Consider the following 72,089-nt stretch of genomic DNA (forward strand, 5'->3'; position numbering starts at 1 on the left):
CCAACCTTATTAGAAGTATCCATAGATCCAAGCCTAGAACCATCCTCTTCCAGCTCACACCTCATGTTCAGAAAACACCATATTGGATCCTCAAGCATGTTTGTAACAGAAATATGAATAAATATAAAATAGATATATGGTGAATAATTAAAAAGAAAATCCCACACAAAAATTATAACTTCACAGGTCTTCTAAACTACACTAACCACGTTTTGCAACATTTATAATAATAGCAAAGTGGCAGGAGGACTCCTGATTCATGGTTCATAAAAATTTTGTCTTTAGAATGAAATTTTTTCTCTTATTTTCTATTATACCAGTAGGACTTGTTTACTCCTGTAATTTAATGATGGGGCTTAAGAGAAGATGTAGAAGGTAATTTAGTACTGGGTGCCTGCCACCATCAGCCTACTGTTTCCTCTTTCTCAGTTCAGAAATCACGAATTTTCAATGCTCCCCAAATCCCAATCCTGCCCCAGTCTGATGTCAAAACCTGAGAATATACTCAAAACACTCAACCAAATGAATATGGTGTCCTACTGGTGCACTGTTACATGGGTCTGAAAGACTGCTAATGGAATTGCTGAAGGTGCTGTCTACCACTCTGAACTCTATCATTGTATGAGGAAACCACACAAAGTTCAAAATCATTTGTTTTCAACCTAAAGGCACCTTATGAAATCCTAGGATTCTGTGAAATACTGGTTGAAAACCCCTGACTTCTCTATCTCAACCACAGCAAGCTTAATTGTTGAAAAAAATGAAGCCATAGGGTTGCATTACTGATGCAATTGTCTTCTAAAATGCAAACAAATTGCCTAGGGGGAAATAAACATTCTTTTGAGTACTGATTTTGCAAAATCTAGGAATGGCAAACATCATGCAAATTTTGTATATATATAAAAATGGCAAATATATTAGGAGGAAAACTGAATAATTTTAGCATATATTTTACATACAGTGATGACTTATAAACAGAACACCAAACCCTTGGTAATACTTGCTTTTTAGTGCAATATACCTGAGGAAAATTACAAAGTCTGTTTAGTTAGAAGCTCACAGTGGCAGTAATTTTCTTGGTGACAGTGAAAGATGCTCCCTAAAGGGGATCTGTGAATCTGTGAGATCCCTAGAGTGCATGAGCTGTTTGAAAAAGCCAAGTAAATCTGTTGTTTTCTCTACTTTTTTTTCTCTCTCTACTATTTTATACCGATTTGAGAATCACTGTCTTGGTCCTACATATTTCATCTTTTTTACATGCTCTACTTACAAAATATGCACTGCTGTATGTGCTATACTATCTCAATATCAGCCAACAGACTCAATTTTAGAAACTCCTTGTTAGTGATCATACTTATAATATTAATATGGCTTTCTCAAAGAAGTTAAAAATGTAATTTGAAAAATTATGAATAAATTGAAAGGATTCTATTTTTAGCTTTTTAAATATAATGACAGTTATTTTTATTAGTATGACAGGTTTTAATTTTCAGAGTCATGATGAAAATATTAGTGAAATCTTAGTATACTGTCACTATTTCTACAGTTCTTAATTTAGGAGGGAAAACATAAGTATGTACACAGTATCCTCTACCCTTCTGCAGCATTTTCTACCCTCAATTACCACTTGATAAGGCTACAGAGTGACCATAAATGGCACTAATACAGACAGGGAAAAATGGCATTTATTGGACTTTTCCATTTACTTTTCTCTCCCTGCAAATGACAACTTTCTCTGGAGATAAAATTAGATTTAGTAATTAGTTTCCTGTGACTGCTATACCAAACACCACAAACTGTGTGGCTTAACCCAGCAGAAACGTATTCTCTCATGGATCTGGAGGTGAGCAGTCTATATCAAAGCGTGGGCAGGCTGTGCTGCTCTGGAATGGCCTGGGATGGCAGTCTATCCCTTGCTTTCTCCAGCTACTGGTGGCCTCAGGTGTTCCTTGGAGGGTAGCCACATCCCTGTAACCTCTGCATCGTGTTCATATTGCCTCTTCCTCTTTGTTCTGCCTGTCTTCCTCTGTGTTTGTTAGTATAATATCCCTCTATGTTATAAGGACACATGTGATTGCAGTTAGGGTCCAACTGTATAATCCAGGACCCCACATGCAATATACCTCTGTTCAAACAAGGTAATAATCATAGGCTCCAGAGATTAGGATGTGGACATATCTTATGGGGAGCACACCATCTAGTCTACTACAATCTGCCCTGTCACCCAAAATTCATGTCTTTCCCACATGTAAGGTATATTCACACCAACCCAATTGCCCCCAAATATTCAACCCATTATTCTTATTTTTGCCATAATTTTTGCTTTTTTTTTTTTTTTTTTTTCAATCTGAATAGGCTGAGGAATTACCAAATCATCAAGGATTAGTTCCTTTTTTTTTTTTATTAGTTTCAGGTGTACAAAACAATGTAATAGTTAGACATTTATACCCCTGACAAAGTGATTACCCACCTCCCCCAATTTATTGCCCCTCTGATATCATATATATCTGTTACAGTTCCATTGACTCTATGACTCTATTCCCTATGCTGTCCTCCACATCCTGTGACCATATATATATATATATATATATATATATATATATATATATATATATATATATATATATAACATTATAGTTGACATTCATTGTTATTCAGCTTCAGCCTCTGTGTACAGCGCTAGTTCCTTTTTGATAAATCATTCCAGAGGTTTTTTTTGTTGTTTGTTTTTCCTGTCACACCAATCAGTTCTCTGATTATACCACCCCAACCGAGTGACCTACCATGCAATTCAATTCTGACATGAACTACCTGGAGTAAGGGTCAGACCCGACATGCTTAAGGGCTCAGTCCCACAAGACTTCCCTCTCTTCAGATGTCAGTCACAAGTATTAGGCCCCCGGTCACCCACACTTCTGTCCAACTTTTCTACCAAGTCAAAGCTACTGCTCAGTTTTGATAATTTGCTAGAATGACTCATAGAACTCAAGAAAATGCTATGCTTACTACTAGAGTTTATTATAATAAATGCAAATGATACCCTAAAGAAGAGGTACATAAGGCCTGGTCCAGATGGGTCCCTGTGGAGTTGAGGGATACCACCTTGCCAGCACATAAATGTGTTCACCAACTTAGAAAATCCCTGAACCGACTGGTAACATTTTTTTTATAGAGGTTTCATTAAATAGATATGATTGTGTCACTGATGATTAACTCATTCTCTAGTCCCTATGCCCTCCCTGGAGGATGAGGAGTGAGGCTGAATATTCCACACTTTTAATCAAGGTTTGGTCTTTCTGACAACCAGCCCCCATCCTGAAGCTATCTAGGGCCTGTCAAGAGTCCCCTTATTATTAGAACAAAAGACACTGCTATCACCCTTTTCACACAAGGAATTCCAAGGGTTTTAGGAGCTCTGTGCCAGGAACTGGAACAAATATCAAATGTCTTTCTTGTTATACTACAAATCATTTCCTTAATTTATCCCGTTTCCTGTGCATGTTACTGTAAACGGCAAGAAGAAACCAGATCATTTGTGAAACCCTGTGCTTGGAAAACTCCTCAGTTCAATACCCTCAAGTTCAATGACTACAAGTTCTGCATTCCACATAATTCTAGAACACAAGTTAGTCAAGTTTTCTGCCAGTATGTAAAAACAATCACATTTTTCCAGTTTCAATAACACGTTCTTCATTACTTTTTGAGTCCTTTAATGTTCATATGCCTACCGATATTCTGGTTATAACAACATATGCATTATCTAAGACAATAGAAACTTCCTCTACTGTGCTCCTCACTTTCTTCTGAGAGGTTTGCAGAAGCACTAATAATGTCCATCCTTCTGCTAACACCTTGTTCAAAGCTATCTAGGATTTTCTATCACGTGCCTCAAATTTCTTCCATTCTCTTCCATTATCCTATTCCAAAGCCTTGTCCACATATTCAGGAAGGACAGGCTGCGAATTTTCAAGACAAGCTGATACTGCAGCCCACAGGTGAGACTTTCCCTCAAGGGATACTCAGTTCTGCTCTTAAGGCTTTTCTACTGATCAAAGCAGTCACATGCAAACTGTCAAAAATAATCTCCTTTACTTGAAGTTAAGTGATTGGAGATGTTAACCACATCTACAAAATAGCTTCATGGCAACACTTATATCAGTGTTTGTTTGAATAACTAGGTCCTATAGCCTAGACAAATTGACACATAAAACTGACCACTACCATTAATTAATTAAAATTAATTTCAGCACCAAAATAGCACGATTAGCCCCAGGTGTAGTACAATACTTTGTTTTTTGTTATATCTAAAAGGAAATTTTGAAAAACAGAGAAGATCTTACTCATACAGTCACCTATTCCCGTGCTGCATAAACCTCCACGAGCACGTTCAGTGTATGATGCACTGGGATAGGTTATACTCGGTGACTTTGGGCACCTATTTGGTAGGAAAATTAGGAATTTGGTGTAGGTGAGGTAGAAGGGTAAAGTGAACAGTAATGTACCAGATGAAATTTGTCAGGAGTACCTTTGTCTTACTCTGACAATTTTTCTTAAAATTCCTTATTAAATAGAGACTTTAATCATATCTGCCATTAAAATGCAAAAAAAAAAAAAAAGGAATGGAAATCTCTGAAATTATATAAATATATTTTTTGAAAAATATGTTTTTTTGAAAAATGGAAACTGAGTTCAGAGAAAGTTTATTACATAGAAAGGAAGTAGAACAAATTGACCAGAAAGTGTAAAAGGGTAATAATTCTATGGAAAGTGGTAAATGTATAAATGTATAAGATGAAAGTTTTTATCCTAAAGTATTTACCTAGATCTTGGCTATGACCTTGTGCTATGTTCTTACTTTTCAAAATTAGCTGATCTATAGGCTGAAGATATGTAAATTCTTCTGGGATTAGTACAATTTTGTATGTCTATACTTTGGTAACATTTTAAATGTCATTAACGATAATGTATGTACGTACAAAGAAGCTTTGCTTAATAGGAGATTAGCAAGAACTACATTTATATTGATCTCTAGCTTTACATTTATTCACATAAATAATATATACATATACCTATATTATATATAATATATATAGATAATATTAACATCAAGTAATAATGTAGCCATTGTATTTGTATTACCTGATACATATACAGAGATATCATAGTATGTGTAAGTGTAAAAAATGTAATTTTCTGGTCTAAAATTCTGATTCAATGTTAATATTATCATATAATTCCACACTGTGCATTAACAATGGGAGTTATTTCTAATTTAATACAGGAAACTGGATTCATAAACCATTAAAGATAAAATGTATGGTTTCAGAAACTAAAGATAATAAAATAGGTCTTTGCAATTGATATTTATAGATACGAGCATCTCTATACAAAAACGTGATATGGACTTTGTATTTTTATTTAAGTCACAAGTATTAATTTTATGACTTTGTAAATATACTTTCTTCTTATAAAATTCAACATGCAAATAAATTCTTTATTGATTATTGCTTTCAATCCTAATTCATTTCTTATAGAAAACCAGTGTTATCAATTGTATTTCAGAAATTACTCCATATACTCAAATACTACACAGAGGCCAATCCATTATTTTTGTAATTGTTTTTTTTTTTTATATATATAAATCACAATCCACTGTTCTATTCTTCAACACCTACACACATTATATGTCTTAGACGCTTTTCCATGACAGTTAATATGTCATACTTATTTTTAACTACTGAATAATATTCCATAAGCAGATTTAGCCATCATTTATTTAGCTAGTATCTTCAAAATATACATTTTGGTTTTTTACAACTTCTTGCTATTAGATACAATGTATTATTCCTTATGTACATGTACATGTAAGTTTCTAGCACATTTTCAATTTAATATATCATGCCAAATTGCTCCCCAAAGTCTTTGTGTTGATTTATATTCATGAATTTTGTCTGAAAGAACGTGCTCCCCACATTTTGGCCAAAACAGGATATTGGGAAAAGTAGATTATCCTGTCTGCACTCTAAAGTAAATCTTTCTGATATTTATGTGTTCTCCAGGTACAAGTGTTTTAATTTTGCCAGTGAACAAGGAAGAGAAAACTAAATGGATTATTTTCTTTTGAGGTCCTCTGGAAAACATTAGAAAGATTACCATCTTTATGTTAACACATCAAAAACAATACACATTAAAATTCATTAGTTCATAATTTATAGTACATATTTCATATTTAAACCATTTTATGAGATTCAAAATCTTATAACAACATAATTTTTCTATGAAGACTAGCTATTACTGCATTTTGTTAATATAAATTATAGTTTATTAAATAAATGTAAGGCAATGGAGTGGTTTCATAAATACAACATCTGCCTTGACTGCATTTGTTTACAATCTGTCACGTGCTGTTTTAGCTTCCTAAGCCATCCGAATCCACTGAGCCAGTTGTTTTCAAACTTCGGCATGCATTAGATTCATCTGGAGGGCTTGTTAAAAAACTATGTCTATCCCTAGAGTTTCTGATTTAATATGTGTGGGGTAAATCCCGAGAACGTGTACTTCTAACAAGTACCCAGGTAGTTCTGACAGTGAAGGCGCTGATTCACGGTCCGCACAATGAGAACCTCTCACTAAGCAACCACTGAGTGCTAATCCAACTGTGGGTCATGAACCACCACTAGCAGCAGTACACAGAGCTGGTCAGAAATGCAAATATTTGGGCCCCACCCCAGTCCTACCAAGTAAGAATCTCTGCTTTAACAAGTTCTTCATCTGGTTCTTATGTATTCTCCAGTCTGAGGAACACAGATGTAGTTTAAGATGTATGTCTGCACTGGGGCATATCAGCCCCCATATGAACCCTGCTAGTTAGTATGTTATAAATTTCATACAGCGATTGGACACTAGAACAATATTTTCATCTGTTCTAACATATTTAATTCAAATTGGTATTATTTTTTAAATAGGCCTATTTAAGTAGACTATTACCTCAACGTTGTAGGAAATAGCTCATGTGTTTAATACGTTTTAAATTCTACATCTACACTGGCAAACAGGGTAGACACTAGGTGTCTATTCACATTTAAATTTAATCAAAATTAAATTAAATTTAATTTAAGACTCAGTTCCTCAATCACAGGAGCCATGTTTCAAATCCTCAATACCAACATGTGGCTAGTGGCTATCATAATTGCATTATCACAGAAGGTTCTACCGGACAGTGCTGTTCCATAAATAGACCATGATTACATATTTTTCTTATTTTTCAAAAAGAGACTCAGTTCACTGCATTCAAAACATATTGACTCTGATACTATGGCAACTGTGAGGTATTTCTTGCAATTTTCCTTAAATATCTACTAAATATTTCTAAAGAATAGAAGTATATACATAACACTGCAATTATATTTTCTTTTAGAAAACACACACACACACACACACTATATATGTTTAAACACATACACCGGCAGTGCCCCCAAAAAATGTATACACGTGACTTGTATTCATTTTTTGTTATCAGTATATATTGAGTATTACAATTTTAATGCATTTTTTTTCTTTCTTAAAATGTGCATACAGTTTTTTGCACCATGTGCGTGTGTGTGTGTGTATGTGTGTGTGTATGGTACATTCATAGTTTTGTGCTTGGAGGTTATTAAAATACAACTTGTAATTTATCCACTGCTTCCTCCAAAAGGGTTCAGTCCTTAGAGAGATAATTTTAAACTAATTCCAGCTTTCTGGCTTTTATCTATCCCTTTCTACTCTCAGTAGTGTTGTAATCAATAGAAACATGTCTAACTTACTTGAACTTTCCAGGTTTCTTTTCACTCTGTACTATAATAATGAACATTTTTCCTTTGTGTTAGAGTCACTAGAGATGTTAGGGCAAATCAAATGTTTCTTGTGTTAAAAATAACTTTACTTTGATAGAAAAAAATCAAAATCCTAGGACTAAGACATAGTGTTTATAAAATTATATGGAGGACACTGTATAAAGAGAATTCCCTTGAGTTTTGGCACAGCCCATTAAGTGCAACTATTTATAGAATTCTAAGAAGCATCCGGAATCACCCCAGTGTCAAAGTTCTTCCCTGGAGGCAAATTCATTATTCAGGGACAATGGAGACTTGTAGAATGTTGGAATACCACCATGATCTATTATTCACAGTATCAGAAATTTTAAATTCCTAGAAATTCAAAGTATTTTGGTGAGATTGTGGCAAACTCATTTCATGGTCAAACAAACTGTAAACTGATGGGAAGGGCTGTTATTTTTAGTCTATGCTAATCCCATATATAATCCAGTCTAATTATCAATTTGCTGAAGGAATGCAACTATGTTTGATATGGGATATTATCTCAGACCTTGCTGAGAGTGTTCATGTGCCAACTTTTTCCGTAGAATATTGCTTTATTTGAGTCACAAATAAAGATATCATTTTTAGAAGGCAAAGACAGTAGTACTCAAATAATCCAAAACAGGTTAGTATATTATGGTTGAGAAAGAGTATTAAGAAGAATTAGTCTGATATTTTTGACAAAGTTCTATGCACAGAGTTTTAAAACTCTGTTTAATCTTTGCTCTGATACTTACCAGCTTAATGACTATAACAAATTCCCCAAAGCCTAGATTTATTGGGAAATCTGATGTTATTTTTTACTTTGGTTAATTTTTGCAATCATCTCTTTCAACAATTGTATCACCAAATCATTTATGCTCAATCAGAGTGAAAGGCAAGATCTATTATCATACTATTACTTGAAATGTGATGTAAATTATAATACACACACACACACATACACACACACACACATTACTTAGAAGAATAAATCAAACCTTGAATTTTACTTATAATGTCTACTTTTTTTGGGTCTATTTTCATTGGAAGAAACAAATCTTATTAGCTAACACAATATATAATAGCATGGCTATTATACAGTGTTTTCAGGAAAGAATAAATGGAAACAAAAGACCCTCTTTTAAGACTGATGATTCATCATACTATGTCCAAAGATTATGCTGTCATAGAATATTTTCATATCCTAATTTATAAACATTCAAATATGAATTTACAATAGTCTAGAGACATCTAACAACTACAGTGGGTCAAGAGTCCTAGGTATAGAAGGTGGGAAGCACACAGCTTTCAGAGAAGTGAATGTTTCAGTAGTGGCGGTCATTCTTTAAGTTATTCTCCCTTGGAATGAGAGAAATTACACAGGTGGATGGAAGGGAGGTTTGATAGTAGGAAACTGTTCCTACTGCAAGGGAAAATAATTCTGAGTTGTACCTGGATAGAAAGCCCATTAAATTGACTATTGTTGATAAGCATTTTATCCTGACTTGATTAATATTCAATTTTATATAAATATCAATATAAATTTATATATCAGGGACAATATTGGACTTAGTTCCTTTTCAAAATTCACTTTATTCCCTGTCAAAATTCCAATGGCGTTTTTCAAACTAGAACAAATAATCCTAAAATTTGTATGAAATCACACACACACAAAATCCCCTAAATCCAAAGCAATCTTGAGAAAGAAGATGAGCGTTGGAAGAATAATCCTCTCTACTTTCAAATACATTATGAAGTCACTGTAATAAAACTGTATGATATTGGCATAAAATAGATCAACAGAATAAAGAGCCTAGAAATATATATATATATATATATATATATATATATATATATATATATATACGTATACGTATATGTATATGTATAGATACATACATATACATATATATATACGTATATGTGTGTGTGTGTGTGTATATATATATATATATATATATATATATATATATTTTTTTTTTTTTTCAATTAATTTGTGACAAAGGATCCAAGAATATACAATGGAGAAAGGACTGTCTCTTCAATAAATGCTGTTGGGAAAACTGGAGAGCTGCAAGCAAAAGAGTGACTCTCAACCACTATCTTATACCATACACAAAAATTAACTCAAAATGGATTAAAGACTTGAGTGTAAGACCTGAAACCATGAAACTCCTAGAAGAAAACATAGGCAGCAAGCCCCTTGCCATAGGTCTTGGTGATGATTTTTCAAATCTGACACCAAAAGCAACAACAGCAAAAGTAAATAGTCTAGACTTCATACTACATCATACTAAAAGGCTTCTGTGCAGCAAAGGAAACCATCAACAAAATGAAAAAGCAACCAACTAATGGAAGAAAATACTGGAAAAATCATATATCTGATAAGAGACTAATATCCAAAAAAAATATAAAGAACCCATACAACTCAAAAACAAAAATAAAACAAAACAAAAAATGTGATTTAAAGATGGGCTGAAGATCTGAATAGACAAAGAAGACATACAGATAGCCAACAGGTACATGAAGATTTCAACATCCTTAATCATTAGGGAAATGCAAATCAAAATCACGAGTTATCACCTCACATCTGTCAGAACATCTATTATCAAAAAGACAAGAAATAATAAGTATTGGCGAGGATGTGGAGAAAAGGAAACTCTTGTACATTGTTAGTGGAAAGTAAATTGGTGTAGCCATTATAGAAAACAGCAAGGAGGTCCCTCAAAAAATTAAAGTACAACTACCATAAGATCCAGAAATTGCACTTTTGAGTATTTATTTCAAAAAACTAAAGCACTAACTACAAAAGATATATGCACCCCCATGTTCAATGCAGCATTATTTATAATAGCCAAAATATGGAAACAACTTAAGTGTCTATTGCTAGAAGAATGGATAAAAAAAGAATGCAATAGATAAATGATAGATATACATACATAATAGAATATTATTCAGCCAAATAAAATAATGAAATCTTGCCATTTGAGACAACATGGATGGATCTAAAAGGCATTATGCTAAGTGAAATGTCAGACAGAGAAGGACAAATACCCTATGACCACCCTTATATGTTGAATCTAAAAACAAACAAACAAACAAAGAACAAAACAAACAAACAAACAAAAACAGCCAAACAAATAAACAAAAAAACAAAGAAAAACAACCTCACAGATTTGTGTTTGCCGGAGGCAGGGTAGGAGGTGGGAAAAATGGGTAAAAGGGGTATAAATTTATTTAAAAATACTACTACTACTAATAATAATAATAAATGTAAGGTCAGCAATGGAACTGTTCTTAGTAACTCTTTTGAGACATAAAGGATATTTATTAAAATAAAGTTGAACAAAACAGAAAATTAGTATAATTAAATAATATGTAGATATATATAGTTATTATCTTGAAAATTCATTTTTCCCTGAAACAAAGTAATTCTGTGGTTTAAATTCATCCAATTTTATAATATTTTGTAGATAAAGAAACACTTCAGTGTTATGAAAATAAAGTACCAATAGTGACACTAATGACATATAGTGCTAGTAGTACTTATAAGTAATAATTTTCTTCTAAGACACTCAAACATACATATTACTGTTATGTTAATAACCTTCTCTGTGGGCCTTCAAATTCTATAAATTAAAACATGTCTCCTCAAGAAGATTTCAGAAGTCTTCTAAGATATAGGAAATGTCTTGCTGACATCAAGTAGTAAATATCACACTTAATTATTTAGGATAAATCTCTAAAATGTATAATATTTAGTATAGATTTAAAACAACTTATATTAACTGAATTCAAATAGCATTCACTAAATGTTAGCTGCTAATATTTTATAAATAGCCAAGCTCCTTTCCTCCCACACTACATATATGGCACTAAATTCCACTTTATTTTTAGAAAGGATTCATGCCGGTTTTTTTTACAATCCAATGTTCTGGTGGCTTTACAATATATACTCGTACATCTCTACACATATCTATTGCAAAGTTATAATATAGCATTGATGTCTGGAATAAGCACTCTGAACTCAAAATATTACACTGTCTTTATACTAATTAGTATTCTCTTTGTTACCATTATTGTAATTTCCACTTTTATATGCTTTAAGTGGGTATAAATCAGAGAAACACAAATTTTTGGCTCAATAAATGAAACAATTAGAGGTGACTCTAAATTTCATTGGTTGCCTCCTGAGGTAGTAAACTGCTCTCCATTGAAAGCTTTGAACTGGAGTTGGTATTGTGAAATACTGAATGAGAAACGTAAATTGGAGCTGTAATAGTTTTCAGAGAAGCAATTTAAAAATAAAAATTCAGTCAGTGTAAGGTTTAACTACTGTAAAATGCAGTTTCCAGTATTTATTCTCCTGCTATTCTAATTCTGAATGTTTTAAAAGGAGCTTGACTTTTTAAATTACTGAGTAACTCAGATTATGCTGATGCAGGTGGTCAAAGAACCAGTTTGTGATCCCCTGCCTCAAAGACTATTTAGTTCAAATATCACTGTGTGGATGAGGAACTGAAGCACAGTGGGTCAGTGAATTTGATGTAAGTCAAGTAGTTTATCAGTCGTTCACCTGGGTCTCAAAGTATACATTTAAAACAATTTATATTAACTGAATATATGATTCTTAGTCCAGTGTTCCTGTTTTTAAATCAGCCCCCAAATAAATTGTATTGAGCATCTTTCTAATATTTCACTATAGATTGTAGCAATTGTTTTAAATGATGAAAATTTCATCAGATTCTCCAATAAGACAATTTTTTTCTTATTATTTTTTAAACAGCATATGTAAAATCAAAAACCGAGTTTAAATTCTGTTTGTGTTTTCTGTCCACCTCAGAAACTAAACCAATATACAAACAGAATTTTATATTTGCTTAACGAAAACTTACACGAAAACTTAACATAAATCAGTCACTGTTCAGGAAGCTCAGTAATGTTTTTAAATATTAATAAACAAAATTATTAAACCAACTTTCACATTTGCCTCATTAATTTTATGTTGCAATGGTATCATCACTTGGCTGAAATTAAATTCATGCTCACAACATGGAGACAGTGGTAACTGTTCTGATGCTCACCCTTTTGAATGCCTGTTCTACAACTAGTAACAACAACCTGTGACCTTTCTTACAAGCTTACCTAAATGTTCCAGACACTACGGTGGCACATTACACTTCAAACTTATTTAGTATTCATAGCAATTCTATAAAGAATGTATTATTATATTCCCCAATTTATCACCGAGGAAACTGAGGCAGGGAGAAGTAAAATCACTTGCCAAACTAGCAAGTAGAGAAGCCTGGCTGAAGATTCTATTTTCTTAACCATTACTGACCCAACACCTCTCACTATGTTTGTCTTGTTCTAATTCAAACATTCCACTGAAATTTGCTAGTTCAGCTACTGTAAAACTGTCACTTGTACAGTGTGTCTTGACCACATTTTATAGTCACTTGGTGGAAATTTACATGTTAATTGGCCTCAGTATTTCTTGATGGCACTAAACACAAAGCAGAGCATTTCACTGCCTTTCCTTGTTGGGATGTAAAGTAAAAGCCTGTATTTATTAAATAATTTCATAAATCAAACTATTTTTTATGAAAATAGATTTTGTATTGTGCATATAGTTTTTTGACCTTCATAACTGATAACATAATTTGTGTGTAACAGTGGATGTAGGAAAATTTCTGTCTTTTGTCAATTTGGCTTTATTAAGACCAAACAGAAATGGTAACACAAATATTAAAAGTTAAATATTGGTTCTTAGATAATGATTTATGATTCACATACTAATGTGAATACAGGTATCAAAATCATAAAGAAAATTTAAGACATCTATGGATTTGTCATGGATAGTAAATCCCTATACTTTCAAAAAAAAAAAAAAAAAAACGAAAAAGTTGAGGTTTTACTGATCTCCAAGAACACAATCAAATACTAGTGACACATACCCCTGGTGAGAGAACTGAGTAAAAAGATTGTATGAACTTCTCAAATTCAGAGTGGACATGCAACTGCTATATGACTGTACACTTAAAGAGTCCTTTTTGGAGCAATTAGGCTTAGACACTCTTACATTTAGGAAAAATGAAAAAACACAAAAAACTCATACTGGTTTTTTTTTCTTATTATTGTTAAGAATGCGACACACAAATTTTGATGCAAAATACAGCTCCCCAGATATTTCCATTAGCAGATTTCATTGCTGTTATGCTGCAATCCAACTCCAACACTGCTTAGGGAAAGTTGTGATCTCACCATTTTGCCTTTTAAAGCTTTCTCAAATGTCACAGTAGGGTTCTATCCCATCTGCTCTGAGGGTCTTCATCCCCTAGTTCTTTCATATACTCCATGGGTTTTCTGAACTTTCACATTGCCGTTGGCATACTGCCTGAGGAGCCCGACACTGGAGCATTGATTCTAGCTTGTACCTCCAAATTCCAGGGTTTGGGCTTACATTGTATTGTTGATGACTGATAATAGCTAAATAAATCTGAATAAACTACAAAGGAAAATTGAATCTTCAATGCCAGCGTACCACTACTGTTTAAGTTTTAGCTCTAATAATGAAATTCCTTACTGTAGAATTTCAAACACACATGTGATAGGCGATGGATGTTTAGCACATGCATATTCTAGAATATACTACATACCCCATCTCTGATTCTCTTATCTAATACCAGGTAGGTAAATACCCATTTTATCTGCATCTGGGACTAACTTTGTTCTTACCTGAACAGTAATCATTTTTAAGTATCAATTCAGTGGGATAATTGATTGAGTTATGAATTCGAAAAGAAAAAAAAACAAGTGTTATATTTACTCATCACATTAGTTCAAAGGAATACATTGCCTATACTTATGTTGAGCCAAAATAGAACTATGGTGTACAAGTCTATTCGAATAAGGATATTTGTATATCACATTCTACTCTAGAAATAATAATAGTGAATGCTGCCAGTAAGCTGGGGGCCAGCCTTCAAGCAGAATCACAAAATTTTATTAGCTGAACAATGCTAAGGAGGCACGCATGATGCAATATTCACAAGTAAAAATGATCTGTCACTTATAATTCAATAAAGGATATATCTATGATTTTTAGAAACTAATAAAAAGCAAATATATCAAATACTATATACCTAACTTTAAGTATTTTAAATATCTTGAATTTTTAACAAAAAATTTTATTTTTAAAATAGAGGTTTTTATGTAACAGTGAATCATTTAATTGGGAGTAAAATATGGACACACACAAAATAACAAAAATAGAGATTAAAAATTAAAACTGAACAACCAATTTAAACAGTTATATGGGCTTTTCTTTGATGCAATAGTTATTTGCATATTTTCCAGTTTAAATTTTACCTTATTTTATACTTGATGTCAGAGTCTCTATTTTATTTTTATTGATTTGCTTTTAAGAAAAATAGCTTTGAAGTAAATGCCGTTACCATATGTCTATCTCTTAAAACTAACCTTGCTATATTTGATACCAGTATACATTCTTAATTAAAAACAAAGTTTTTAAAAAAACATTTTCATTCCATGCCCTTTAAGACTTTTTTCCATCTTCAAGTTTGATAAGCAAGGCATCTGTGACTATATTAAACATCCAGACATTAAAATTAATGTCTGTAATGTACTGAATATCAGTATTTTCAAACCACATTGCTTACTTCCCTCCAGTCCTGGTTCTCTACTGAAGTTAACACCACTATCTGCTAGACAAACCATAAATTTAGGAGTCATCACAGATGCCTTTCCTGCACATGCACCACTCATCAAAGTCACCACTTACTCATCCTAAATACCTCCTGAAGCAGGCTGCTATCCTCCATCTTTACTGGCAGCACATCAGTCCAGTATTCTTGCCTAGACTGATACTACAGTTTTCTAACTGGAATGACCTACATTCACAGCACTTTTCAACCAATTATCTAACTTACAGCCAGAGTAATCTTGTGAAGTGTCAATCTCGTCACAGAATCTACTTAAAATACTTTCTCTTGGACATAAATTAAATCCAACAATTCTACCCATAACCTTTCTAGTATGATCTCATCCAATCTTCATTCTTGCTCCCTGTGACCAGGTTATGTTGGAATTCTCATGTCTATGAAACTCACCATACTCCCTTCCTCTTCCTGGAGTCATCTTTCCTTCTCCACCCTCCCCCATCTATGCTAAGTTAATTTCTATTTTTCTTTAAAATCTTAGATTCATCATAACTTGTTTTGTAATGTCTTTTCTTGACTTCCCAAAGTAGGTTAGTGAGCAATACCTCCTGACACTGTGCATCTCTTCTTTGTAGCAACATTCCAGTGACAATTTCATATTTATATAATATGGCTCACTGTTTAATTTTTCATTTTTCCACTAGATGGTAAAGTCTCTGAACTATCCTGTATTACCCCACTATTATATCCTGAGGACTTTCAGTACTAGATGTAGTAACATTTGCTGTATGGAGACAGCTGGAAATACAGTATTAAATTCTGAATGCTGGGACACAGCATAAGAAGGGACCTTCTACAGAAATCCTACTCAACATCTTCTAACTTTCCAGTATTACCTATAATTGGGAAAAGCTTCTCTGCCTTGGGACTCCTAAGGAGCTCTGTGTCTGAGCAATGTATTCAGGGCTTTTCATACAGTTCCTTACCTGGATGTTATTTGTGCACATACTTAAGGATCTCACTAGATAGTAAATTCCTAGAAAGAAGACATTGTTTGTTATAAATCTTCATTTCTGATTACCTCTCAGCCCAGTATTTAACTGACAGTATTTTGAACATAATACACACACAAAAACACACAAACACACTAGCTCACTGTGTAAATTATGTTAAAAAAGCAAAAAAAAAAAACCCCACAGGATTGTTTTATATCTCTCCCATCAATTTCAAATTTCTCTGGAGAATTTTTTGCATCACAGATGAATCAAATGTGTGGCCCTCCCCCTTTTACCTCATTCCTCTCAACCCCATCGGTTGCTCATATTAATGCAAGCCCAATCTATTTGTGCATTCATGAAGATAAGTCATTGTGCTTCAGTGACATGAGTGATCAGTGGACATTTGTTATTCATTTCCACAGGTGAGTTCATTTATCTGTTTTTCAAAGGAAATTATTTATTGGGTGTTTGATAAGCATTTTAATTATAAAATTAACCTCAATGATGTTATTTCTGATAACAAATTATTTGTATGTGATATAGGGAATGTAGTGACAACAATGAGAATAAAAAATGCAAAATTAAGAAATATAGGTTCAAAATGAGAAATTTTTATAGTAGGAATTTAGAAGTTAACATTAAATTGTCTTTCAAAATTCTGCTATTGAGGGTTTCTATATGTCATTCATTTTTATAACTTCCAGTTCGAGTTGGATTCTTACATTAAAGCAAAACTCAAATCATTTTTATATCCTGTGCCTCTAGAAAAAGTCTTACAATAAAAAAGAAAATGTGCTACAAGGCCTTTGTTTTTATGTCTGAATGTATGTGAGTATTTTCATGCTGAACATTTATAAATCAAGATAAGTCTCCCAGATGATCTTTAGTGACATTCTTTTAGCTGGTCCCCTCTTGTTATTTTGCTTTTTCCTTCTCAAAACTGAAGCCAACATAATTCCTTGTCTCTGTGTTAAAGAATGCTAAGAGCAAAATGCTAAACAAAAATATCCCAACCACTTGTACTAAGAAAATACCTGTTCTTAGAAGATAAGATTGTGAACCAATTAATAGCTCACTTATCATGAATAACAGCTTGCTCATCAATACTTGCTTCAAGATACTCCCTCAGTGTAATCATCAACCCAAAGATGTTAGGTTACAAACTCTGCCCAATCCCAACCGGTTCCCTACTTGTCAAGATCCACCTTAAAATTATCCAGCCTCAGCGCTAACGCCCTTTAAATATCATCCCCTAAGGTACTACTAAGACTCTTCAAAGTAGAGTTCTCCCTTACTGCACAAGTCTAATAATAAACTTAGCTTTATCTGATCAACAATTATTTTTGGTGGACTTTTGGGAGGTCAACAGTTAACAGTTCTTTGCATTATGTTCCTACATTTCCTTTTAAAATATTCCTCTAGTTTCAAATGCTCTAAGGACATAACAATGCCTCTTACTTATCAACTGAATGAGCTTGACTAAATTACATCACACCTCTAAGCCTATGTCTTGATGAACGAAATGGGACCCTCATAGAGTTCTTCTGAGAATAAATAAGGGAATGTATAAATAACATAAAGTAACACATCTCCCAGTGTATTGACACATTTAATTCTTACAATAATTCCATGAGTCATTACCTACATTTTATACCTAAAGGAATTGAAACATGGAGAGGTCAAATGTAACTTTCCCAAGGTCACAGATCTTGTAACCAGGAGCACCAACCCCAGGCATCAACTCCATACCCCACAGCTGAAGCCCTGAGAAGTCATGCTGCCTCGCCTTATGGTTTGGTTCATTTCTGCCTTGCTTATGTGCAGAGGTTTCTCCATGTGCTCCCACTCTTATTCGAGTGATCCTAGATATGGCCACAATCATTTCTATTGTGTAGAAAATGTCAAATCTTTTTTGTGGGTAGGGTTAGCCCCCAGTGACTAGAGACCAGTGGGACTGTATGGTCTCACTCCTTTTCCCTAGTCCTGGTCCTTCCTAGTTTGGGGGAGAGGAAGATAAGCCAGCAGGAGTTTCTGGAGAATTATCATTGTATGCCAGTTACGTCTGTCCTGAAATTGTTTTCCTTCTACAAAGGTATAGGCTCAGGGAGGGAAAATAATGCTTCTTTCAAGTGAAAAAAAAAAAAAAAAAAAAGGAAAAAGGAAATACACAGAGAAAAACTAATTTCATACTTGAAAGTTGACTTGAACATGCTAGGAGTGATAATAGCAGCAGGGGCAGTAGGGGGAGCAAGTAGGGTTGCAATAGCAATAGTAGTAGCAATAGTAACATTCAGTGGTTCTATTATTCACTCATTCCATTAACAAATGTATGGGGGAGGTGCTAAAAAACGTATACACATGACTTGCATTCATCTTTTGTTATCAGTATACATTGAGTATTACAATTTTAACACAGTTTTTTTCCTTTCTTAAAATGTGTATACATTTTATTTTTGGCACCCTCTGTGTGTGTGTGTGTGTGTGTGTGTGTGTGTGTGTGTATCAAAGGTGAGCAAAATGTTAGTCCTTATAATCAAGAAATATTTATTCAGTGTGTTTAGAAATGTTAAACTGACTGAAAGAAATAACGAACTTCTAGTATTATTTGAGAGAGTTGGAAGCACAGAGCCCAATTTCTTCATTTTCATATACTAAAACTGTTGTTAAGACAAACCTACTCTCGTATTCTCTCAATTGTTTCATATGCAAAAATATTTGTTTATGAGAATTTCATGATAAGTAAGTGATTAATAATGACAAGGTATATTATACTTAAAGAAAGGAATGTTAATGAAGGGTTAGAATAGTCTGTGTGTTTTTACACATATTAATTACCTCAGTTCACTATTACAGGAATGCCATGATATAAGTGTTATTCCTTAATTAAACCACTTTTTTTCAGAAGAAAATTTTTTAAATGTTAAATAAAAGTGAGGATCTGGACATTTGAATTCAAGAGTTTTTGACTAGAAATCCCAAACTCTTTCCAATTTTCTTTTCTTTGCCTTCTTCTTAATACAGTTCTCTGTCCTGACATGAAGGTTGCCCATGCAATCCGTTTTTTCTCCAGCTATTGCAAGCAGATAACAAGTTCACAAACATATGCTCTATTTCTTTTTGCTCTACTTTGAATCTAGATAGATATCAGACCAGATACATATGTTGACCCTGGAGGTCCTATTGTTTTGTTTTAAAGAAGAATAACAATATTGCCGAGTGTCCCTTGGAAGACTTGCCACATAGCTCCTAAGAGCCATACATTTTCACTTAACCATGGACACTTTTTGTGCATATGTTTTCGTATAACTTACGCTTTTTGAAAACAGTTCAAAGTGGATCATATTTTTCCTATGCCACCCGAAGAGTTTATGACTCATTTATTAAAGAAAAAGTTATATATATATATATATATATATATATATATATATATATATATATATGACATTTATTAAAGAACAGTAAGACTTTACTTAAGACCATCATAATAAGTGTAGGGACCACTGCAGTGAGGTTTTGTGCTCAGCTAAAGAGATTGGACTCAACTTTGAATACAACAAGGAAAAGTGAGAATTTATAGTCTAGGAGCAGGGTGGGAGACAGAGAATGGAAAATTACAAACAGGAAACCTCACGGGTAGGGGAGACTGGCTAACCTGACCTACCAGGATTCTTGCTGAAGGCTGGCCTGGGTGATCAGACATCACCTGGGGGTGGGGGTTGTTGGGTGGGGCTGCTTGTGGAATAGAAACCTGGTCAGATAGCAAGGGTGACCAGCAATTCTGGCTAAACCAATTTAGAAGGCTGTTTCCTGAATTTGGACAATGAAGAGACAAACAGGAAAACTCAAAATTAGAACCTACTTGAGCCAGAGTAGTTTGGTCAAGGAGAGAATCTTTGTCACATTTTAATAGTAACATTCTATTTTTTACTAAGGAAAAAAGACACCTCTTCCCAAGGTGAGCCTTTCCATTTCCAAGACATGAATCTGTCCCAACTAACATCTGACATAGGCTGAGTCAATCAGATTCTCCCTCCAAGAATTTGGAATACGGATTTCAGAGGCAAAGACAGTAGCTCCTTGGAAGCGAGCATGCTCTTAGCAACTTTCTACAGCAAACGATACTCAAAATATTGTCTCAGCAGATGTCTGTCAATTGTTATCAGTCCTCAATGAGGTAAGCACAGAAATTGAATAAGAATTTAGAAATTTCCGTGGCAATTCAACAAAGTAGCTTTATGTCGGTTAAACCCAATAATTAAAAATAGGGTTTGTATTTTCAAAATAAGACATTTAGGCTTTCTCTGATTGTGCTTGTCAAAATCAAAGCTATATTTCAAAATTGAATAATCCTCACTTCTGAACAGAATCAATAAGACAAATAAAAAGTTGAGAACCACGGTGATTTATCGTAGTCATTCTTCCTATAAAATGTCTCTCTCTGAAGTGTATAAGCACCCCTCAAGCTCTGCTACTTAGTCAAGGTTTCCAAAAGCAGTGAGAAAAGCCAGTTCATGTTGACTTTGAACCTGAACAAAGAGAAGTGATCTGACTGGGACACCTTAGAATGTGTTTAAATTTAGAAGATCATCAGTTAGAGAGTGCTAATTTTCACCATTTTTCTAACTGTAGCAAATTGAAGAAAAAGATGGTATGTGGACTTATGACAAATTCAAAGAGACGAGCATATCAGAGAAATTTGATAGCATTAGTGCTTTAAAAATACTCTAGGAAAGAACTGGTCTGTCTTTATATCTGTAAATTATTGAAACAATTTAGAATGGTGTAAGTGGAACTAGTATAGTATAGGAAACACAGAATTAACCATAAGATCTTTAGATTAGGCACCCTCACTCTTGCCCTATGAAATCTCTTGAATAAACCTTTTCCTGACCTCTGGTCAATCTGCTCAATGAGGCATACAAGGTAATTACTAAGTTTGCCCTTTCTATAAGGAGGCAGAAATACCATCTCTGGGCTTTTGTATTTTACAGTCATTGCTATTAGCATTACTAGCTGTACCTAACAGGCTCACGAATGGGGTATTGCTTCTGAGAGTGACTAAATAGCATTTAATTTTTGTTTTGAAGTTTAAGAAATCAGGAAATGGCAGAGCAATGTTTGAGAAGTATTTGTTGGTGAACACAAGGCTATATATAATGAGAAGAATTAATTAAGAAGACTTAGGAGTTTTTTATGGTAATGGTTTTAAGTATATTTACTTGTGTGGAGCAGCAGCTTTACATGCTCAAGCAGAAAAGCATTATTTTGACTCATAGACTCTGGACATATGCGCGTGCCTGTTTAATAATCATTTAGGATGTTTCAGAACTTAATAAACCAAATTCATTTAGTAGTGTTTAGTGGAAGATTACTGATTTAGAATTCCAATTCCTACCTTCAAATCCTAGTTCTTTGTATGACCTTGAGAAAATAAGCCAATTTTTCTAAACTTTAAATCCTGTCTTTTTCAAACTACATCTTGGATGTAGTTTGTAATTGGATCCTTCTAGATTAATTAAATTTATCTGCAGAATGGAGATGGTGGTGAAGATTCAGTGAAATCCAGCATTTAGAAGCAGAGCATAAAAGAGTGTTTGTACAAAAGAAGTTGGAAACAAGGTCTCTGGAATCTGATGCTCTCACACCAAATCCTGCCTCTGATGAACTTGGGTTTGTTGGTTAGCCATTCTGTGTCTCAGTTTACACATTTGGAAAATGAGGATAATAACAGTACATATCTCATCGGATAATGGAGATAATGCCTGTAAAGCATTTAGCATGATGACTGCTAAAAGAGTCAGTACTGGAAAATTCTATTGCTATTATCCAGTACAGGGTATAAGGTATAGTTTGTGCTCAAGAAACACTTTTCAAAGGGAAATATGTTAAACATGTCCTTTTGTACTGTTTATAGCCATTTTTAAGAATTGTCAGCAACATGCTCTCTCAAATATTACCAAGAAAACTTGTTGAAAACAAAGCTGAGTTTATTGTCTACTGCAGAAAGGGACACCACCATGAAAATCGATCCTTAGTAGCATATTAGTAGAGAGAGAAGGACTACGTGGGGATATTTAGTAAGATATTTAAGTTAGTTTAAGGAAGGTCATTCAATGAATGGGGGCTTGGTTATGATTAAGAATCATGATATAATGATTTCAGGATTTGTATACACAGTAAAGGTTTCAAAGATTCATTGGGTATTATCCTTTGATGTTTTCTATTGACGAAAGCATGGGTATTCCAGGAAGTTTGTGGAATGTACAATAACTATATTCACAACTTTTATCTTCCTGGGGCAATAGTAAAGTCATATTGATAAGAGCAGTGTCATAAGTCATGACAATGTGAACAGTGAGCTGTGTGGATGATTTAATTCCCAAAAGTTATACCTGGCAATAAAGAGATCTAAATTTTCTAAATCATACTTCCCACATCCGCATCTACCAAGAAAATACTGTGGTTTTTTTTTTCCAAATCCTGATCACAACCTCAGTTTCCTCTGTATTATTACTAAAGGACTTGGCTTCCACAAACAATGGACACACAGTGGCTTTTATCCACTACAAAATATAAAAAAAATAAATTAGTCAAATCAGCATTTTTTTGGAACTAACTTTGAATGGAAATGGTCATTGCACTATTTATGGAATTTAAAAATTGATTCAATCTTACCTACTTTTTTCATCTACATCTTCATAATTATACCACCCCTTGTTATAGCTCTCTATTTACAAATAAACTTCAAGCACTATTCTGTCTTTTCTCAATTTCCTAAACTACAGAACCTAATGCCACGTGAACATCCATTGAAGTAATGCTAATATGGGTGATTATAAAATTATAAAACCCAGAGCTGGTATTTCTTTTTCCATGTTGAAATATATAGGACATGTACATTATCGAAGCTATAAAAGAAACATCAATATTTTAAAGTAGAATTTCTATAAATGTATTATGTCTCATCTGACATGTATTAAATTTTAGAGAAGTGCAGACATTTTCTCTGAATTTAAAAAGACATAGGGATCTTGACAAGATTGTATACAATAACTTTTCCCTGATCCTCCTGGCTAGATACAACCAAAATAATAGAAATAATAGGAAAAACAACCAAAAGGAGAGATCTGAAAGGTGGTCCGAGGAATATAAATTGGTTTAGGACCCAGGACTAGAGAAACAATACAGCAACGGGATGTCCTACATCTTCTCTCCAACAGAAGAAGATGTTGGAAGCTCAGTGTTTCCAAAACCAAACCTAGCGGCAGAAGGAGGCCCAGCTGGCTTACTCTTCTCCTGGATTGAATGGGAGTCCCTCTGACAACCTTAGTAAGCCTAGCACCACTGGGGAGGGTGTTGTTAGTGGAAGTCCTGCCAAAATTAAGTCGCCAGGAAAAGTGCTCTTTATCCACAGAGGGTCTGAACCCCAACCTCTCCCATGGAAAGATACCAGGGCAGCCAGCTGTGATCAGCCAGAAGAACCACACTCTAATATGTCGCCTGGCCCTGGAATCCCCTTATCCCTCTCGCCCTGAGAAGGCCCTTTGCTTTTCCTTTGGTTGTGAGGGGTGCCCACACCAAGATGCTCCCAGTCAGTATGGCCAGGTAGTTGAGGGGACTAAATAGCGGCATCCTACCACAATAAACCCCTAGCCCAACAAGGAGAATCCCACCATATATACTTGTTGAAGTGGCCATAGGAAGCAGCAATGGCTGGGACTGGTGGAAACCCCAGAGAGAACCGATAAACAGAGCAGGCCAAAATAATACTATGAAGACTCTGAAAACATGTTGTATTTAGAACCGCAGCCCACAAATGTACGTTAGAACTTACATACTAAACATAAACACGATGACTGCTTACTAAAATAAAAGATCTAACTAGGACTCAGAGAGTCCTAACATAATAAACAAAATATCTAGAATATAATGAAAAACCACCTGACACACCAAGAACCAGGAAAATAACAACTTGAATGAGAAAAGAAAACCAACCATTATAAAAATGCTTCAACAATCAATTATGAATTCCCTTGAAATAAATGAAAATAAATCTCAGTAAAGAGAAATTTTAAAAAGAGCTAAATGGAAATTACAGAACTAAAAGACACAATAACAAATTAAAAGCTTGACGGGTGGACTCAATAGTAGAGCAGAGATGACAGAGGATAGAGATGACAGTGGAGAAGATACAATGAGTGAATTTAAAGGACATATCATAGAATTGACCTAATCTAAACAACAGAGGAAAACACTGAAGGAAAAAAAAAAAAAGGAACAGAGTTTCAGGGACCTGTAGGACAATTAAAAAAATCGAACATGCATGTAGTCAGAGTTCCAGGAGGAGAGAAGAGAAAGAGTGGATCTTAAAGAATTTTAGAAGAAATAACATCAGAAAACTTCCCTATAGAGGAACACTAATTTATATTTCTCATCTGAAACCATGGAGGCCAGAGGAAGTAGCATAACATTTTTCAGGTGAGGGGAAAAGAAAGTGTCAACCACAAATTCCATTTTCATTGAAATTATCCTTCAGTCCTTCAGGAATAAATTGAAAATAAAGGTATGCTCAGATAAAGAAAAACTAAAAGAAGTTTTTGCCAGCAGACTGCCTAAAGAAAAAGTTGTTCAAGCAGGAAATTAGAAAGGGAGAAATCTTGCTGCATCCAGAAGGAAGAAAGGACAGTGGAACAAACAGGTATGTGGGTATATACAATGGAGTACACCCTCTCGATGAGCTTTGTTAAACATATTTGATGACTGAGACAAAAAATATATCACCATCCGATACTCAAAACTGCAATATTTAATGGGGGAAGGAACAAGGACAAATATGAAGATTTCCAAACTTCACTCAAAACATTGTTTCTTTGTTGAGCTTTCCATCCTCTTGGCATGCACACAGATCTAGCACATATCGTGATTAGTGTAGTAAGTCCGACAGAGAAAGACAAATGTCATATGATTTCACTTATAAGTGGAATCTAAATGCTAAAATGAACAAACGATACAGAAACAAACTGATACATACAAGGAACATTTTGATGGCTGCTAAATGGGAGGAGATTGGGAGGGTTGGGTGAAAGGGGGAAGGGATTAAGAAGTGTAAACTGGTTCTTAAACAGTATTCATGGGGATGTAGGGTATAGCATGAGAAATATAGCCAATGATATTGTAATAATTATGTATGGTGTCAGATGGATACTAGATTTATCAGAATGATAGATGGGAGAAGGATTGGGGGGCAACAGTGAAGAAAGCAAAGTGATTAAGAAATACAAATTGGTAGTTACAAAATAGTCATGGGGATGTAAAGTAAAGCATAGAGAATATAGTCAATAATATGGTAATACCTATGTATAGTGCCAGATGGGTAATAGACTAGTCAGGGGGATCACTTCTTAAATTATACAAATGTCTAACCACAATGCTGTACACCTGAAATTAATATAAAATAATAGTGAATGTCAACTGTAATTGAAAAAAAAAATTAAAAGAGGAGAAAAGGTAAAGGGGAATAAGAGGTTCAAATTTCTAGGTATAAACCAAATAAGTCATGGGATGTTATGTACAGCATAGGGAATATAGTCAATAATATTACGATAGCACAGTATGATGTGAGATAGTTGCTGGATTTATAACTAAAACTAATATAACATTGTATGAATATATTAGCTATATTTTAATAAAAATCTTTAATTTTTTAAATACTTAAAACAAAGAAAATACTCAGAACAACCACTAAAAAACTATACAAGGAGATATGTTCAAAAGCACTATGAATAAATCAATAGAATCCTTAAAAGATGTGCAAATAGCCCACTGGAAGACAAGAGAAACAGAAGAGCGAGGACAGAGCAAACAAAACCAATAATAAAATGGCAGTTTTAAGCTCCAACATAGCCATAACTAACTTAAATGTAAATAGTCTAAATATGCCAAACAAAAGTGAGGGATTTGCAGTGGATTTTTAAAAAGTCATTCAACTATATGCTACTTATAACAATTCATTTCAAATTCATAATATAAGGAGGCTGAAAGTAAAAGGATTGGAAATATACATAAAATGCAAATATTAATCAGAAAAATGCTGGAATAGGTATTTCAATATCTGATAAATTTGATTTCAGAGCAAATGTTACTAGAGACAAAGAACAGTACATAATGTAAAAGAATCAATGCACCAGGAAGATAAAATAATCTTACGTGTATATGTATCATACAAAAGAACCACAAAATATATGAAGTAAAAACTGATAGAAGTGAAAGGATAAAAAGACAAATCTACAACAGATGTTGAAACTTTAACACACATCTCTCAGCAACTGATAAAGCTACCAAGCAGAGAATCAGCAAGATTATAGATGATGTGAACAATACAATCAATCCATTAAATCAAATTCAGACACATATAACATTCCACCTGACAAGTATACAATGCACATATTTTAAAGATCCTATGGACCATTCACTAAAAGAGACCAGAATACAATGCCTGACGAAAATGGAGTAAAACTAGAAATCAATAACAGAAAGACAAAAAGAAAATCTCTCAACACATGGCATTTTAATAACGCACCTCTAAATAATCTGTGGGTCAATAGGAAAGTCCGAGAGAAAACGTTTGAAAAACACGAAGAAAATATTAACTGAAAATAAATCATATTAAAATATATGGAATGTAGTAAAAACAGTGTTGAGAGGGAAATTTACAACTTCAAATGTCTACATTAGAAGTGAGGAAAAAAATCTCAAATAAATAATTTAAGTTTCTACTTTAGGAGATTATTGAAAAAAAAGAAAAGGAAGGAAGGAAGCAAGGAAGGAAGGAAGGAAGGAAAGAAGGAAGGAAGGAAGAAGGAAGGAAGGAAGGAAGAAAGGAAGGAAGGAAGGAAGGAAGGAAACGAACGGGAAATAAGCCCAAAGCAAACGGGAAGAAAGAAATAATAAAGATAAGTATCAGACATGAATAAAATAAAAAAAAATAAAAGGATAACAGAAAATCAGTAGAACTAAAACTTAGTTCTTCAAAATGCAATTAATACAACTGATAGACATTAGCAATGTGGACAAAAATTTAAAAAGAGAAGAAATAAATAAACAATCTTGGGAACAAAATAGGGATATCACTACAGACCTTGCAGTCATTAAGAGGATAATAAGGGAATACTATGAACAACCTTATATTGATAAATTTGGCATATTAGGACCTTGGTGTATATGTGTAAACTATGATAATAGGGAAGGCCACGTACAAAGTGTGTGGCCACACTCTTTTGTCTTCTTGAGAGGAAATAAAAAATAATGTCCTGGTGGTGAACATGAACAGCATAGGAGATGCTACTCTTAAGGATCTAAAGGAAGAAGAGAGGGTACTCGCTTTCATATCTCCATTTCATTGGTTTGTCAGACCCCTACGAAAATCGAATGGCTCCTGGAGGATTACTTAGAGATGGCACCACAAGCTCCCTCAAGTCATAGATTCAATTGCAGAGGCATGTCAGATAAGATATTTTTGCAAGAGCAGATTAATATACCCTCAGGTACATAGCATACAGCCACTGATTTGGAGAACTTGCTCTCATCAATTACAATAAAAAAACAACAACAAAAAACAGAACATCATAATCATTCGTATTCAGGTAGACTAGACAATGAAGCATGTTAACGTTTGTCCTAGGGCTGTTAACTCTCTTGTCTTCTATCATCCCACAGAATATCACATAGATCCATTTAATGAACCAGATACAAAAGAGGCCTTGGTAAGATACATGGCCTACAAGAGGGTGGGAGTCACACTCAACAAGATACAGTAGACTATCATAGTTGTACAATTTTTAGAATCCGAGGAATCAGGGCTAAGTTAGGACATCCCCTCCAGAGTACATTAACTATTGCATCACGCATATCCTACTGTGAGGTAGGAGGCACAATACCTGGTGGTCCTCTTCAGTTCCTGGAAGCAGTGCATTTCTACACAGGGATACAGTGCTGGCTCATACAGCGGGTGCAAATATTACTGTGTTTGTGTGTGTGTGTGTGTGTGTGTGTGTGTGTGTGTGTCTTTTTTTGTTTTTCGTTTTTTCGCTTCAAGCATATCGCATTGTGGGATTCCTCAAGTACCCTAGATGCAATTCTTTGTCATATACATATGTATGTATATTATATAGTTACAAACAGTTTCCCAGTCTGTGGCTTACTTTTTTTCTTTATGATGTTTTCTAACAAACAGATTTTTGTTCATCTAATTTATTACGGTTGGTTTTTGTTATTGCTTTCTATATCAATATATTTTGACTACCAAGTTGTGATAGTATTCTTGTTTTCTAGTTTTATTGTTTAAGCTTTTACATACAAGGCTATGATTGATCAATTAATTTGGTGTAAACTATGAGGTAGAAAATATGTTTTCCTTTTCCATGTCAATATACAGTTGTTCTAGTACCATTTCTTGAAAACACTTTCCATTCTCTAACGATGGTTATGTTTTCAGTGAACTTGTCATTCTTTGGTAAATGATATTCTCTGTCTTGAAATCAGTTTTGTCTGTTTTTTGTATAGACTTTCTAATTTTCCCACGCTATTTATTTTAATTTACCACACTTAAGTTTGCCATTTTTTATGCCTTCCTTTATGTTGGGGTTTATCAGTTTCTTATTAATATTGAATTTTAATTCATAATAGGCTTTTCATACCATTTGTAATAGTTTCTCTGACGATTACAGTGTACAACCTTAATTTATAAGTCTACTTAGAATTATCAACATACCATTTCACATACGATGTAAGAAGCTTGCAAACATATTTCTATTTATTCCTGCCTTAAGTTCTACTTCAGTCATATATGTTGCATTTACCTATGTTATAAATCACACAATACATCATTGGAATTTGCTTTAAACAGTCATCAATTTCTTTAAAAATTGAAAGATGTAAAAAGTATAAAGTCACATCGTTATCCACAAAGTTGCCATTTCTAGTTCTCTCCCTTTCTTCCTGTAGATCATAGTTTCCATATGTTGACACTTCCCTCAGCCTAAATATCATTTTTCACGTTTCTTGAAGTGCAGGGCTTGTTGCAACTAATTCTCTCAATTTTTATTCCTCTGAAATTATTGTTATTTGGTCTTCAGGTCTTGATGTTTTTTAATATATCAAATTCTCGCTTGATAGGCTTTTTGTTTGTTTGTTTGTTTTTTTGTTTAGGCATTTTAAAGACAAAATTTTCTTGTTTTCTTTCCTTAAGTGCTTCTGATGAGAAGTCAACGATTATGTATATCATTCCTCTCACATTTAATATGTTTTTTATTTTTTTATCTATTTTCAAGTTTTGCATTCTTTGTTTTTCTACAATTTTACCATGCTTTGCTTGTATGCTTGATATTATAGTTGAGGTGTTGAGGAGAATTCAGGTTTATCTATCTTCTTCTGGGCAGTATTGATTTCTCTTCAAACAGAGGGCTAATTTAGCAGGTCTCAGCCTTCAAACTTGTGTCTCTGTAGTTCTTTCAGGATCCCATACATGATTTTAAAACAGTTCCTGGCCTCTTGACCACACATGTCCTGCTCCAGGGTCAGCCAAGGATTTGGGCAAAGTTTAAAGGGAGATTTTGGGGGATCCCTATTTGGTGTCTCCTTCTGAGATTCTCCTTCCCCCCCTCACCCATTCCAGATACTGCAATGCTGCACTTCATCCTCTGATTACCCGAGTCAGTAGATCTGCCGGTTCCTTTTTGAGTTGTAGTCACTCTCTATATCCAACAAACTCAGAGTGACAGATGAAAAGTCACAGAAACATCAATTTCAGCCAGCACAGTTCTCTTCTTTCAAGGATCAACTCTTCCCTAGTTTTGCCTGATACTGTTTTCTCTCTAGTGTTTTCAAATAGTTAAAAATATATTTAGCCCAGACTTAATAATTGCTTTCTGCAGAAAGGTTAGTTTGAGAAGCGGAAGGCTTGGTTTCATTGCTAGAGTTAGTTGGGTGTGGACAGGAAGACACAGGAAATTCCGTTGTGCACATTCAAATCCATCACTGTGTTTAGTCTAGAAATGCTGGCCCTGCTGCATTCCAGAAACAGGAGGCTTATAAATCCAACTGTTGAGTGATAACTGGAAAAATCGGGGCACTAGATATGTGGTCCAAATCTTTTGCCCTTCAGGGGAAACTGGGAAATGGGGTTGTCTACTGATTGCATGGCACTGTTCTGGGGATGGGGTTTATAGCAAGAAGGAGTCAGCTCTTCCTACTAGTTAATGCAGGTACTTTCTCACTTGCCTGGTTTGTAGGAGTGTCTCAACCAGCTTTTGGATTTCTCAACAAAGAGAAATGATCCTCGTGTAGCTGTTAAATGGATGGTCTGTGGGGAGAAGGAGTCAAAAGACTCCTTTCCCGCCAAGTTGCTGACTGTCACACCTTGTCTAGTTTTAAAATGTATTTTGAAAATGATAATAGAAGTATTCCTTACTTTTTTTTTCAGGACAAATAATTATGAAACTGAATAGTAATGAATCGAAGAGTATATTTTCTTATTTTGTGCATTGAATATATTTTATGACATTATATATAGCATTCTTTTTTTCTGGAAGTTTTATTGTTTAAATATATATATTTGACCAAAATTACAAGATTAACACATGTTCAAATCATATTAGGACATGAAAAATTAATATATGAAAACGGTCATATTATTTTGTGCAAATACTCAGCAATTGTGTTGCCACAATGTGCGGTTCTTAGAAATAGAAAAAAGTCTTATCAATTTTGAATGTATCACTTCTGAGATGTTACCTCTGAGGTTTTTCTTTCTTTTTTTTTTTTCACATGTATGGTAAAACATTCATTTCTTAGATGAAGCTTAGACTCTATGTATACTCTTCACTTTATTAATACTCTCACTTTGCTATCAAACATTATAAAACAACTGGTGTGAAACACAGGTCAGATAATTTCTGAACAAAGCAAAGAAGAGACATGAGAGGACTTGCTACCTTTGCAAAATGTTATTCATCAGATATATGTACTGTCTAGAAGCTCAGGTTTTCATTGCTTTTTGTTTGATTATTTTGGATAAAATGTCAAGATAGTATCTCCTTTATTTGAAAGATATTTTTGTTTTGTTTTGTTTTTCTTTCTCCAGCTAGTGCATTCCTTCGTATAATATCATCTCATTTTGTGGGCCAGCATGATGGCTGAAAACAGTGGACATTAATTTATGAAAAATAATTTCTATTGAATAAAATGAGCACTATCAATTGAGATTATAACTGACTTCCACTTTTAGCATATGGAGAGAAAATAAATTTTTAAAAACAGTTTTATGAGTTCCCTCAGAGCTGGGCATGTGTGCCCTATAGTTTACAAGCCCAGAGCCTAAAAGGCATTTTACTGACTTGAATGACAACACATTTTACATAGAGGCTGAGAGTGACAATTCACTCTTTGCAACTGCACACCACAAACTGGAGGGCTGTGGGCATGGTATTGAATGAACCTTGGGAGTTCTGGGTACCTGGAAAGATAAAACACATACAAATACAAGTGGTGAGCCGGATTAACTGAAGCAGAACGTCTTGCTTGGTAGTTAGGCTGAAAAGTACTACTTTAAAAGCAAGTGAGTGGAAAAAAGAAAGGGATTAGTAATAGCAACCAAAACAAACAAAAAGATCCACAATGAAAACATAGTCATTTTCACCGCAGGTATTAGTCAACTACATCATTTTGAATTCCTCAATGTATGCCTTCATGCTGCTCTTTGGTGAGGAAAAATAAAAAAGCAAGACCCTGGGTTTTATTGCTTCTGATGACCCAGCTCATTATGATGTGAGCTACCACCGTGAAAAAGATGTGTTGTATCTTGCCACAGATTGACCTTTCAGAGCACATTTAAAGGAGTTTCAAACCCTGAACTTTAAACACACATGTTCACTTGTCCAAAATGAATTCTTCAATTTAAATAAAAACATGCTGTTTAAAACGGTGCTATGTATGTTGTGTTAAATTAACAAAGATACACATAAATACACGTTTAAAATAAGTTCCTGTTTAGTAAAAACAAATATTTACCTGAAAATATTTAAGGATTTTAGGATTATACAGCTTATATTTCATTTTCCCATTTTGTTAAATGATAAAATTTGAGATAGTTGCCTGATAAAAATGAGGACTGAATTAACTCTTGTAACATGAGAAACAGATTAAACCAGTAATTGTAACTCTACAAACTTAAATGTGGCAAATGGATAGTCAGAACTGTTGGTTGTAAAAACATGATGCTTGTACCTTCAAGGAATCCTGGAACTTTGTCCTGACTTTTAGATAAGGTAATATCTATGATAATATGGTGACCACATTGTAATATGAAAACATTAGGATAATTGGGTTTTTAAAATAGTAATTTAAAAAAAAATCTCTGATTGTTATACATATTTAGTTTACATGATAAATTATACTTGAAACACTTTCTTGTTGTATCATTATGTTTTATGGTCCATTAGAAGGTACAGATTTCTATAGTAGAGATATTCTACAATTCTCCAAGTGGGCTTCTGGTCCAAATGGGACCATGGATTTAAGCACAAGTGACGTCAGGCATCTACACAGACGCTATATATCTGAAGCTGAAGTAGAATAATGTTGTATGTCAACTACAATTAAATCTCTCTCTCTCTCTCTCTCTCTCTCTCTCTCTATCCATCCATCCACAGGATGTGTAGTACAGCATACGGAATATAGCCAATGTTATTGTAACAGCTATAAAGGATGTTAGAGGGGTGCGTTTGCACACCTGAAACAAACAAACAAACAAACAAACATAAGTGAAGTCAATGTACTATAGAGAACAAGATCCATTTTAGTAACAGGAGAACATACTCCACAGATGGATTGTATTTACTCAGTTGCATAATTTGTTATTTTTATCAATTTAAAAAAAATAAAGATTGATCAGATTGCAATGTGCAGCAGTTCAAATCTCCAGCAAAATTTCTGTTGTTTCCTCTTAACATTATAGTCATCATTTCTAATAAGTAATTTAGTGTTTAAATCACACAGATATATAAATATATATCTATATATTTATATAAATATATATATATATATATTTCACCAAATGTAGTTGTTTAATAAGGTTTGGATTTTCAAGTTTATAAACGGGTATACTTTTTGGTAGAATATTAATATGATTCTCATTATTTCCCAGTATTTACTATGTACTTATGGTTATATCTGTAAGTAAAATATAAACTAAAATGTGTCATTTTGTTCATATGACTTATTTAAGTCATTAAGGTTTACAAAGTGCAGCAAGATTGTAAAGTAGAAAGAGGCTCTATCTGTTGCTCATTTTATAGAAGAAAAATGTTTCAAGGGTAAAGAAACTTGTTCACATTACTTCAAATATTGTATTTTTCAATTCTGTTTTTCCATTAAATTTTTTAAATATAGTTTCTATTTTTCTGCTCAAACTTCCTATCTTTTCATTTTATTCATTGCAAGCACATTTTTCTTTGCCTTATGAGCATTTTTACAATAATGGTTTGCTAGTCCTTGTTTGCTAATTTCAACATCTGTGTCATCTGAAGGTAGTCTTACATTGATTTTTTTTTTCTTTTGAAAATAGGTCACATTTTTCTTATTCTTTGTTTGTAGAATAAAATACAGAGTTGTATTAAGTCCTGTTCATTGTGACCTTATATCGTGGAGATTCTATATAAAAATTCTATTATTTTTCTCAGAATTGGGCTGTGTTTTGTAGTTGTTATTGTTTCAGCAGGTATTTAACTTGGTTGGTTTCAAACTGTAAAGTCTTTGTGCAGCAGCTCACATCTCCGTCCAATGCTTTATTCCATAAGGCGTACTCTTTGCCGTCTACCACAAGGGATCAGCAGGCAAATAGGTCAATTTTATACACAGTATCTGATTTTCCCTCACTTTTAAGAGACTATAGATCCCTCAAACTGTTTTCGAATTCTTCGGGTCAAAAGGAATGTGGATTTTTGCTCTAAGGGTGGTAGGTAAATAGGCATCACTGTCTGAAAACAGTTCACAAGACCCAATGTAACAATGCTGACAAGTCTACAGTTTATTTCTGGATTAGTCAATGCAATTAAAGTAATGAAATGAAACACGGCCACAGGCTGCCTCAAAAACACAGGGTTCAAACACCTATGGCGAGATCTGTGGGAGCTCCAACTACTCTCCCTCTGTACGGACACAGACTCTCTATGAGAGCAAGACCCACCCACATGTGCACAAAACACTTCAGAAGCAGGGGGCTCAAAATGGAGTCTCATTTGGGATTTATGCCTTGCTGGTCACATAGCCACATTATAGTATATAAGCAAAGCACATATTGTCAGGGGATCATGAAGAAAAAGAAAACCTAATCAGATACAGTAATAATTTACTTAATTTTATTCCATAACTGGGAAACAGAAAGTAAAAGTGACAAAATATCATATTATTGACCATATTTTATATTATCAAAATGAATGGTTTTTCGCAAGTGCATCTCAGAGATCAATGTATCCATGTTCTTTCGATATGTGATATATTTTGATGCATAATGAAAATACAGTAAAAGTATATTTGCTTAAAGGAAACTGATAACTACCATTCTAAAATACAGGTAGCTATAGGTTGACTAACAAAAGGTCATTTTTACGAGAAGTAAATGTAGTGTTGATTTATACATCTAGTAAAATTTTGCAACTATTACACACCTATAATCATTCATTCCAACCTTGTATTGATCAAAACGAACAAGTCAAAGACCAATAATGGAGCTGAATAGTAAAAAAGGAAAAAAAGAAATGAAAGAATTGTAATTATTCTGTCTACATTTGAATTCAGAGGGAATGCTTTCCTATGAAAGGATTAGTTGACATTTTTAATCACTTGAGTGTAGTTCTATGACCAGTTCATTGTAATCGTAATTCGCTTTATTAACTTATATTTATAACTATGTCTCAATAAACATACAACATGCACTAACATTGGCAGATAAATAGGGCTCAATGTTAAAAAATTCTTCCAGGACCCCAAATCCTGCAGCTTCCAAATTTACAGTTACTTGATGAAAAATAATACAATATGACAATGACATTAAAATAAGAATAAGAATCAAAGCTATGTATTCTCACAGCACAGGGACCTGAGCAGCCAGGCACAGGTTTCTATTCTCCATCTATAAGGGCTGTGACAGGACACACTTCTCCTATAAAGAACCACCAACGTATGCTTAGAACACTTAAGAACCAGGGAGCCCAGCATGCAGTCTTAGATGTTGTCTTCTAAAGTTTTGCTATTAGGTAGGTAATTCTACTACAAACCTGCTTCATTGGCAGTCTCTGGGTGGGTGGAGTCTCAAGGAGACCACGTTAAAATAAAATATCACTGTTATATATCACTGTTATAACATATAATATGTAATTATATAATATAATAATAAAAAGTTGTTAGAAACTAACTTTAAATGAGTGACTCACCAATGTTGGTCCATTCTTCCAAGTTTCAAAGTTCCTCTAGAATCGTCTTGACTTTGTTCACTTTTTAGAGACTCTGGGTCAGTTTTTCAGAATATATACTTGTTATCTGAAAGAAGATCAGTTTGTTTAGAACTTAGTCATAATGCAACTAGAGCTCCATTTTTTTCAAACAAACATGGTCAGTAAGCAAGAAAACTAGGAATAGTGGTGTCGTTATGATAACCTATTGCACTGATTTTTTCAAATATTACTTTTAAACTTTTATTTATTATTGGGTATTATACAGTAAGATTTCAATTTTCTTTATTGATAAGGAGACATTTTTTAAAAAGTCTCTAACAATATATTTCAATCTATTCAACTTTCTCTCATGTAAGGAGTACAAAATTGTACTCATTGGTGTTACTAAAACACTAATTTTCATCAAAATTATTTTATGTACCAACATCACTCTATTATACAATAATCACCACTATTTGTTAATGAAGTTGAGATAGGTAGTGTCCTCAGCAATTCCCAGGTATTGCCCCATTTAATCCTCATATGTCCTGTAAATAGGTAGCTTTATTATTCCTATTTTATAGGCGAGAAAACTGATACAATGCAGGCTAAATAAATTTTCTGACAGCTTGCATCTAGTAAGCATAAGAGTGATAACGGAATGCCAAACACTGGGAATTGACTACCTAAACAAATGAACAAATGAACAAACCCCAACACAAACAAACAAAATAAGCTATATCCTGAAGTTAGCATCTCTATTACTGAATCCTAATAGAAATAAATGTCCATTTCCCACCAAAGACATGTCTAATTCACAAGCATTCTGCTATTATGTTTGCCATTCATAGAAAGTGTTCATGATACTAAATCATAATATCTGTAAACTATTACTATTATTGGATTTATATTTTGGGTTACTGTTGATATGTTCAAAGGTTATAAACATTAATAATCATGTTGGAAGAAGAAAACTACTGGGCTGTCAGCAACACTTACATGTGACCAAGGATAATGGGAGAGGCTCAGTAGTGTGGTATAAAATCCCTGCAACACAGCATGAGCTGATGCTGCATATCAAAGGGCAAAAATAAGAAAGGATGGTGAAAACAAAGAAGCTGAGTGTCCAAGGTAACTGTTGCCATGTCAATATATCATAGAGAGACTGTTTCCTTAGACTGGGTTTAAGGAATTGTCTGTCATTTCTGCCCACGGATTTGAGCACTGAGAAATAATTCCGTCTAAGGAATTTTTATGAAACTTCTACTTTTTAGAAGTGAGTTGCTATCAAACTTTGAAAAATGGGAATTGGTGCTCTGGGCCTCATAATCTACACAGAAAATGGAAGTTTAATATAACAAGGTAAATAAAATATGGAATAATACTAAGAAGTAAATATTCTTCATTTAAATGTGATTTTGAAGTTTAAAATCAGTTATGAGATAGCTAAAGTTAAGCAAATATTTAAGTTCAATCTCTTAATATATTGTATATGGATATGATATATTGGTAGGAATATCAACAAGATACCACTATAAAGATTAAAGTCACTTAGAAGGACAAGAATGATACCTACTCCTACAGTGACCTAGAAAGTTCACTTCCAGTTATTGAACAAAGGGTCGTTATCTGGCAGACAATGTTACTATACTGTGAAGTAGGGAAGATGGTTTAGAATGAGCACTGTTATATTTGATCACTGAAAAACACATTTGGAGACATTTGTGTCCCACATAATTGTTTTATTAAAAAAAATCATAATCTTTTAAAGATGATTTAAAGGAAAACTCTAAATTACAACTGGCAGATTCAAATAATTATTTTAGGGCCCCCTTCCTAAATAATGATATATTTTTATATCAGACCCTAAGAATGGCCTAGAAAACCAAGAATTTCTCAATAAGAAATGAGACCCCATTTTATTTTTTAAGAAGTCTAATGAAACAAAACTAAAACGCGTCAATTTTCATCTTATGTAACTCATATCATCATTTTAAAATCTATCACCACAGAGGAATAAAGTAGAAAAATAAAAATTGGGATAAAAGTCTTTTTACTATATATATATTTTTATATTAAAATCAGGGTTTCATAATTTCAGATCCTGTCCTGAAATTATGAAAGGAAAAGTTAACTGGAATTTATTAGGTATGAAAATTAGAAAATAGGCAATCGGGCAATTGTGTGATGTCTTGGAAAAAGTAACACAAACGAGGCTGCACATTTACATCACAGGAGTAAAAGACCTGAGGACAACTGATTATAATCACTTTATGCCCTTTTCCTTTAATTAAATATTATAACACAAATTTATCAAATATTTCTCATTAGAGGTTAAGAATCTTCAGTAATTTACCCTCATCTACCACGACCCACCCCCCTTACCCATATATATGATGTAATACAGAATTGTACACCTGAAATCTATGATCTTTGCTAACAACCGTTACCCCAATAAACTTTAATTAAAAAATAAAAAGACTATTCAGTAATTTAGGCAAACTGAGAAAACAGGAGTATAGTATTTATAAGCATATTTATTAGAAAACATTAAAACACATGCATTTTAAAATCTACAAAAATACTTGTAGTCCTCTCAGTAATGTTAAAAAATTAACATTGTAAATAAATGACAATTACTCCCTGTAACCTAGGTGAGGAATATATTCCAATCAGGCTAAATCTAATTCCCTGTACAATACTGTATTTCACCTTGTTTTTACTTTGTAGTAATAACATAGCTGAAAATGATCCTATCACTTGGAGATTGTTGTGAAGTTGCTTTATACTGTTTTGGGTATACTTAGTTCCCCTAACATATAGGGTTTTTGCTTGTTTATTTCAAATTCATTAACTATTTTTATTAAAATTTCAAACCATCTGGTATTTTTCAGTTCTTTAAAAAGTAATACACCTTTAAAGTGAAATTAGAGCTCCAAAAGATGTGTTGCCTCCGTCTATGCATTTAATCTGGGGAATGAGTCCAAGACAAATAACTGCTATGAAACAGGCTTTTGGTTAGAAAACAATGCATCCTTGAAGCTTTACTTTCCTTCAGAGTAGCTGACATATATTGTTGGGACTAGACCTCCACAATTTATCTTGAGGAAAAGCTGTGAAATTGTTCAATAGTCGAGAAAGATCTAATACAACGAAATACGGAAAACTCTGAATCCAGAATAGGCTGGAATTTACTTGATACATTGTACTTTTAGTATAGCAACGTTGTATGTATCCTTGAAAAGTATGTTCATATCATGAGGTTATTTTCTTTAACATCAAAATTCAGTTTGTTTGAACATTTCAGATTGATTTATTTTCCATATAGTGTACTTACTTGACTGAGTACACTTAATATTTAATATTTTCTTGCTTCACCAGAGCCAGCCTTGTAAGCACTAGTTTGCTTGTCTTGAGTGAAGATAATAATTATCTCAAGGGATCTTAAGATGTGTTCCGGGCCCTAAATGGCCCTCATTGGGCTTTTAAAAATGTTTATTATGCACTAGTGAATGCAAATGTGTTTACTGATCATTCATATCCAAACACTACAGTAGGTTCAGAGGGGATCAGAAAATAAAAATACATACTTACCCTTATTAAATTTATGTAGTGTTTTAAAGGATATAAGATTTCAACACAAGCAGAAAGCAATGCACAGAATATGATTTCATGACATCATGAATAAACAATAGGTACAGTTGAGAATATAAGGAGACTTGTGCAGAAAGGAAGAAAAAAAACCAGAAATATAATTGTAGTTGGGGCATCAAAATCATACAAATGTGTGGATTTCCATGGTAAAGAATGCACATAGAGAAGGGTATTAGAAGGAAAATAAAAAACCCCTGGATCTGCTTAAATTAAGAATAAGAACATAAAGAGTACAGGCAAATAAAAGAAATTACAAAGAATTGATAAACAGAAAAATTGAACAATATAAGGTCATGGAAGCCAATGAAGAATGTTTGAAAAAGGAAATAAAAGTCAATAATGTTTAATGCTACAGAGACTTCCAGATTAATGGAATCGAGAAATGGGTACTTTGGTGATTAAAGTATTTAGGAATCTTAACTTTTACTAAGGACATTGAAGTGGCATGCCAAACACGAAGTGTTACTGACGAAGGCATCAGTGCTGAAATATGAGAGAGACATTGATGAATTTTACTTCCGAACTTCATATTATGCATCACCTTGACAAGCTGTAATTTAAGGTAAGAACAGTAACACAGAGTGTTACCTACAGTAACTGCAGGTTTATTGTAGGAATTAGGTGGGGAATTGAGAAAACAAGAAAATTTATGAAGTGACTAATAAGCACTAATGACTCTCATTGCTGGTGAGTGACATACCTTCTACCATGACAATGGTATTTTTCAAAATTAGGCTCTTTTGCCAAAACTGTAGGTCTCTTTGTTCAAAATCTCAATGGTCTATTCTCTTGAAAATCTTTCAATGTTCTAAGATTTCCAAATCTATGATCGCCTAAAAAGGGTAATGATACTGTTTTGTGTGTTTTTGTTTATACAGATTTTTTTTTTTAATTTTTGAAGAGGAGATTTAAGTAGGCTTATAATTATGAGAGAGTTTGAATGTCTATTAGATTAAATGAGTACGAATAACATGAGGTCTCTAAATGAGCAAGAGAACACGGGGTAGAGGGAAGAATTCAATTTGTGAACCAACAAGCACGTGGCAGCTGTCTTTCACTATGAGCAAAGAGAAATAAAACTTGTTTCCAATACTGCCCTAGATTCTTTTTCCACATGGCTTCTTATTTCTCTGCCATTTCTCATAACCACTTTTACAATAATTGAATAGTCTAATCATGGTCCTTATCACATCACTTTTCCTACTACTCTCAGCAGATATTCTCGTCTCTTCTTTCTCACAAAACTAAGTTTCCTGACTGTATTCTGCAGCAATAAGCATTTATTCCCATGCTCGTAGGTCGACAGGCCAGCTGTAGTTGCTCTGAGGATTAATCGGAATGGCTTTACTTTAGTCTGCTTTAGTACAGGTCAGCTGGGGCTACTCTGTCCCTCATGTCTTATTCAGGAGTCTAGGCTGGAGGTGCAGAGGTTACCTGTGCTATTGTTTTCTCATCACAGGGGTCAAAAGCCTGAAGAGGAGCCTGCAGAGACATGTGGTGTGTCTTAAGGCCTATGCTTGGATTTCTCACTGTTATTTTCATTGCCATTTCAATTGACCAAATCCAAAATCAATGAGATTGTTAGTACACAGCGCCCATAGTGAAACGTACAAGGGAGTGACTATTTGTCGAACAATCACCTAACAATCAGAGTCTACCTTCTTCTTCACAAATATTCTACCTGTCCTCTTGCATTAAAAAACACACATACTCCTATTCTAAGACCACTGATAGACTTATCTGTTACAGCAGCATCAGATTTTTTTTATTCGTATCAGGTATACAAAACAATGTAATAGTTAGACATTTATACTCCTCACAAAGTGATAACCCCCTCCCCCAATCTACTACCCCTCTGACATCGCATACAGCAGTTACATTTCCACTGTCTCTATTCCTTGTGCTGTACTCCACTTCTTGTGAATAAATATATATATATATATATATATATATATATATATATATATATAATTGTAGTTGACATTATTATTCAACTGCAGCTTCAAGTATACAATGCAGAGATCAGCAGCATCAGATTTTAAGACAAGCATCTCATCATCTTGTCTGAAGACTGAAGAATCAAAGATACAAGTCATTTACTCTCCACACACCCAACTTATAAGGGTGAAAAGAAATAGGATATCCACAATACTATTTTCATTCCACAGGAAAAGGATATGAGACAGAAGTTAACAGTCCACAGGAATTCCACATTTTTGCTGGGAAAATTTCACCCAGATGCCCCTCCGCTGAGGACAGACCATGTTCCTTGAATCAACTATCGATCTGCTCTCTGGTAGGGGCTGCTAGTTCTTCTCCGTTGATCTCTACCCTTCTTGCTACTATTCCTATCTGAGAGGTCCTTTCTCTATAATCCTCCTGCTGATTTTGTAATATAGCTGTCTGTAAAGCTGTGGGTTTCTGATGGATTTGATGCCAGTGAACTGCCCCTAGCAAATGGCAGAACCTAAGTTTTGGGGGTGCTGTTGTTAGTTTGTCTGTTTAGGCTGCTCTTTCCCTTCAGACATAGTTACAGTTCTTGCTGCTTATCAGGTTCTACAGGACCACACCCTTGTGCTTTCCACTTATTCTTTTTCCAGCTCAAATAATGTACTTGAGGTCACTTTGATTGACTTAGAGATATTAACAAAGGGTATTACGTCCTTATCTAGTGTATGAATTTTTGTCTTTTTCCTGAAGCTAATGCGGCCTGCAGGGTCTCTGCTCCCACTCCCCACATAAGAACGCAGCATATGGTGAGGCCAAACAGGAACATCCACGGAGCCATAGATGGGGGAGTCATACCACTATATTCTTGCTGGCGGCATCCACCTCTCTGCAATCCGCTCTTGCTAGCTCAGCCACCATCTTCTTGCTAGTCCCCATTTTGCTGCTAGCGTAGCCACAGCAGTTATATTAGTGGCCAATGGCTCACTGGTTACAGCTGACGGCCAACTAGCCACAGCTGATGGCCATCCAATCACAGTTGATGGCCATTTACTACCTGAGCCAGCACCTTTCTATGTGAGGCCGAGAGCCTGGAAACTGCACTTTGGGGCTCTGTCCCCCACAATGGTATACATTTTATTTTAACCCTGCAATTTCTACTTACTCTATATTCCATCCAAGTTCTGATTTAAAACTGCCCAGCTCGTTTCCGGGCTCATTTCCCACCCCCACCTCCACCGTCCGGAATATCTTACCAAACGCAACTAGTAGCATCTAATGCTACTCAAAACTTTCTTGCCTAGTACTACAGATTAATTAGATATGTGTTCTATCTACCAAGTTACCATAGACAGACGTTTTATCAAACATTTTGTTTTTGCATACTATGGTTCACTATTTATCCAGCCTCCAATAAGAGTTTCCTTGTTATCTATTAGCTAGTCTCAAAGCTAATGTGAACCATGTTAAGTGTTAGATAATGCATCATGCCCATTCTACCTACCAATTAATTTATTGCTCAGCTACTGTTACAGGAAAAACAAACAAACAAAACAAAGCACTCCAAACTCAGTGGTATACAATAATAACAGTTTGTTCTCAATGATAATCCTCATTTATTCTCAAAAGTATTTTTTGTCACAGGTGTTCAGGTTGTGTGGGGCACTCTGCACCACCTGTTTTATTTGGAGCTCAGGCAAGAGGGGCCGGAGCTCTGTGGGGTATGGTCTTCATGGCCATATTACAAAGTTCCCAGACAGTTGAGGAAAAACACTGGAGGCCTCTTAAGACCTACATTTGGAACTCACACCCCACCTCCAATGGCCAAAGCATTTGTCATATGGGCAAGACCAAAATCAATGGAAATTATTTTGGAGGTATGGAAATGTATTCCACCGACAGTGGGAGAGGCAATGTACTGAGTATTTGCTGAGCAGTAATGCAAACATGCACACACCTCACTTATTCTCATGTTCCCAGATCCTCACCCATTTTTTTGTTCTCTCAGCTCTCACGGTGGGATTCTTACCTTCCTATTTACTCAGATTCTATCCTCATTCTGCCCTTTCAAGGATACCACTGTCATCATGCCATCATTGTAGTAGTTTCATTACCTTATCTGCCAGAAATTTTAGGTTGAACCCTTACTCTTAAGTCACTTTTAGCTAAAAGTCCTCCCTTGACACTGCATTCCCTCAGATTGATCCTGAGTCTTTAAACTTATACCAGCTATCTCCACCTCTCTGCCAAAGACACACGTATGGATACACGTATACCGGGGGTGCCAAAAAACTGTATACACATGACTTGTACTCATCTTTTGTTATTGGTATATATTGAGTATTACAATTTTAATACAGTTTTTTTTTTCCCTTTCTTAAAATGTGTATACATTTTTGGGGCACTGTCTGTATATTTACAATACTATGGGTCCATTTTAGTGAGGGGCCATATTTTCTATTTTTTATAAGTCCAGAGCCATGTATAGTACATGCCATATAATAGATAGTCAATAAATGTTAAACGAATAAATAAGAATTGAAAAGGACAGCTATTTTGTAGTTGAATAAGTGGAATATAAAGTGGGGAAAACTTTTCTATCCACTCTCACAGTCAAAATGCTTTCATTTCTTGTTCATGTCTTTGCCAGTTAGCAGGCTCACTCAGGTTTGATTTACTTATTTTAATAAGCTGTGACCAGAGTGCTTGATCACTGAGCCTATTAAGCTCACTTGAGAGATGTGACTGAGGGGCTAAAAGCTCTTACGAGTAATAGTTGTATATGTGAAATGGGCAGAAATGCTTGAACTGCTATCACAGGATTGGCTGTAGTATAAGCAAAGGTGGGGTGAGTTCTGTGTTTTTCATCCTTGTATTCAGGGCCCATCAAATAGTAAACTCTGAGTAAGTGAGTAAATGAATGACTGAATGTTCCTGGCTGATATCCTGTTTCCAGATAATATGATTGTCAGATGACTATTCTCTGCATCTACTTGGCGTTATTGTATGTAATTTGCATTAAGGTATACACCATAATACAGATATGAAAGATTAGGTTCTCTTTCAAATTATATTCACTGTAAAACTCAGTATAAAATAAGAAACAATTTATGAAGGTAAACAAAATTGAAAATGGGTTATAATATTTTTCTAAAAAAATTATTTTTCAACGAATGTTTGTTAACCAGCTTATACTTGCTTTGAAATATAATTCCCTACAGTATGAGCTATACTGGCAATACCAACTGCCATTATACTAATAAGTTGGGGCATAAACTTTATTTATTAGCATTTTGAAATGAAAGTGAGAAACCTATAAGGAAAAGGAAAAGCAAAAACTATAATATATCTCTTTTATCTTGGGCAGACGGAGGTTGAAAGGAGAACCTTTGATCCACTTACCAAATTAATCATAACCTCCTATGAAATGAACACTTTTTGGGCCCATTATTGGTTTACAATAAAATATAGAAAAGGAATTGTTGAATGTCAAGATATTCCCCTCTGAGGCAAACAGATTTTTTTTTCCTCTATTCAATTTCCTTGTACAAAAATGCTGATGTTCTTCAATAGATGTTTGCATATTAGAAAAAGTATGAATTGGAAACTAGAAGTTGACTGAAAGAGCTTAAGGAAAGTAACAATAAGATATCTTCATAAATCACATTACTTGATAAAATTCACTGCACATAAAAAGCATTAAGGAATATCTATTGTAACTCATATCACATTTCTAAAAGTCTTTCCCAAAATTTATTTCCAAGTTTTTATCTTCACATACACACATCACTTACATAATGGGGAGACAACTTTAGGATTTGAACATAGCTGACTACAAACTAGGGTTATGAGTTTTTCATCGCACAGTGAATGGATAATTAATTTGTGTCAGAGTATGGAATTTATGTCTTAACAGAGAATTTCATGAAATAATCATGAAATGATTTTAAACTGCATTTTTAAAGGAAGTGAGTGGGAAAATCAAGCAAGCAGATGTAAATATTCTTAGTATTGTCAATGAAAAAATTTTCCCAATGTAAAAAGTACAGAGGCCAAAAAATTTTAAAATCATATATTCATAATTACATCAAATTAAGGGAGTGTATGCAAATTAAGGGAGTTACCATTGGGTAAAAAGTACTAATCTTAATTCATATTCTAAGTTGCCTTAAAATTCAAACAATCAAAAACTTGGAATCAGACAAGATTTCAAAGAGGATGATTTGAAAATCCTAATAGATGGGCCCAAATGGCTGCCAAGTAGTGAAAATCTAACTGAAAACATAAACTAGTGGTAAGGAAACTAGCTCACTTTTGTAGAGAGCCTGTTATATACTAGGTATACAGTGATTTCCTCTAAATTATTTGATTTAGTACTCATGATAGGGGAGTGGGCTCAGTTATCTCCAATTTACAAATGAGAAAACTGAAGCTCAGAATGTAAAGCTTAGAAGATCATAATTATCACATATATATATATATAAGTAACAAAGACAGGATTAAAACCAAGAACTCTGGGACTGCAAAAGCTTTCTTTTTTTACCCCCAGCAATATATTTTCTCCTTTGTCACATATTTTGCCCTGCAGAAATCTCATATCATTAAGAACATTAGAAAATGTTAACCATCAAATGATCTGAATTTTCTCTATATATTGGTTGAACTAATTAGAGATGTGATGTAGACATCAGGGTACAAGAACATTTAAAAAGAACCTGAAATGCAAGCTAGACGTAAAGATCTAAGTAGATATTTGGGAATATTTATATGCATATAGTAGCTGAAATCATGTGTTTCAAATATATAAGCCCCCGAGAGGTCAGAGGTGGCTGTGCTTCCAATAGAATGATGAACATGGCAGGGGAAAGATTGTTTAGAATAAGGAATACTTAGAGTTCAGTACTCAGAAATAAAATAATTTTAATTTTAATTAAATCATAAATTAATTAAATAATAATAATTTTAAAAAGTGAAAAAGGAAACATTAGTAGTTAAACTGCAAGAAATTCTTCCACATCTAAACATCATTTACTAAACCTCTTTATATTTTATTATTGGCTTGATATTTTAGGGTAACATAAATTTCAATTCTTGACCTAGGGAACATGTCTTTGTACTGAGGACGTATTGGGGTAGATGTTTCCTTTTTTTTTTTCCTCTCCACCCGGATCGATGGCAGAGTCTGACAAGGATCTCGCTAGCCCTCATGGTGAACAGCGGTACAGACTGCGGGCAGGCCTTTGGGAGACTCACCTCTATGCTGTGGTCTCCAATTCCACCCACCATCCTCCACAGGCTTTAGAAGTGTGAGTGGGAAGCCGGTAGAACTACCAAGGTTTGGAACCTCAGAGATGTGCCAGTCTTGATACTACTATGATTGTGAGTGTTCTCGCCATTCCACGGCTCAAAAAAAACACACACAAAAAACTACCTTTATATTCCCACTACCTCAGTCTTTTAATTTTTACATTGACATGCTTCCAAATACCTTCATCTTGTCTATGTCATCAAGTATCAGCTCTATAGCAATGACTTAACAAAATTAAATGTCTTAATCGCTTAAGCATGAATATATGCACACTGGATATTCTTGTCTCAAATTCAGCATGTGTGAAATATGGCCCAGAATTTCAAGCTCACAGCATACTAGCTATACAAAATGAAACTACCCAACTTCTGTATGCCTCAATTTCCTCATATCTAAAATTAGGATAAAACGACCATTCTATTAGGGTTGTTCTAGGAGCAATAGGGTTGTTACATATAATGAATGTCCTTAAAAATAGGGGCTGGCATATGATATATTCAATAAATTTTATCATCATTTACCTCTACAAATGTTCTATTCTCCCTCTACTTACCCTGGTTTAGTCAGGGCAAACTGACTAAGCTATCATAAAAACAACCTCATAATCACTGACAATTTACATATGTAAACATTCACATCTCACTTAACTCAACATGTAATGGACTTAAATAACATTTAAGGGTTGCTTCTATCCATCAAGTGACTTGGGGATCCCTTGCCCCTACGTGGTTCAGCCATCTCAGCTCTAGATTTCCACTGTCATCATGATCATGAAAGAAAGATCCAGAGAGTTACCCACCATAAAGGACATGTATCATTTCTGCTCATAGCTCATTGACGAGTAGTAGTTATATTACCTCACCTTACAGCAAGAGGCATGAGTAATATGGGAACACACATAGATAACTGGTGAGCATTAAATGTCTATGTCCTAACTAAGGGATCACCACTCACTCAGAAAGTCAAGATGGAAATCCTGAACTTATTGCTGACTTCCCCCCTCCCTTTTTATCTATATACAAAGGGCGTCAAAAATGTATGCACATTCTAAGAAAATAAAAAAAAAAAGTATTAAAATGATGCTGATGGTCACCACTTTGAGTGACTCTTGTAATTGCAAAACTCAAAGTGACTTGTATTCATTCATCTTTTATTATAGGTATATATTGATTATTACAATTTAAATACAGGTGTTTTTTTTTTCCTTTCTCAAAATGTGTATACATTTCTTTTTGGCACCCTCTATGTTTGCTTCAACTAAGCCCTGTAATTTATTTCCCTTCCTTTAATGTCTGTGAGATGAGATGAGATCCCACCTCTCCACTACTGCTTCTGTTCCAGCGGACATAGACTCTGACATGGTATTCCTTCTCATCTGTCTGACTCCAGCTGTCCGCCTTACATTTTGTCCCCTCAGCACTTCCAGAGTTCCATTATGAAGACATGACTATGGGATTTCTTTGTACAAGAGTTCTGTTTTTTCACATTTCCTGTCATTGGAGCAATCTCCTTCTAGACATTGGTGGCTTAGCGAGAGGAAACAAACAAACAAACAAACAAAAGAAACACTGTTATTATTTGTCTTGTTGATGATAGCCATTTTAACAGGTGTGAGGTGATATCTCATTATGGTTTTTATTTGCATTTCTCTGATGATTACTGATGTTGAGCATCATTTCAGATGTCTATTGGCCATTTGTATGCCCTTTTTGGAGAAATGTCTATTCAGGTAGTCTGTCCATTTTTTAATTGGATTATTTGTTTTTTTGTTGTTTGTTAATATGCTAACAAAATAAGCCAGACAGAAAAAGTCATGAACCATATGACTTCACTGATATGTGGAATATAAAACTGAAAGCTACAAAGGAACAAGGCAAACAAATAAGAAACAAAAACTCATAGACACAGACAACAGTTCAGAGGTTACCAGACAGTAAGGGGGGAGAGAGGATACTAGAAAAGGGTAAAAGGGGGTGAAATATATGGTGATGGAAGGAGAACTGACTGGGTAGTGAACATACAATGTGATATATAGATGATGTATTACTGAATTGTACATTTGAAATCTATGTAATTTTACTATCTATTATCACCCCAATAAATTTTAATTAAAAAAAGAAAGAAAGAAAAAGAAAGGAAAAGAAACACTGCACTATTGTACCAGCAAGTAAATGCTCTGGCCTAGAAGTGATTCCTCTTGATTTCCACTCACAACTCGTTAGTCAAAACTTGCTTAAAAGGTGTTTAGCAATCTAAAAATCCTAATTCTCCTGGCCTACTTCTGTTCAGTTTTATCATGACCTCTGCATTTTAGTTTTTTCCTTATTTATTTCAACAAATATTTATTCTACATAACTATAGGTCAGGGATCATATGCTTCCATACGGACATTAATCTTTTCATGCTTCGGTCATGTTCTTATCTCCTCAAATAGTATATTTCTCTTCTCATCTAAGACAAGAAAAAAAAAAATCTTTAAGGCATGACTTAAATGTACCCATGTAGAAGTACTCAAATATCTATCTTATGCCCACCCAAAGCTAATTTAATCCTATAGCATGTTGTTCACCTGTTGGTACAGTGTTAATACCTAAATTACTATAGCTATTGATTAGTCTAACCTACATAATATACTGTTAGCCCCTTAATGGTGAGGAACTAGTATAATTCATCTTTTTATCCCCAGAATTTGGCACAAATTACGTACTTAAAGTTGTGAATTGAACTAAAAATTTGGTAACAATTATAAACAGTAAATGCTCGAGGAACACTTCAAAATTGAAGTGCTGATTCTAAAGCTTTTTCACAATTAGGCTCTTACTCCGTAAATCACTGCCATGTAAGTATACTGTAGCTGATGCATTGGCTCAGGCAGTTCAGTATCTATCCCAGCCTCTAATATGTTCTCGTATAATGCAGACGCTGAATTATAAAAACAAAACAAGAATACAAGATTAAGATTCATCAAATCAGACACACTTAAATAAGACTGGAATTCAAAATTGAGTTAAGTGGAGAGAGAAGCAGGGCACAAGGCATCCATTTGTCTCCGTGTGTGTGTGTGTGTGTGTGTGTGTGTGTGTGTGTGTGTGATAGTGTAGTATGGGTGATATGGTTATGAAGCAAGCAGCTGCAAAAGTGAATTCACAATTCAGCAGCAGATTTCCTGATCACGGCACGGAATCCCAGTTCTATTGTTGACTTGGACGTTACTCTTGGGATTTCAAGAGTCTATTCCTATTACCTCTTAATAATTCAGTAAGACATTAAATTCATTATATTTTTATGTGTATACTAGCTTGAGTGGGCTCTATCTTTGCCACCAAACCGTAATTGATACAATTTGTTCCTGGTAATAAGCCTCAAAGAAATGGATAGCTGTTATTGTGTATCTGACCTGGTTGTATTTGAAGACAACGGAGTCCTGCTGACATCAGAGTATGGAACACTGTTATTCCATCATATGCTATAGCAAAGCAACACATTCAGTGATTATCTGTAGTCTCCTGGAACGAAAGTGCTAATTGAAAGAAAGTATTTGGTGAGCTGATTAGCTGCTGCACTAGACCCTTATGTAACTACACATGAACTTCATCTCCTTAGCATGCATTCTGCTGCAATCCAAGCTCGCTTTATTTAGCCTCATAGAACTATGACTCACTTGCATTCTTTCCCCAGATCCTCCTACCTGTACATATACTGTATGTCCACTCCTTTTAATCATTAAGCCTTTAGGACATTAGGTTCTGGACAGCGTCAAACACACTGAAGAATAAAACTTCAGTTCTATAAATTATGACCAAGATATAATAACCAAAATTCAAACATGAATAAGGTTTTAGTCAAACAAAGATATCATTTTGGCCTCAGTTATATTTCAGCTCCAGACTCATGAAAACGGAACTTCCCCATGGACGACATTCCTTGGAAACCAGACCGAACAATGCCATGACTGACAGCAGGACCTGAAGCCATGATACATTGTTCCCTGTCTTAGCCCCAACCAATCAGTAGAGCCCACGACCCCAGCTCCCATAGCAACCATGATTAATGATTTTTCCCTTATATAACCTAACTGCTAGAGGCCATCAGGAGCAACGTTTTTGAAAGCTCTAGCTCACCTACGTTTCCAGACTTAGAGCTAATTCCTTAAATAAACCTTAATTTTTTAAATCAATCCTCTGTTCCTACCTTATTTGGCTTGGATAGGTATAGACAAGAGGACCCTTTGAGTCTTCGGTAATACTTAGGACAAAAATGAAGGATGCATGGATTCTGGAGTGAGTAAACTGCTTCGGCGGTGCTAAAGAGCGTGGAAAAGCAAAAGGACAAGCCCAAGTTTCAAAGTCCTACGGAAAACACCAACCCAGTTCCAGAGAATTTCTATAAATGCCCTAAAAGAATTATAATCTTTTAAGCAGTGAAGGCACAGGCCTAACACCCATGATAATCGGTGTATTAATTAGAATAGGCTAAGCTACGCTGCATTAACAAACAACCTACAAAATATTGGAAGCTCAAAATAAAGGCAGCTTAACCTCCACATCCACTGCTGGTGAGAGAGAGGCTCCCTTCATGGTCTCTAATGGACTCAGACTAGTGGTGCAGCTACCTTCTCGAACTTAGGGACTATGCTAGTTGCAAAAGAAAAGTCTGAAATGTCTTGTACCAACAATTAAATGCTTTGTCCTGGATGTTTCACGTGGAATTCAACTCCCAACTCACTGGAAATAATAATATGGTTCTACCCAACCCCAAGAGCATCAGTAAGTACAATGCTAGGACATGTCTAGAGAAGGGAAAACTGGGACTATTTGGTGAACAGTGGTAATAATTACCACAATTGAGCAGAGAGTCTCATGCTATTAATAGCTGCATTAAGGTATTGGAAATGATAGCTGTCTAATGAGAAAATTAATATGTTTATTAGGAAATTATAACATCAAAAATTAGAATGAGGGGATTTGTGTGCATTTAGTTGATTCTGAAGTTTTGGGATGCTCAATGAGCTTTCCTTGCCCATCGAAGTAGCTTTTTCTCCCCTGAGTGATGAGGTTAATTTTAATTTGCCTTAGGACTTGGGATAAGGTCATGAGTAGTTATTTACCTTGAGGAGATACCTGTTCTCTAGCCTTACTATTACTACCACATGCACTGTATGTATATCTGTAGTGAGAGAACTTAGGATGACCTGGGGACAAAGTGTATTCATTACAGTCACTGAAAAATTTTGCTAACATGTATTACCATGGAAATGAGGAAAATGTACGAAAATTAATTACAGATATACTAGATGAAGAAGGGACAAGCACAATTTTAATTATGGATAAATATATTTATAAGGTTGTACTTACAAGAGAATCTGAATATTGTTTCTAACTGAGCCATTGAGAATCATTCTGTTTCATTGTTTGGATTCTGAAATATAGACTCAAATATGGTTTATGCTAAGTTGTCAAAATGTCCAAATTTCTATGGTATAACATAAAAAAAAAAGGATCCTAACATCTCAAGGAGTTAACAATGTTGAAGTGGCTTAATTATGTATCACTCAGTTATATATCCATTAACTGTCTTGAAAGCTGTAGGATATTTTTGCTGTGCTTTGTAGTATGATCATGAAGGTTGTATTCATATGGCTTCTGATTTTAATGAGTATGATGATATATCAGAATTTAGAGGCTAAGTGGAAATATTTAATGGGCAGAAGCAAGAACATTCATGGTTTTCATAATAGATAATAGTGATAGTAATCAGAATTTCTAACTAATTTTTCATGTAATACCAAAGATTAACATAGATGGACTACTGACTAAAACCTTACTTTAATTTTTATACTTATAACTACAATATTTACAACTATAAGTTTTATTATATTGTATTTACTATAAAGATTACATTTATAATTAGAAATATTCTAGAATATTAAGGAAAAGTAAAATTGGGGCTTTAGAAGTCTCTGAACTCAGTGCCTCTAACTCTGATTTACAAATGGTCCTTTACCATACTCTAGAAATAGGTAAAAATGTGCCTTGCCTGTAATGTCGCAGTAGATTAATGGCTAGAAAGGAAAGTGGGGAAGGTTCTGCCATTCAGCAAAAATTTGAATGATACATATAGTTGTCACACTGCATGGAAGAACTGGCTGCAAATATGGATTAACACTTAGTCAAGAGCAGTAGGTAATAGTTTGACCAGATGGTCAGGGAACCAGGAAGAAAGCATTAAAAAAGAGATGGGTTACAAAGAGGTATTTTATTAATGTCTCACAACAGACCCAGAAAGAGAGGCTATCTGTGTGTTATGTATGTGCTTCTCTTGGTAGGAGAAGCTTTCAGGTGAATGTGACAGCATTTTTTTATGACATTATCTGGCCTCTTTCCTAGGCATCCATGCTTGTTTAAAGGGTTTAGGGCAAAATGTGATCATGCCAGTAGGTGTGGAAGTCTTGAATGTGCGCACATGAACTGCTTTTCCCTTCCCCTGGTTATCTGGCTCGGACACTCAGAATACCCAAGGTTAGCAGCAAAGAGAGACACCAAGGCCTCCAAGCAGCAGTGTATTTCTAGGAGACTAGCTAGTTAACATGGGGAATATCACTTATAGAAGGCTTTCTTTCCCAAAGAGACACATATTCTGGCTTATTCTTTTCTGTCTGCATTGCTTCTGCTAACCATTGGCACCACAAACTTACTAGATGTCTTCTTTACTAAACATCAGGATATTCTGCTTCTGAATAAATGAACTTGTTTTCCAGCCAAAGAAGGGAGAAGATTTGTTTATACCTATAGAGCTTATCAGTCTTACTCTATCACCCAGCTAGTGCTGGTTGAATGGGCTCTTCAAGACTGTTTTTTAGAAACAAACTCATAGATACAGAGAACAAACTGAGGGTTGCCAGATGGGAGGGAGGTTGGGGGAATAGGCAAAAAAAAAAAAAAAAAAAAAAAAAAAAAAAAAAAAAGAAACAAGAAAGAAAGAAAAGAAAAAAAAGGTGAAAGGAATTAAAAAATACAAATTGTCACTTATAAAAATAGTCATGGGGACATAAAGTACAGCATAGGGAGTATATTCAACATATTGTAATAACAATGTATAATGCCAGATGGGTACTGGACTCATTGGGGTGATCACTCCGAAAGATATATAAATGTCTAATTACTATGTTGTACCCCTGAAACTAATAAAATATTGTACGTCAACTGCAATTGAAAAGAAAATAAATAAAAGACTGTTTTTGTTCTAGTGAGAAAGAACACTTTGAAAGCTGGCAGCCTAGAGCAGACAGAATATTCCATAAATCAGTGACCAATATATGAGGCCGGGCTAGTTCTCACATAGTCAGAACTTATGAAACGAGACTCACTGGGTGAATTAGAAACAGCATTTCTTATACTTTACATAATAATAATTCACCATATAGTTTCTCCTTTGCCTTGCATCACAGAGTTCTTCTATTGGTTTAGAGTTCTTAGATAAATACTCCCACCAGATAAAACAATAGTGATGCCATTGTGATCACCACCTGACTATTTTGGATCCCACATACTGCTAGACCCATAATCGGAAAAGGAGGGAATAGTAAAGACTATGTCATCTAGGATGACTGATCCTGATCACTATGGGTAAATGGGATTGTTTTAACACAAGAGGGGGAAGAAGAAGGAGTTCGTGTATGGCCATGTCCGGTGTTATTAGTTAATGGACAAATGGAATAACCACATATATGCAAGCACATTAAAGGTTGCATCCTTTAGGCCACACCAACAGTTAAGGAATACTGAAGAGTAGAGGTAGTAATTGTGAACAAAGAAAATACAGAATGGTAGTGGAAAAAGCAAGTTGAAAATTCAATTATTACCTTTTGCAAATATAGAGACCAAGCCAACGTCTTCTGTGTCTCTCTCCCTTTGTCCAACTATCTTAGATAGGTTATATTAGTTTTACTTTTATTCCCGATTGTTGTCATGGCTATCATGATGGGATGTGAACTGAACTAGAGGAGAAATAACCATCATGCAGACTGTGCCTTTTCAGTGAAATCTGAATACTACTTCATTTGTATAATGCTATTTTATATTTATTAGGAATATACCTGTTGTCACCAACTATTACTGTTTGGAAATTTAAGGAGGGAAGTAAGTTATTGAGTAGCAAGCACTGGACTGTAGTAGATACAGAATGTTAATGTGAAAATGATCCATTTTAACTGCATTTTATGAAAATTCTTACACAGAAGGGGCTCAAAGCTAAAAAAAAAAATAATTTTCTAATCTTCCTTGAACTTAAAATTTTAAATAAGATCTAGGTACTACAAATCAGTTAGACTTGAGCAAAACTTGAATTTAGAAATAAAATATGTGGGAAAGGGGCAAGACTTGACATATCCATTTTGCACATGAGGTTTACAGCAGAGACAGTGTGAAGCTGTAGCAGAGATTACCTGATTTCAAAAGTAGGCTTTCTTGACAGCCCATTCTGGAGCATATTTTTGGTAATAGTTCCTGAAAGAGCAGGCTAGAGATTCCTTCAGCCCCTCCTCAACTTCCATAAGCATTTAATGCTAAACAACAGATCCCTTTCTCTTAACACCAAATAAGAGTGGATACTCTTCAATGAATTCTGAATCATACGTATATTAACTGAATTTTTAATACCAACTGCAGTAATCTCAGCCCAGAAACAAAAGATGTATAGGAATTCATGATGTTAATGAAAATATGTTTTAAAAGAACCATAAAATCACCTTATATTAAACTTTAAAATTTTTTGACATTGTCATTTCTATGACTAACAGAAATTCTACCATGAATAAAATAATGACATTCATGGGATGAAAACTAACATTTCTTGAGAGCTGCCTCTGTGCCAAGCATGAATGTGGACACATCAATAGCATAAAATAGAAATAATTGTCCTTGTTATATAGATAAGAAATTTGAAAGTCAAGGAGCTTAAATAGAGTTCAAAAGCCACACAGAAAGATAAACACACTTCATGTGTGTCTACTTAACTTTTAAGTCCATGATCTTCCCTTGCATCACACACACACACACACACACACACACACACACACACACACACATATTTTTTCGTTCTTTCTTTCTTCTAGTCCCACTGTGTGCCACTATTATGTTTAAGCCTACAGATTAGAAATTGTGAACTCTTAAAACAGACCTGCAGAGTCAGGCTTTTATTTTTAGTTTCTGCCATCCAATGATCTTAATATATCCATCTCCATTTTAAAGCACCTTCAGATAAATAGACAAAAAATATATCTATATATAGTGGGAAAAAAAAATTCTTTTCTTCCAGACAATCTTTACAAAGCTTATGGGGATGTACCGTACTTCAGAAAATTTATATAAATCTGTACTCACAATATTGAATAGAATTTCAGTGCTGTGCATGGTATATTATGGACATAACTCTTAGAGATATATTTTCTTTCCTTCCTTCCTTCCTTCCTTCCTTCCTTCCTTCCTTCCTTCCTTCCTTCCTTCCTTCCTTCCTTCCTTCCTTCCTTCCTTCCTTCCTTCCTTCCTCCTTTCCTCCATTACTCCCTCCCTCCCTCCCTTCTTTCCTTAACTCGTTTATGATAAACTAAACAAAGTGACTTCTGTCTCAGAGGGTTTTCACAGGCAAGAGATTCCTTTCTTCAGCTTCTGGCTAAAGCTCATTTTTCATTGTGATTTCTGAGTCTGTCCACAGCCTGCTCTTCTACCCTACTCACACCTCTGTATCAGACAAAGTGACATAATTTTTCACTGAATGTGAGTTTCATTTGCCTGCTTCAGAGATTTTTTGCTAAGGGTTTTCATCCTTCCTGTATCTCTCATCCACCTTTTTTCTGCCCATCCAAACGATAAACTTAGTATAGAAAAGCTAGCATGACTCCTCAATCTGAAATCATAAAGGACTTCCTATTTGTCTCTTATTTGATAATGAACATACATTGCCTTTTCACATGTTTTCCCTTCTAAATTTAAATAGTTCTTTTATTTTCAAATAACTTTTCAAATTAGTTAAGAGTGGGTATTTTATTCATCCTTTTAGGAAATCTTCTTTCAGGAATTAAGTGACCAAATCAAGTTTTCAAAAACGTAATGTGCAATAAAAAAACACTCAAAGATGATTTTCTGGCCCTGCCTGGCATTATTACTATGCAACAATATGCAACTATAAATAGTTTAGTTTTAATAATTAGTATTTACTTGTGATCATTTTAAAGTTTTCCACTATGCTATTTTCAACTCTGATCATCGAGAGGCATGTAATACGTGTTTTAGTAAGAAAAACAAAATAAAAATTAAGACACCAACAAAAGAATTTCATTTGTAGTCCTATTTCAACTAAAACTAAAAAAGCAAATAAATTAAAAAAAAAGAGAAACAAAGAAAAGAGATTGCCTCAACTCATTCTCTGCTAATCTGGGAATAATTCTTCTTAATGAAAACCTTACCTGAGATTTTTGTCTTAAACACTAACATGAATAATGTGTACGTTGCATCAATTAACATCATTCTTACTTAAAGAACATTAAGTGTTTTATATTTCTCTATGGGGTAGAATTATAATATAGCACCACATTACAGACTAACATAATTTTAGAGAAGAATAGATATTAGAGGACATCTAATTCCTCAAGTCATCAAAAATAAGTTTCAAGTGAGACTATCATCAGTATTTAGTGAGCAAATACTGTTCTTTTCTAGACCCTATGGAGGGAACAAATGCAAAGGAAACAATAGAGGTTTTGTCCTCCAGATGCTATTTCTTGAAAAATATTTAATTAATAATCATATACTTTATGTTATTATCTTGCTACATTTCATAGGTTGCAATGAAATTTATTTGTAAGTAATTTTAATGTGAAGTTATTATAATATTTATCATTTATAAGAATTTGAAAGCTGTAATACAGGAAAATTCTTAAATATAATATTATATTTTAAGTATGCTTTATGCAAATGAATGTGGTTTTTATATCCTTTTCAATAACTTTATTAATACTTATTTTCAAATAGATCACCCACTTCGAAAGAGGTTTTTCTGTATTACTTGTCAATCATAAAGACACATCTCTTATGTGTTGCAAATGTGAAAAATTGTTGAATGAACAGAAAATACTTATAATTCATTCAAGATTTTTAAATAAACAGTGCTATTTTTTCAGTTTTCAAAAAATACTTTTCATTTATATATTTCTTTGGTTCTAGGTTGCACTAATCATTCACATATTTAAAATTGACATGAACATTTAATGTGAATATTTGTGTTCTTTCCAAAAATGTTACTATAATATTTATAATACATCTTAGTATTGCTTGGGTTCTAGCATTTAGGAACTACATTGTTACAAAGAGACTATTCCATATTTTTACACAATAATTTACATAATTTTATATTAAATATTGGAGCATGTCACTGGGGTAATAAAATGGTCATTCAAATACATGCACTTTTAATCTAAATTACTTATAGGTTAAAAAAAACTAGGATTTCGATCTTAAATTTTCCACCTAATTGTTAGCATAGCATTTTTAAAATTTCCTTTTATTATATTTATTGGGGTGACATAGGTTAGTAAAATTACATAGGTTTCAAGTGTACATTTCTATAATACATCATCTATATATTGGACTGTATGTTCATCACCCAGTGTCAGTTCCCCTTCCCTCACCATATTTTTTACCTCTAACCCCTCTTCTACCAACTTCCTCCCCCTTAACCTCTGGTAACCACTAAACTGTTGTCTGTATCTATGTTTTGCTTCTCTTGTTTGTTTGTTGTTTTCGGTTTTATATCCCACATATGAGTGAAATACAGCTCTGGACATTTTCTCTCTGACTTATTTCGTTTAGCATGATAATCTCAAGTCCATCAATGTTGTGGCAAATGGCAGTATTTCATCTTTTCTTATGGCTCAGTAATATTCAATTGTATATATGTACCACATCTTCTTTATCTAATCATCTATCGAAGGACACTTACGTTGTTTCTATATCATCGCCTCCATGACTAATGCTGTAATGAACATCGGAGCACATATATCTTTATGGATATTTTCAGATATTTTGGGTAGATACCCAGGAGAGGAACACACTTGCGGCATGAGGCTCAGGTGACCAGGGAGACTGTGCTACTGGATTCCACAGGACATGTACTTCATAAGGACACTCTATTAAGACCAGAAGACATAACAGTCTTACTTAATACATAGAAACAAACATAGGGAAGCAGCCAAAATGGGGAGACAAAGATCCATGGCCCAAGTGAAATAATAGAACAAAGCTCCAGAAAAAGAACTGAACAAAATAGAGACAAACAATCTACCAGATGCACAGTTGAAAATACTGATGAAAAGAATGTTCAGTGATCTCAGAGAGAACTTCAATAAAGAGATAGGAAACATAAAAATGGAAATGGAAAACATAAAAAAGAGCAAGTCAGAAATGAAGGATACAATAATGAAATGAAGAATATATTATAGGGAATCAGCAGTAGATTCGATGAAGCAATGGGTTTAATCAGATTTAGAACATAAGGTAGCAGAAAATATTCAATGAGAACAGCGAAAAGTAGAAAGAATAAAAACAAAAAATGAGGAAGTTTAAGGGGGCCCTGGGACAACATCAAGCATTCATATCATAAGGGCACCCGCAGGAGAAAAGAGAAAGAAAAAGACTGAGGACCTATTTGAAGAATTAATGAAGGAAAACTTCCCTAACCTGGTGAAGGAAATAGATATACAAGCCCAGAAAGTGCAGAGAGTCCCAAACATGATGAACCCAAAGAGGCCCATACCAACACACATCATAATTAAAATGTCAAAAGTTAAAACAAATAAAGAATCTTAAAAGCAGCAAGAGAAAAGCAGTCGGGTACCCACAAGGGAGTCCCCATAAGAATATCAGCTGATTTCTCAACAGAAACTTTACAGGTCAGAAGATCTTGGCATGAAACATTCAATGTGATGAAAAGCAAGGTCCTACCCAAGACTACTCTGCTCAGCAAAACTATCATTTAGAATCGAAGGAGAGATAAAGAGTTTCCCAAACAAGGCAAAGCTAAAGGAGCCATTACCACCAAACCTATATTACAAGAAATGTTAAAGACACTTCTTTAGAAGGAAAAAAAAAAAAATTAAAAAAGAGAATAAAATGGTGATAACTACATATCAACAGTTAATTTAAATGTAAATGGATTAAACGTTCCAATAAAAAAAAAAGTTAGCTTAATAGCTTAATGAATAAGAAAATAAGACCCTTACATATGCTGCCTACCAGAGACTTACTTCAGATTAAAAGACAGTGAAAGTAAAGGCATGGAAAAAGTTATTTCATGAAAATGAAAACAAAAAACAAAGCTGGGGCAGCAACAATTATACCAATTAAATAGACTTTAAAACAAAGACTATAACAAGAGACAAAGAAGGAACCAGTAACCCCACTTCTGGGTATTTATCTGAAGAAACTCAAAACATCCATATGTTTATTGCAGCACTATTTACAATAGCCAAGATACGGAGGTAACCTGTGTGTCCATCAATGGATAAATGGATAAAGAAGAGGTGGTACATACTGGGGGTGCCAAATATATATATATATATACACATTTTAAAAGATGGTCAATGTTGCTCAAGCAGCAGTACACCGTAAACAGAAGTGTCTGGAGGCTGATGGTAACCACTTTGAGCAATTCTGGTAATTGCAGAAGTCAAACATGACTTATATTCATTTTTTGTTATTGGTATATATTGAGTATTACAATTTTAATAGTTTTTTTTCCTCCTTTCTTAAAATGTGTATACATTTTTTGGCACCCTGTGTGTGTGTGTGTGTGTGTGTGTGTGGGTGTGTGTGTGTGGGTGTGTGTGTGTGGGTGTGTGTGTGTATGTGTGTGTACACAATGGAATATTACTCAGCCACAAAAAAGAATGAAATTTTGCCATCTGCAATAACATGGATGTACCTAGAGAGTACTGTGATGAGTGGAATAAGTCAGACAGAGAAAGACAAAATACATGATTTCACATATATGTGGGATCTAAACAACAAAACAAATGAACAACAATAACAACAACAAAAACATAAACAAGCTCATAGATACAGAGAACATTTTGATGGTTACCGGATTAGGGGGTAGAGTTGGGAGGATGGGTGAAGTGGGGAGGGAATTAAGAGGTACCAAATCATAGTTACAAAATAGTCACAGGGATGTAAAGTATAGCGTGGGGAGTATAGTCAGCAGTATTTTAAGAGCAATGTATAGTGTCAGATGGGCACTCGATTTATTGAGGTGAGTACTTCATAAATTATATAAATGTCTAATCACTCTGTTATACAACTGAAATTAATATAATATTGTATGTCAACTATAATTGAAATATGAAAAAAAAATACTTTAAAAAATTCTGTTTTCTCAGGAGTTATAAGAAACAAGCCTTGCTCTTGCCTGGAACTGGGTCCCTGGGAAAGCAACATACGTAGTGAGTTCCTAAAAATTAATTCTGAAAAGAAGAAATATAAATATTTTTTACCTCAGAACCTCAGAATATTACTAGTGGTTTCTCTGAAATTTAACAGGTGTAGACTTGAATCACTGGAAATGAGACAAGGAAAATAACAGGATTTTAAATCATTGTTATTCTAGAAACTGACAATTTGAAAAAATATGAGCCAAAGAAGTATCAAATGTTCTTTGACAGTCAGTGCACATGTAATTTGATAAAGGACAGATGTCACATGCCTATAGAAATTTATTAGCAGGTGAAAAGTTTAATTTTATGATTTTATTACAAATTATTTTGTTACACATGTATCAATTGTGATTAATTTTCTTATACAATTTGAAAATGATATCAACATTACAACAAAATAATGTAATAAGCAATGGGATCCTTGAAATCACCTAAGTATCATATTGCTAAATGTTGCTGAGAATGTTATATGAGTTCAGAAAAAGGTGGGTATTTTTCACCATACAAATCAAACTTGGAGTACATGAAAATTCTACTGTTTACTTGATGGTGCAACACAATACCCAAGAGTATACTTAAGGACTATTCTATTGGTTTTCTTCAGAACATACTTGAGAGTAGAAATAACATCCTCTGGGGACTATTTCTACAGTTAGTATCTGATAAATCATTTTAGTAGTGCAAGTTTAAAATATAAAAGCCTTTTTCACTTTAAATACATATAAGAATACAACAGGAATATTTCATTCACTTTCTTTATCACCCTTAGTCTATAGAGAAGAAAAAAAATTAGTAATAGTGCAAATAATAGATTGGAAAAGACAGACCGGTTAGAAAATAACTTTAAATTTTAAGTGAAAGTTAATGGGAGAGATCACTGGAAGAGTAAATAAAAGTAAGGATACTCAGTTTTCATATTGAAAATCTAATATCTGTTGCAAGTTTGTTATACAATATTCTCTAGAGTATCTTGTGTTTTGCATATCATAAATTAGCTTCTGGATCATGCTTTGTGATAGAACTAAATGAGCTTTAAGTTCTTGAACCATCCTAAAAAGCAAACTCTGGGAGTATGATGAAAAATTGTCACTTGAAATGATTTCCATAGAGCATAATGTCCTTTTCAAACAACTGAAATCTACTTACAGTCAATGGTCCTCGCATTTCCACAGAAGGTGTTTATGCTTTGGGGCTTTTGGGGTTTGGTCCCTATTTATTTCAACAAATAATTAAAATTACTTCTCCTATTACTATGGATGTTAATCATTAAGATCTCACTGAAGCTTCTTCCTTCAACTTATTGATTTACAGGCAACCAGAATTTTGTAAAAAATATATTTTTTCATAGGCTTCTCCTATCAAACATTAAGATAAAAATTCTTTAAAAAGCAATGATGTTTCCTCAAGTATTACATATAAATACGTGTTTAGCCAAAGATGTTTGCCTATCATGTCTTTTCAGAAAGCATACAAGTTTATAATTACAATTTTAATGTAACTAATGTAATAAATTTTAATGTAACTAATTTTAATGGTAACTTTTGAATACTTTTCAAGTGTATTGTTATAAACCAATTATGAAACTACACAAAAAAAAATATGCTTTTCCTACTCCAAACACAAATATTTTAATTCTTCCAAGGTTTCTTTGTGGATATTACTATACACGTGAATAATTTACATAGGTGTAATTTAATTTTGATTTCTGTTGTTTCAATTAACACTATAGACTAACATATTATTATGTATAATATATGCTGTTATAATTATCATTTTGATATTATCATTTATTCAATTTAATTGATATAATTTACATAAGTATTCTCATATTGTTAGGCATTTTTTTATTAATTTTAACCATTATATCCATATATGTTACTGTAATGACTATCTTTGTGACTATAACTATTTTATTGAGAGGATTATTAAGTTCCTAGAACATTTTCAGATATTCATTCATTCATCTGTCTTGTCATGCAGGGAAAGAATACTTCTTGAAGAAATCTACATTTAAAGGAGACTCAGTCAACCTTTAGAAATTAGGTCATAACTGGATTTTTCAAAATCATTGTCCTTTTTCTCAATTAAACTACACTGCTCGTGTCTGTTAAATAGAGATTCCCAGGTTTTACTCTGTGTCTCCTGAAATTGAATTTCAGGGGTCAGGATCTGAAAATCTGCATTATTATTAGTTTTTAAAGCTATTTTTCCAGCACTAATATTTGTGAAATTACTGTTTTGTCATGTTTAAGTGATTAGGACATTTCTCCCCTTAGTAGGAGTCACCCATCTTCATGTAATTTGTCTTAATATACTAACTATACATCCTTACAGAACATTCTCCTAGCTTTTCTCTGAAAGCACAGACTCTGAAGTTTTTCCTTATCTTATTTTATCCAGTATTTGTCCATAATATTATCTGGTCAATTTACCTGTGAGCTTCTTCCTGTCACAGATATCTTGGTACAAATATCCTGAGGTATTTGTCTCCTTGAATAGGTGAAATGATGTATCTATAGCAATCTGAGTTTATCATTTAAATTCCTTGGTTCTCCTTGGTGCCAACTTCCTCATTCTGACCAGTGGAGGTTTGCTCTTGTACCAGATCTTTTGCAACATACCTAGTTGAATACCCAAAGGAAAGAATTCGATGTGTTGGCATATTAGTGGATCATTTGGCAGAAATAAGAGGATTGTTACCCTTTGTCAATTTTAAGTGCATTGCTCCTAAATTTTTAGAAACATTATATAAAGGACATATGCCTATAGTGTGTGCATGTGTGTGTGTCTATTCTAAATATTATTCCTAGGATCAATACGACACTTGCATATCAAACAGTTTTAATTTTGCTACTTTTAGAATTCAGTGATTTATGGTAGGCCTCATGCTATTAGTTTACATAGTCCTACGCTGTAAAAACAGCTGTATGAAAACTAGAATTCTAGTTATTGTAGAGATATACTTCAGGATATACTGTAGTACTCTAGTATATTCTTCTGGAGAAACCTGGAAAATATCATTTCCCTTCAGTCTAGTGTCAAAAAACAAACAAACAAACAAACAAACAAACAAACACTATCCTGGTCAATGGTTTGACTTTGTGTTTGTACATTAAAAATAATTTAGCTTATGTTTATTTTTGTTTTGGCTACACGGAAACTTGAACCAAATATTTTGGCTACCTCCAGATCATATACAAAAAAACTGCAGGATACAATTTCGGGTGTATTTCCATTGTTTCTCTTTTCCACCCATATCTTTCCTTTGTTTCACTTAAAAAAAAAATTTATTTTTGCTGTTGTGTATTTTAATAAAATCAGATATTTTGTGTAGTAAGAGAATAAACTATTTTGAATAAAATTATAACAGTTTTCAAAGCCTCAACACTGTTATTTAAATATTTATAGATGCTTTCATTTTGTTTTGTTGTTTTCATTTGCATTCCTTTGATTATCAGTAATGTTAAATAATTTTTTCTTCATGTGTGAACTCTTTGTTCATACCATTTTATAATTTAGTTTTTTTCTTTTGGCTATAAATATTAGATAGATAAATAGGTAGGTAGGTAGTAGATATGATAGTAGATATGGATAATTCAAATAAGATTCAGATATTTGTTTCAATTGATGAAGTATACACCTAGTAACATTTTTCATTTAGTTTTAATGCTAATTTTCATTGAACAAAAGATTTCAATTCATATTCAAGAAAATATTTTCCCATGCTATTTTTTCTACTAATACTAACTACTTTAAAAATAATTATCAATGATAGGCAAAAACACTGTTAGAAGTTAAAAATGGAAACTGATACCAAAAAATACACTGAAATGTATAGTATTCTGTTACAGCATGAATTTAAATATCTATACATGATCAATAGAAACAATCAATAGACAGCTGCTTTTAGCCTACAATTTTTAAATGGAATGCTGTTGTTTCAGTGGTACTAGATTGAGAAAAATCAATATGTTTGAATATGAGGAGTTGAAATGGCTACTGTTTCATAAATGTTAAAGTCAATAAAGTACCCATAAAAAACTCACATTATATGAAGTATATATAAATTTATAATGATGGATCTATTGTGCCTTCAAAGGAAACATGAATGTACTACTTAAATGGAATGAGTCTTGAATACTATATAGTGTAGGATGGCTGTACTTTCTTTAATAGTAGTAATGTTATTTAAGGGCCATAGAAACATATGTGGATAAAATGGAAGATTTTATGTCTGAATTTAGATTTGTAATTCTAAATTCATGAGTAATCCTTTACTCATGACTTTAAATCAACTTCCTTGCACACACTAGCTTTGCAGCCACGTTATCTGCAGCTGCAACAAAAAAGATACCTAATTTGAGAAACATATCCTTTACAAAAGTTCTACCAAACAGTGCCTAACAATTCTCCTAGCCATATTGGTTTCTTTTGCTACATGCACTTTTATTGAGTCCATTTGTAAACAAACTGTGCATCTTCAGTGACATAAATTTTACAATCCTAGACCCTATAGACTGAGAATTTGACCTTCCGAGTACCCTTATTAAAGCAAATCTCCTCAGCCTCAGATTGTCCTGACATTCACCATCTCCTTCTCTTTTATTTTTCTTTCTAGCCCTTGTGTAACTGTATTATTATATATTTACTTGTTTATACAAAACTTTCCTTGCTCACTGGAATATAAACTCCTGTAGAGCGGAGATTTAGTTTTGCTCCTATTCTATCCTCAGGGCATATAACAGTGTTTGCACATGGTAATCACTCCATAAATATTTGTTGAATGAGTGAACAAATTCTATAAATCTCTCCAAAGTGGAACCAATTAATAGTGTTGGTTCCAAAGGTATCAAACAATTTAACCCTAATTGATATGTCACATGAAAGGAGAGAACTCTGCATGAGAGTTTTCCTATCTTTCTGTATGAAGACATTTTTATTGCAAATAGAAAGAGTACACAGTTTGGGTACCAGCCTAGGATCAGATATTTACTAAGCCATTTAGTTCAGAGCGAGTCAGTTAATATCTCTGGATCTCTACCTCATCTGTAAGTTAAAGATATCACTCTCTGGACTATTATGAAGTTAATTAATGTTTGCAAATGTGTACAACATGGTAGGTGCTCATCAAATGTAAATTCTAGCCCTTTTCATCTATGAATAAAATGCCACAGGCATACATTTTTAATGTCTTTAGGATGAGCAAAAAAACAATTCCTTTATTATTCAGGGAGAAAGATCAACATATAGTTTTCTCTAGATGTTTATAAAAATTAAAAATAAAATTATTAGATGTAAGAATCAATAACAAAACCTAAAAGGAAATGAAAAAATAAATTAAGTTCAATAACATTTTGACATCATAAGTACACAAAATCACTGTCAACTATCTTGGAATGTTGCATAATAGGAGAAAAGATGTTATTCATGAGAAACCCAAGAGAACCTTGACACTTTAATTTTATTTTAGTTGACCAAGCATCTTGACCAAAGTATAGCTTCACATCTTAGGAAACATCTGTATTTCTGATGCATTAGGTTACTTTCTCTCTTTTGAGCTGCATTTCACATTATTATACTAGAGCGATAAAAATATGTCTTAATAGCTCTATAATACCTTGTCAACCATTTGAAATCAGGTACCTATTCTTACTGAATTTGTATAATCTAGAAAATTTAACACAGTGTTTTAAATGTGGGTACTTAGAAAATATTGTTTGAATTAATTTGGTGATAATAATAGAAAAATGAATGAATTTATGTCAGAGGACATTTATGTCATTTATAAACATTATTTAATAGGACATGAAAAATACATATAATTCATTGACCTCACGTCCTCCCTCAAAATGCACTCATTCGATAAACATAGTGAAAGAAAAAATAGAGGAAATAAAATCCTTCAAAAAATAAGGAAACTTTAAGTCATAAGCTATGTAGGGTACAGGTCCACATCTATCAATTTAAGTTCAAACTATACCAGGCACTGAGAAATAATATATATTTCTAGACTTTAAGCAGAATACAAATGTATTTAAAAGTAAGCGTGGCGCATGGAAAAGAACTGCCCAATATTCCTACAGTGAGCAAAGCTTAAACAAAGGCAGATTAGAGGAGAGGAGGAGAAAATTACTCTCTAGAGCAGTGGCCTTCACATAGTTTTATCCAGGTACCTCCTAAAGAGATTATTAAAATCTGTGTATCCACTCAACTATTTAAAAAATTGATGTGAATTTTGTTATAGCTTTGTATAATTGCAAAAGATTCAATTCCTTCCTTCCTTCCTTCCTTTTTTTTTTTTTTTTTTTAACTGTGTCACTACTGTCACAGGCGATTATCCGTCTAAATTCAGGCTCCCTAGGGAAATGTATTTCTTACTTCATTGCCACACGGGTCCTAACATTGCCTTCACAGGTTATAAAAGGGAACACCTCAAAAGTTCAAACTTTTGACAACTACCTCAGCATGCAGCCCTCCTGGTCAATGGTCTATTTAATTTCCTAGAGAGGAACTTCTTCCACTATCTAAAAATGTTAGTCATCACTAAAGCAGATATTTCATGAGAAGGCATCAAGGGGTTAATTGTAATATGAGGTCTAAAATTTCATGTGCTGCCTTGACATCTTGGAGCCTCACAGAACCCTCTAACTGTGAGTTCTTCTGCTCTCACTAGATATACTCCCCACCAGTGAGAAAAGCTTCCCCTCTGACTACTCTATCAGCCGGACCAACTACAATCCACCAATCCTCAATTTAATGGGTTTCACTTCTCTGCCAGACCAGGGGATACCTCACCCTCTTATCACTACAAAGGGTGCCTTCCACAACCCCTTATTGTTCACTTGGCTCCACAAAGCAAGCCCTGTGTGGCCCTGTGTGGCGTACAATGTCATCCTCTCCTGTGTTGTTAGCTAACATCACTAATAAACTGCTACCAATTTCATCTGTCCCATGAGGGGTTCTGTGTGTTTGGTCATTTCACATTATTTAGGGCAGAGATCCTAAACAAGGACAATGTGCTTAGCTTCAGGGTGAACAAGAAGTATTCTCTTGAGTGAAACACTGCCTTATTGAACAATTGGTTGTATAAAAACTGATCTGAACACTAACTATTATTATCAATTTAAAAAACATGAAAAAGCTTTTCTTTAATAGCCAAAAATCATCATTCCTTTTCTTTCTTCACATTGTATTTCTATCATACCAACCATACATCTGAAAAGATATAAGGTATAATGTGAGTTTAATAAAATATATACAAAAAATTGTTTGCTTCTTGATATAAACAAACAAAACTTGACACCTAAAAATGTATATTTAGTAAAGTTACATAAGTTTCAGGTGCCAATAAACTTTAATTAAAAAAATGCATATTTAAACACAAATAGATATTTTCCTATAAAGAACTCTTCTTAATATTTGTTTTGCAAAAGTTGTGAATGTTTCCTTTCTTTATAATTTCTGTGGACTTAAGCACAGAAAGTTCTTATACAGCACACTATTATATAGGTATCAATCTCCATTTTATTCTAGAAATAATATTGTTTTATACATATTTAGTATAAGCAGATTCTATTTTAGCGTAAGATCAAGGTGTAAATTACTTTCTAAATGACTAACAATTTTTAAACACTGTAATTTTAATAATCTTTTGCTTGCTTTGACAGATATTATGAAAGTCTTTTTAATTATTTCCACTGATTTGTTTCTACAACAGTTTCATAATCTTTTAATTTTCACAGTTCTGTATGTTTAAAATTTGACAGAAGAAACTAAGCACATTGCCCTTATTTTGCAAAAATTTCCTCTGATGTTTTTATACTTTTCTTTATTTTAGCATTTTTACTATGTCTACGAGTATTTTGATATTTTGTCTTTGTTATATAATGTTAATTTTAAATAATAGTTTTGCCTGATTCTGTGATTTTTTCTTTAAGGTTGATCATATACATTCTAAGAGAAGACTGTATTACCAATCACAGTGCGAATAGGTGATATTTTACTAAAGAAACTAGATCTAATGAAACGAGAGAGTTAATCTCGATAATCTAAAGGCAAGTGCAAAAAATATGTATGAGGCTCCAGATGAGAGGTCTAATGTGCTACAAGTTAATGGCTGCAAAGAGGTCAAAAATTGGCTGTTTTCATGTTTTCCTTAATTAGACATAAACGGTGTCATCACCCAGTTACAGAAATGAACAGATCTAATAGCTGGTGCCCTGATTCACCATGCTCTGCTAAGACCTGGAGTTACTCTCCAGATCCTCAAAAAAAAGCATTCTGATCATTCCTCTGTCATGTGTGTCCTAGTGACAATCGTTTCCTATCACTTTCTTCCATTCTGAAGCATTATTTAGATAATGATTATATGTTCAAAACCAAGCACACCATGAACCATTGCAAAATCACGTAAAGTCAAACACCAGGAATAGAGATGTACCAATTTGAGAATACAAAGATAATCATTGGTGGGTGTTCAATAAGATGGAAGTAATATATTGATGAAAATTCTTCGGGGTTCTGTTAAGTCACATCTCACTGTATCAGTAATCTTTTCCCTTTACATGCGATATCGCTATGTTGAAATCTCATCAGAAAACACATACCGTTTAACACTTTGGCTTAAACCATACGAATCTGCCATTTTCAGGTTGAAAATACTCAAAACAGCTGCATATATTTTTACTTAGTATTTTAGTTGCTACTTCGGTAGAAATTATAACTTACTTTAATCAGATAAAAATAAAGATTAATTCAGGGGGGAAATCTCTGTGTATTCTAAACTTAAGTTGAAGAAATAATTTTTAAAATGGAAACTTAGGATCTTTTAAAGTTGCTTGACCATAATCTATTACTACTTTCTATTTTCTTCCTTTTCAAAAGGATACATGAATCTATTGTTGTGGTTATTCTATGTCTTCAAAGGTGGCCTGTATTTACTGATAACCTGCTCATCAGAAAAAAAAAGTAGTACAAATAGATGAAACGTTGTTTATTTATTCTTTGTTAAAAATGTACTAGTAAAAGACATTTAAAATAATTTTACCTATTTTACCACTTGTTAAATTTAATTTCACAATTACACACATAAAAGAGAGAGAATCAAATTGTACTTCAGGAAGTGTAAAACACATTTGTGCCCATTGTCTTAATTTTCTCTTGTTAAATGATGCAAGACAGTAGACTGCTAAGTAATACTTTAGAAAGTCACATTTGAGACAATTTCTGTTATATTCTTCCATTCACAGTAAAATCCTGTTTTGCTTAATTGAGTTTGCTTATAATTAAAAAAAAATCTCCTGTATAATTACTTTTGTTCTCATATTCCCCCTCTTAAGTAATTGTGTAATCAGTGATCAAGTGTAGCAGGTTTTTAGAACAGTTTGATATTTATAGGGTGTTTGTACCGCCTCATTTGTTGGGCTGGTCTGAATAGGATAATAGGGTTGGCATTAGTTGAATGCAGATCTGGAACAATGCTTTCAATTTATTTTAAGGACTACAACTCTTGCTATAACACATACCCATCCCTCCCCATTGGAAGAAAGTCACACTACATTTCAAAACACAGAATGGCTTTCATTTATATCTGAACAATACTTCCATGAAACAGTTGAGATAGATATATTTTGAGAGGCTTACATTTTCAACCTTGGCCATGTAAATGTATAATTGGAAGCCAGGAAAGACTTTCTTTGTCTTTCCGATTATGAATGCTGCAAACCAGGATAATTACCACTAATAGAAAATAAGGTTACCTCTTGGCAGATTAAAAACAAAACAAAACAAAACAAAACAAAAATCACTGAGCTAAGCTTTCTTATACCTACACTACAAATAAGTAAAATCCTGCCACATTTCTAAATGACTTATTTCTGATTTGACTATAAAATTTCCGATATTTTTAATAGCTGATAATATTTTTTTAAATGTAAGGAAAAGAGGAAAAGATGGATGGGAGAGGACAAAAATAATACATCTGCATGCCAAATTCAGCTCACTAATCATAAGTTGAGACAGGTTGTCTAAACTATGGATCATCAGTGTTGGTTCTATTAACATACACTGCCTATGTAAAGTCCTCACAAGTTCCTTTGCTTAGTTTTTAGAAGGTAAACAACATGCTAACTTTTACTGTGGAAATTCTGATGACATTCATATTAGAATCTTTGACTATGTTCTTGGCTCAAGATTTTTATGTCCTTGGCTCTTAGTTTTCCTTATGAGACCAGGTTAGTGATATCAATGCTAGAAATAAATGCAGACAAACAAGCAAACAAAATACAATATTTCTTCAATATCAAAAGGTTTTGTTTCTAAATACACAATAAGCAGAGAATCATTTTTGTTTTAAAAGTTCCAACTGAAAACCTCGTCAGGGCATTGGATGACAATTTATGTTTCTTTTCCTTTTTTTTTTTTTTTTTAATTAAAGTTTATTGGGGTGACCAACCAATGGGAGAACATTTTTGCAAACAACGCCTCTGATAAGGGGCTAATATCCAAAATATGTAATGAACTCATACAACTCAACAACAAAAAAACAAACAATCCAATTGAAAAATGAGCAGAGGACCTGAAAAGACATTTCTCCAAAGAGGACATACAGATGGCCAATAGACATATGAAAATATGCTCAACATAACTAATCATCAGAGAAACGAAATCAAAAACCACAATGAGATATCAC

The sequence above is a fragment of the Rhinolophus sinicus genome, chromosome 1 (assembly GCF_057876585.1).
Source record: "Rhinolophus sinicus isolate RSI-liver-muscle chromosome 1, RSI-T2T, whole genome shotgun sequence".
Classification (NCBI taxonomy): domain Eukaryota; kingdom Metazoa; phylum Chordata; class Mammalia; order Chiroptera; family Rhinolophidae; genus Rhinolophus; species Rhinolophus sinicus.